At 49.7% G+C, this 70,838-nt stretch overlaps 2 protein-coding genes across 3 annotated transcripts; both read right to left on the bottom strand.

The window, feature by feature from the left end:
- Positions 1-24,604: 24,604 nt before the first annotated feature.
- Fgf18 (fibroblast growth factor 18) lies at positions 24,605-55,510 on the bottom strand. Its single transcript, XM_052197082.1, has 5 exons — positions 55,364-55,510; positions 55,166-55,202; positions 41,770-41,950; positions 32,064-32,170; positions 24,605-25,618 (listed from the first exon to the last, which is right to left on the bottom strand). Exons 1-5 carry the CDS (start codon positions 55,393-55,395, stop codon positions 25,352-25,354), a joined length of 624 nt encoding a protein of 207 aa, XP_052053042.1. The 5' UTR covers positions 55,396-55,510; the 3' UTR covers positions 24,605-25,351.
- Positions 55,511-59,900: 4,390 nt separating this feature from the next.
- Npm1 (nucleophosmin 1) lies at positions 59,901-69,958 on the bottom strand. Of its 2 annotated transcripts, XM_052195167.1 has the most exons (11): positions 69,791-69,958; positions 68,282-68,361; positions 67,738-67,857; positions 67,464-67,557; positions 66,836-66,942; positions 66,685-66,746; positions 64,508-64,565; positions 64,101-64,184; positions 63,179-63,280; positions 61,346-61,420; positions 59,901-60,250 (listed from the first exon to the last, which is right to left on the bottom strand). In XM_052195167.1, exons 1-11 carry the CDS (start codon positions 69,846-69,848, stop codon positions 60,212-60,214), a joined length of 879 nt encoding a protein of 292 aa, XP_052051127.1. In that variant the 5' UTR covers positions 69,849-69,958; the 3' UTR covers positions 59,901-60,211. The 2 variants fall into 2 exon arrangements, with proteins under 2 accessions (XP_052051127.1, XP_052051128.1); XM_052195168.1 differs by lacking the exons at positions 59,901-60,250; positions 61,346-61,420 and adding an exon at positions 62,107-62,424.
- Positions 69,959-70,838: the final 880 nt, after the last annotated feature.

The following is a 70,838-nucleotide window of genomic DNA, read 5'->3' as shown; positions in this document are numbered from 1 at the left end:
ACTGAAATAGGAAGACCCACCCACTGTGGGCGGCACCAATCCCTAGGCTGGGATCCAGTACTGTATAAAAAAGAAGTAAGCAGAACACAAGCACTCATCCAATGCAGTTCCTCACTGTGAATGTGGTGGGATCAGATGTTTTAAGTTCTTGCCACCTTCACTTTCATGCCACTATGGACCATAGCTTTGATCTGTGAACCAAAATAGAAGCCTTTCTCCTTTAAGTCACTTTTATCAGGGCATGTTTTCACAACAACAGGGGGAAAAAAACAAAATCAGCAACATAGAAATGTCATAGTCCCCATCAGATAGAACTTGCCACAGTAGTCCGCACACAGGATCTACTCCTTAAAATTGGCATTGTGGTCCCTACATCACAGAAGTAGAAACTCAGGGCCCTGTGTGACTCAAACAAAGCTACTTGTCTCTGTGAGCAACTGGAATGGATAATGTTTAGTTTCTAGTGTGGTATTCTCATTTCAGGTGAGTAACTGTGTGGGCTTTACCCTCTTAGTGGATTTATAATGTTCACACAGTATCACTATCTAGCCATTTCCCAAAGCTAGCCCCTCCAACCTAGAAGGGCCTCTGATTCAGAGAGACACTGAACTCTAATAGGCTGAATTCAGGTCTCTGAATGTTTTGATTTCTGCAACACCAGTGGGCCTATCCCATCCTCCAGAGAGTATTCGATGATATTGCTAAGGAGTGACATCAGATCAAAGTCTTGACTGCCTACCTGGTCCACTGTTCTTTTTATCTGTTCTAAGCTCTATGCCCAGCTCCATGATTTCCGTAAGAAATTCTTCCCAGATGCAGCTCCCCTTACAGGATGCAGTAACGCTGCAGTGCTGCCTGACTGGCCTGGTGAAATGGATTGCATGTGGGGTGTACAGCTATGCCTCCCACAGCAGTCAGAGAGCGTCCTTGGGGTCCTGGTACCAGGTCCTTGCTTATATAAGGATCCAACTTACAAAAGCATTTTTTCCTGGCTAATCCTTTTTTGGTCAGGTCAAGAAGAGAATCATTTTTTGATGTCTTTGCAGAAGATTCAAGTTCAGTTCCCTTGAGACAGGGTGTCTCTGTGTAGCCCTGGCTGTCCTGGAACTCACTCTGTAGACCAAGCTGGCCTCGAACTCAGAAATCTGCCTGCCTCTGCCTCCCAGAGTGCTGGGATTACAGATGTGCGCCACCACTGCCCGGCAAGCACTGAGCTTTTCACACTGTTGAATTTTGGTTTTGCTTTGGTCTGACTTTTGGTTGTTTCTGCGCCCTGGTTCTTCCCCCTTGGAGTAAGAAAGCATTTGACTTTTATTTTATGGGATCCCACCATTAGGAGACCTTGAAATTTTATAGAAATTGTGGAATTTTAGAGAGACTTGAATATTTTAAAGACGCTTCAAACTTGCATGAAATCAGTCACGAAGTCGGATGTGGGGAACGTCTCTCCTGTCTCTCGGAGCAGCGGTGGCCGTGAGTGCAGGGTCATTCTTCCATTCTCTTGATGGCTCCTTTAGAAGCTTGGCTGAGCTCTCCATGGGGGTGGAAAGAGATGCAGCCCCAAGGCCATGGTTCTATGTGAGCCATGACACAACGCAGAATGTACGTGTGGTGAATACACGAGAAGCCCCACAGCACCTGGTCACCAAAAAACTCCACATTTAGAGGCTAGAGAAATCATTCCATGGCCAAGAGTGGGTATCGCTATCCTGAGAACTCAAGTTCAGATCCCTGTATTCACACCAGGTGACTCACAACTATCTAACTTTTGGTCCAGGGGATTCAAGGCCTCTGCCATCTTCACACACACACACACACACACACACACACACACCAATTTTAAAAATAAAAGTTTTTAATTCCATACTTAAACAAGAAGACATAGCCAGGTGATAGTGACACACACCTTTAATCCCAGCACTCAGGAAGCAGAAGCAGGTGTATCAGAGTTCAAAGCCAGCATGGTCTGTAGATCAAGTTCCGGGATAGCCAGGGCTACACAAAAACTCTGTCTCAAAGAGAGAGAGAAGTGGGGGGGGGGGAGACAGAGAGAGAAACAAAGACACAGAGACATACAGAAAGATAGAGATAGAGACAGAGACAGACAGAAAGATAGAGATAGAGACAGAGACACAGAGAGACAGAGACAGAGAGACAGAGGGGGGAAGAGAGAAGACCCTTCACTCCATGCCTCTCACTGAAAACATTTGGAAGGCTGCTGTTGAGTATGAGCAAACACAGTATTCTCTCTCACATATTATTGCAGGGAACATAAACTGAGCTGACATTTCCAGAAGGCAGTTGGACACATTCACACCTAGAACTTCTCTTCAATAGAATGGGGTACCACGTGCAGCCTGGCAGCTGGTCACATGGTCACATGACATCTTGATTGGGAAGGAAAAGTGGAAGAGGAATTGGGCTGAACAGAACACAAACCCAAATAAGCATTCCACTTATTCTCTCTCTCTCTCTCTCTCTCTCTCTCTCTCTCTCTCTCTCTCTCTCTCTCTCTCTCTCTCTCCCTCCCCTCCTTTCACCCATCCCTCTTGTCCTTCCTTTTTGCTCAAAAAAGAATTGTAGGGGAGCCGGCGGTGGTGGTGCACGCCTGTAATCCCAGCATTCTGGGAAGCAGAGGCAGGCAGATTTCTGAGTTCAAGGCCAGCCTGGTGTACAAAGTGAGTTCCAGGACAGCCAGGGCTACACAGAGAAACCCTGTCTCGAAAAAACCAACCCCCCCCCAAAAAAAACCAAAAAAAAAAAAAAAAAGAAGAATTGTAGGGAACTGCAGCAAGCTCACAGAAACTTGGTTTCCGTCTTCCCAGAGAAGGACGCTACAAAGCCTGAGCTCTAAGCCAACACCAGCTTACTGACAACCCCAGACAGGTCTGGTTCAGATGGTCCTGATGCCCCATAGCAAATCACCCACAACTCCGTGTCCTAGAAGAGCATCAAGACTGGACTCGGCAGGGTGGTTCTTCTGCTCCTGTGGTGTGTACTGAGGCTGGGCCACACAAACTGACATCAGAACTCATATATCTGCTATGCCCTCTAAGGGCGTTCTTCTTCCCTTTCCTTCCTCTCCTCTAACAGGAGAACTAAAACTCTTTTTATGGTAGTTCCAGGAAAGATTCCAGCAGAACACTTTTTAAGCCTCCGATCACACCAGGCTGGGCAACGCCCATTGAACAAAGCAAGACAAAAGACAACATAAGAGCTACACATGGCCCCGGGCGGTGGTGGCGCACGCCTATAATCCCAGCACTCCTGGGAGTCAGAGGCAGGTGGGTTTCTGAGTTCGAGGCCAGCCTGGTCTACAGAGTGAGTTCCAGGACAGCCGGGGCTACACAGAGAAACCCTGTCTCGGAAAAAAAAAAAAAAAAAAAAAAAAAAAAAGAAAGAGCTACACATGGGCATGAATACTAAATGTGTAGTGGGACCAATCTCAGCCTGCTCCAGAGGCTTCATGAGGTTATATAGCGCCTGTTTGACCAGGGTACACCTCACCACTGGCTTAGCATCACCACCGACTTGGGCACCTGGGGGCACCCGCTCAGCCTTTCTACACTTCCATTTAAAGCTCGAACAAGTGCTTCTCAGGATCCTTTTAAGGCATTGGTGTGAACTTGCTCAGCATTGGTCCTACTGAATGTTTGTGCCCAGCATCAACTGGGACCACCCAATGACATTCTCTCACTGCAGGGAGTCACACACACACACACACACACACACACACACACACACACACGGCAGCTCCAGATAATCATCCCCAGCTCAGGGAGGAGCTAGACAATCCAGAGATTGGACCTGTGTGAAGGAGCAAGGTGCACCTGCACAAAGGAGAACCTCCTGGGGATTGCGACCCATATCCCATATCAATCGCCACAAGATGGACTCTCTGCCATGTGATCATAGACCTACAGGCCACAGACCAGTCTCTCTTACCTGGAAGTGCCTCTGAGAGAGCACACTGCTTAGAGGGAAAATGGATATCTTAATTGGGACATTTGAGGGAGAGACTGATAGAGATTGTAGGGACATAAACATCTGTCCTCCAAACCACCCAAGCCTGGCCTTTATCTTGGCTGATCATGGATGCCGGTCCCATCTCTGTCACTGAAAACTCGGTGACATTGGTGTGTCATGCTGCTCCTCTGGAGCTCAGTATTGAGAGGGAATATAGCACTACGATGTCCCAAAGGTATGGAAGGAATTCGTTCAGCACACAAAGCATAGAAGTACTCAATAAAGGCTCTTCTGGCATCTGTTTTGTTATTTTAGTCACACTGGGGATGTGCGCCCTCTAGTGGTAGAACCCCTCCCACTGGAGGTAGCACCTCCAGGGGGGTGCAGAAGCTTTCTGCTTTGGGGGAGGGTTGAAAAGGGACCACAGTAGTTTAACTCTTCCAGAGAGGTTTTCCAAGGGCAAGAGCAGAGTTCCGATCCAGAGCCACAACAACTGAGTCCAGAAGTGGCAATCTGGGTACACAGAGAGACAGTAGAAAGTCTCAGGGGTCCCCTGAGTCTAGACCCCCTGGAAACTCTAGAGAACTCTTCACAAAGGAAAAAACCATGTAGCTAGGAAAGAAGTTGTGTAGGCTCCAAAGCCAGTTCTCGCTCTCCCCTTCTCTATTAGACCCTCACCCTCTCCATCCTCCTGTTCTGTCCCCAGGAACCATAGGACTGTCTCCATCATCTCCCAGGACATCAGAAGCAGACTGGACCAACCAGCACCTGGAGTCATGCTCTCTGCCCTCCAGTGCAAGGTTGGCTTAGCCCAGCAGGCGACAGAAGCCGGGATGCTTCGTTGAATCACAGAGTAAAGTTTCGAAGAAGGAGAAAAGGCAGCAGGCGGAGTTCCCAGGGCTGGAGCCTTGCCCGGCTGGTCTCTGGGCTCAGGGAGGGTGGGAATGACGCAGCCTGGGCCCGGCAGGTCTCTGGAGCACCATTCGCCGGGAATTTGCAGGCAGCCGCAGCCAGGAGGACTGAGAGGCTCTGGGAAGGACAGCTGAGCCGGTCCAGGCTGACTCACGGGAGCTCCGTGCATGGGGCAGGGTCAGTGCTCAGCATCCCGTGTAGTTGGAATCCTAGAGACACCCCGACCCCTGCCCGTGCGCACATATACACCACCGCAGAGAAGTGCCCTGCGCCAGGAGAGTGGGTGTACCTGGGGGTGAGGAAATAAAAACCTCCTCAGCAAAGAAGGGTCAATTTGGAACAGAGAAGTCCCTAAGGGCTCGTGGGAGGGGGTGGCAGAGCAGGAGGCCAAGGCGCAGCTGTGGGCTGAGGCCACAGACTGGAGGCTGCAGAGACAGACCTTCCCTGGACAGGCCCCCTTCCGGTGCCATGTGTCCTAGGAACCTTCTAGCAGGGTGAAGCTCGCCGGAAACTCGATATGTTTCTTGTGGGATCATCCCCAAAATGCATATGGAGATGAGGCTGACACTGGAAAAGGAAGAGGTGTCAAACTCCTGCGCCATTTCTACCCAGCACAACTGTCCATAGCTGTCCTTGGAGGTTCCCCTGAGAACCAGATGAGGCAGGAAAATCTGTCATCCTCTGCACCTAGACTCTATTGAGATGCTAGAGCCATCTTGTACCCCAGTAACCACCAACCTAGAGTGTCTCCCCAGATTGTATACTCCTGGGGCTAAATGTATCTTAACGCCATGCACGGTGACAGGAAGAAAGCAGTCTCAAACCCCAGCTGTCTCTGCCTAGCACTCCCCGGACCTTCAGCATGCCGTTTGCATCTCAGCTGCCCAGTTTCCTGCAGTGACAGGCGGCATCCTCCGCAGAAAGTATTTATGGAAGAAAACAAAAACAAACACTGCTGCCATTGGTGGAACCCTTTGTTTGAGACCAGGCAATGTTTAGTTGCTCTGACCACACCCACTGACGGGATCTCAGTATGCCCCATCTCTGACAGCTCCATGGTCCCACTAACTAAATCACGCTAATGACATGTGGATAGCATACTCCATCATATGTGGGAGCGTGTGTCTGAGTGAGGTGACAAGCCCCAGAACACACCGCATAAGACACTCCTGCCCCTACCAGGACCTGTCAGGACTGAGCAGATCCAGGCCTGGCAAACCAAAAAGAGTCTGAGAAGGGTTCTTCTTGGAACTTGGGAGCCCTGAACAAATCTGCTCACCAGCTACCTCTGAAGCAACCCTCTGGGACAGACTTAAGACTAGACACTCCAGTCAAAGCAATTAAGGACCCAACTCCATTGTTCTCACGGCTAGGACAAAGCCTGCTGGATACTATACTGGTAGCAGGCAGGAGACTTGAACTTGTGTTTTCCTGGCAAGATAACTGACTAGTGGGGTAGCCCTCAGTTCAATCTTTTCACTAAGCCTAGGACCGCTTCTTTCAGAGGTCTAGCTGGTCCCTTTAAGATGGAAGGGGAGGGGCCATTTTCTATGGTGGTGCCCCTGCAGCTGCAGCTGTGAAACTGGGGCTCATGCACCCAGGTTGAGCTGGGCTGAGAGCCTCTGCTCGCCCCTTGACCTTCCAGCCACCCCTCTGCCTCTCCTAGTCCTAAGTCTCCATGCTTTGGTCCTGGCCCCTCATCAGCCACAGTCATCTCAGCTGATCTTTCCCTGGCGGGGACTCCTGGCTGGGCTGTCCAGCCCTTCCCTTCCCACTCCGTGCTTGGCAGAAGGGTAAGCGGCTGTTCTTGAGCTGGGCCCAGGGGGGGCTGGCCAAGGCTAATGAGTGCAAAAGAGGGTGGAGGGGTAGACTGTCTAAAACAGAACCCCCTTTCCCAAGGAGCCAGCCCCGCCCACCAGGGGGATGTGAGGTGAGATCAGCTGTGTACACAGAAGACTGAGAAAGTGGTTATTTACGCTTCTAGAAGAAATGACTGGCCAAAGAGATTTCAGACCCTCACGAGAACAGATAGAACTCACCTACTGTCCATCTAAAGACCCCAGGTTCGGGTGAGTACTGGCCCTGCCTGACACCGTGCTGGCTGCCTATCAATCTGATGCTTTTCCACACTTGGGTCCCATCTCCCACCTCTAACCCCCTCCAAACTCGGAGGAATTCAAGTCCATGCTTGGAGTGGGGGGGTTGAGAAATGTTGGGTACAAGTCCAGGCACTGCCACCAGCATCACCTGTCTGGCCTCAGTTTCTCCATCTGTAAGATAGCAATGATGCTACCCACCTGGCATTCGTATAGATGGCTACGGAGACAAGCTGCTGGCGTTAGACTGCATCCCGTTGGTGCACACACCTCTCTCTCCACGGGTCTGCTGGCTCTGCGCCCCACCTCCACTCACAGTCTCTGGAAGGGACTAGGTAGGGCTCTCCGTCCTCCTTGAGCAGTGGGGCGGCCCGTCCTCTCTGCTCTGCCATTTCCCTGTCTGAATATGGCCTTGTTCAGCAGAGTCACAGTGTCACTTTCCTGCCGAAAGACTCGGGATTCCCAGGACCCACCCTCAAGCTGCCCCTGTGCTGTCACCGAGGGAATCAAAGTGATGCAGAGAGAGGCAACCTAAAAGAGAACGGATGTCCCAAGATGTGAGTCTAGACACCCAAGGTCGAGACTGGGCCTTCCACTGCCTCTGCTGACCCAGTCTTAACCCTCCATCTCTTGCGCTGGCTGATCCAATAATTCAGGGAAGGTCCTAAAAGATTGCCTAAAGGCTTCAGAGCTTAGGAGCAAGCCAGGGAAATGCAAATTCAGCTCTCAAGACATCTCTGGCCTTTCACTGCTTTGTTGAATCAAAGAAAATACTTTGACCCTTTTATGGGGATTTGGGGAGGGAATGCTTTATCCAAGAGAAACAGCTTCTGAAGGACTCCAGCCAAGAAAACCCAAGGGCAGGGCCAGGAGGGTCTTCTGATCACAGCATGGATAGGAAGCTGAGGGAGCAGGAGCCAGAAGACAGGCAGGTAGGGGGAGACCCCATTCCAGCTGCTGCATCTCTCTCTCTTTCTCTTTCCCTGCTGCTGCTGCTGCTGCTGTCCCCACCACCACCCCTCCAGGACTTATGCAGAGCCACAGCCCACCATGACTCCTAAAATGGTAGCTTCGTTGCACGCTGGTGCACACTCATGAACTCTATCACTCATTCCCTCGGCGCCACCCAGAACCCTGCTCTCGGGTATCCTGCAGTCAGTCACACAGGACCTCCCCTGAAGACGCAGTGCCCTGACTGGGGCTTATGTTCTATGCACCCACTCTGAGATCTAGGCCTCCCTAGAGTCTTCTATGAAATTTCCTACCTGATGTCAGCTAACAAGCAGGAGCGAGATGTCACGGGAGCACTAAATGGGCATTTTTAGCCTGGCCCTGAAATTGCACACTTCTCTTGCCTGTATTCCGCTGGCTGGGGACCGCCACCCTGTGACCACTCACTTATGAAGGAGAGTGAGAACTGAAGAGATACTTTTCATAGGTGTCCCGCAAGCATGTCATAAGCAGGAAGCAGAGGAGGAATAACTAAGCCTATAGGAGCTACGATGCTTTTGGAGGATGGAACCCATCCCTGTCAGAAGTGTGGGAAGGCTGGCTTGGATGGGGAAATCACAGGAAGTGACAGAGACCCTACTCCTGGTGCCTGGATAAATATGCCACCCCTAGGACAGCATCCTTACCAGTAAAAGGCTTATTACTTGCAGCTGAGAAGTGGCACGGGCACGCCCAGAACTGGCCATTGTGGATTCTTCAGTCCATCCCCCAAGTGGAGCTGCCTAGACAGAGAGGAAAACACACCCCATGGTCCCCAGTAAGCCTGATCACAAGCATACCCCAGTCTTGAAGCCCCAAGAAGAGGGAGAGGAGACTCCATGGAGGTGACTCTTCTGAAAGACCTTTCTGCCCCAAATGCTCAGAAGCCACAGACCCCTGACATATCCATTGAGCCATTATTTATGAAAGGGCACAACTGAAAGTCTATGACCTTACGTCCCCAAAAAAGGACTGGCCGATAAACATCGCATCCTGTGCACACTCCGATCCATTGCTTGTGGCTGCCTGCTGGGCAGTTAAGACTGCCGTGGTTTTATCAGAGCTCCATGGGAAACAACTCTGGGATCGATCAGCCATGTCTGCCATGGGCGGGGCTGGGGGTGGGAAGTGGGGGGGTGAGAGGTAGGTAAAGCCCAGAATCTCAGTCACATCTGCCATGGGCGGGGGTAGAGTCGACAACAAGCATTGACACTCCTCAAGGTTAGGATAAAGAGTGTCCCTTCTTGCCATCTTTATTTTCTCCCTAAAATGTTTACAAACAGGCATAGAAGATGGTGTTAAATAAGCCAGAAAAAAAACTGAAGGACAGAAAACCAAATGTCTATTTAATAAAAGCCGGTTTAGACTTCCCAGCAACTCTAGTATTCAGCATATATAAACACACACACACACACACACACACACACACACACCTATCTCAGCTATATAACCAGAGCCCAGGCAGCTCCTGGAGCATCCTGAACTACAGCCAGCATCCAGCATAATTCTCCATCCCAGCAGCGTCCCCACTTCTTCCAGGGGCTCTGCCAGGCTCCTGGGGAGTTACCTTGTCCCCGTTACACACCTTCCATTATTCAGTGTCTCACCTGTTCCCCCTATACCCAAGCCAGAGTCTGAACCTTTAGCAGTGAGGCTCATAGGTCGGAAGTGGTGGCTTCTGGCCCAGTTGTTCCAGTCAAGAATAAAGAGGCAACTCCTAACCCCAACCCTGTCACAGACATTTCTGCATCCCTGGGGGATGGAGGAGACCCTGCTGAGTTCACTGATGTTTCGCTGAAGTTTAGCAAGCTGCATTTAACACACCGTAGGCATTCAACAAGTTCTTAAAGAACTGAGTGAGCATAAGTCTTGAGGCCAAGTATGCTTGCCTAGCATGTGCCAAGCCCCGAGTTCAAATCCCCAGACCCAAGGAGGGAAAGAAAAGCAAAGGGAGAGAAAGAGAGAGGGAGGAAGAAAAAAGATGGGAGGGAATGGACAGGACAGGAGAGTAAGGAACTGGAGAACAGGATTCAAACCCACTTGCTGTGTGGTCCCTGGCAGAGCCTCTCTGAGCCTCTGTTCTCTCTTGTATAAAATGGAAACAATCTGAACACATCTCTGGACTGTTAGTGGATTTGAATGAAGTAGTGGATATGAGACACAGAGGGAGCTCTTATCAGTAAGGGAAGGGGGATGCTAGTGAGAGTTTTAGATGATTCAAAGACCAGTACACCCCAAGAGCTCGCTGATCAGACAGAAGGCAAGTGCTGCCTTTGTCCGAACATAGCTTGTGACATAACATCTTTGTCAACCAGAAAATTGAACTCAAAACAGCTCAGTCAGTCGGGAGAAGGTGTTGACTCAAGACACTGGGACAATTTGGGCATTATCTTCAGGTAGGTTTTGATCTGTCACCAAACACCTAGTTTCTAAGAAGTGAAGACTAGGTGACCAAACACTAATTTGTGGCCCAATTACTGAGCACAGGAGAAGAAACTAGGGTTTTGTTTTGCCAAAGCAAATAACAAAAATTGCCCTTCTGGCCGGGCAGTGGTGGTGCACGCCTGTAATCCCAGCACTCTGGGAGGCAGAGGCAGGCGGATTTCTGAGTTCGAGGCCAGCCTGGTCTTTAGAGTGAGCTCCAGGACTATACAGAGAAACCCTGTCTCGGAAAAAAAACCAAATCAAAAAAAAAAAAAAATGCCCTTCTGACATGTAGAACAAATACTGGCTTTTTATTAAGGGATTTTTTTTTGTCTACATGCAACAAAAGCTGTGTTACCGTTTTGTTGCTGCCTGTTTTAAAGTATGAGATGTGTTTCAGCCCACACTAAGAGACTCTAGTCCTGTCCTGGCTTTGTTGACTCTCAGCCTGTGCCAAGGCAAATCAGAACATCATGGCAGCAGGAGGATGTCCAGAGGCTGCTCATCTCCTGGTGGGCAAGAAGTGGGGGGGGGGGGGGGAGGAACACTGATCCCAGCATCCATGTAACATGCAATAGCACATCTGTAATCCCAGCACCATGGAAGCAGAGACAAGTCTCTGGAGTTCGCCAGTCTAGCCAACTCAACAAACTCCAGGTTCAATGAGAGAATATACACATAAATTAAAATTTCAAAAAAAATTGCAATAAACACGCACACACACACACACACACACGTGTGTGTGTGTGTGTGTGTGTGTGTGTGAGTACACGTGTGTGTGTACATGTATATGCCTTCTGATACCAATCTTCATCAGCTTCCTGTCAGTGATGGGATGTCTGGCATATACAAGTTCAAAAGAAGAATTCTTTTTTCTAACAGTTTCAGAGTGCTCCACCTGTGGTTTCTTGATTCCCCACCTTTGGGAGAAGGTGACAGGGAAGAAATCTTCATCCACGATGAACAGGAAGCAACATGGAGAAGGGACCCACATCACAGCAGACAGGAAGAAACCACGCCATGGTGTACTTAATCTCCAAGGACACACACCCTGCGACGTGCTTCTGTCAACCAGACAGAAAGTCCACCTCCTTATGATCTGTTTTTGAGTCTGTCAGTACCAAAGCATCTGAAGTTCAGAATCCACACCATCATCTCTAGCAACAGATTTTCCAGACATGCCCAGAGTTGTGCTTTACTGATCTCCTAGGTATATATTAATCCAACCAAGGTGAAAAATCAAGATTATCAATTACACTAACTATAACCAAAGAGATGCACGGCTTGAAGGGACAGGGAGGCTGGCAGGCAAGGCTTGGAAACAAACAGGAGTCAGTGGTTGGCAGGGCCAGGTCAGGGAGGGCCAGCAGTTGCAGTGTCAGGGAGAGTGGCCTGCTACTGCTGTTTGCCTGTGAGAGAAGCCTTTGGCTTCAGACTACAGAAAAAAAAATGGCAGAGATGGGAGAAAGGAGACGAAGACAAGGCTGCCACTACTGGTTTCAGGACCTCTGAAACCTGTGACATCACATAGGTGACCTCATGACCTGCACACCTGTTGCCAAGGCAACAGCCACCATATTCCCAGAATCCACTTGGCTCACCTCCTACCTTTACCATCCTCCCCCCACCCACCCCCAACCCCCGCTTCTTTTTCCACTGCCCTCTTGCCCTTCCCTCTCTCAATAAACCTCACGGGGAACTGTTGGCCTGGTGTGGTCTTTCTGGAGCTGCCCAACGGCAACAACAGCCGCTGTTCTCCAAGTGAGAGATGACAGAATCCCAGACAGGGCCTGAGGATTGAGAGACGCTGAGAAAGCGACTCAGCAGGACACGGGACACGGAAGAGGCAAAAGTGAAGAGCCACTGAAGGGTCCAAGCCTGAGAGTTAAAGTGGCCAAGGCTGTGCCCTCCGCTAGAGAAGGTTTGCCCTAACTAGGTCTCAGCGGGGCGGATGCAGCCAGTACCTTTTAGCCTACTCAAAGCCTGGGCCAAGGAAGCCAGTCAGCGATGGACAGACCACAGAAGGATGCTCAGCCTGGTGTCAGACGTCAGGGTAATTCCAAACTCACTTGGGTACGGCGTGGGGCCTCTCTAGAGCCAAGTTCTGGAATGCTCTTTGCCTTTGGCTTCCTGCCTGGGGCATCATCTGCAAAGAATAGTCCCAGATGTAAGCATGATGACTTCATCCGGGTCCTCGTGTGAAGGGACACATGTGCAGGAGATGGCAGCCCATCAGACCGTGGAAATTCTGACCCAAGAGGCTGAGACACAACAATGCGGTGGCCTCCTGCCCCTGCTGGCCCGCACCCAGTTCTCAAACGTGGCTAATTAGTGTAATGAATTATGACAAATGTGGATGGCGCCTCTGATTTGCTGACAGCAGATACAAACAGAGGCGCTGGCCAAGAACCCCAGTGCGTGCATCACACACACACACACACACACACACACACACCTCCACCAAAAATAGCTTACCATCAGCCTGTAATCCAGCGACTTCCATCTGTTCTGGAACCTGGCAAGTAGCAACGGCTGCTGCCGAGGGTGAAAGAGAAGGGTGGAGACATGTGGTCTCCCCACCTTTGATCACTCGCTCTTGCTTCTCATTGCTGCTTCTCTCTGCCACAGGCACCTCCGCTTCCCACCAGCCAGCCCTGTAGTCCATCAAGGAAGGAACTTGAGTTCTCCAAGGACCTGCTGTGTGCTTTATATACAAGACCAGAATGGCTGGGATCGTCACACTGCAGAACTACAATTGATTGGCATAGGAGGGAACAAAAAAGTTGTGAATCTGCAACAGGAAAAACTAGCTGGTAATGATACAGGTAGCATGTGGATGTACAGAAACACATGCAATAAGAACTTCACAGACTTGTGCACTCACGTGTGCATCTATGTGTATGTGTGTGCGTATTTGCAAATCTGTGCGTATGTATGTGCAAGTGTGCATGTATGTATACATAAATGTTTGTTGCATGTGTTTGTGTGTGTGCACATGTATAGGACTGTTGGAATAGTCCTAAAATCAAATGGAAGTTGAAACCAGGACAGGGAGACAAGTAGAGCTGGTGACTGATGGGTGATACCCACGGAGCTGAGGGACAAATGGATGGATGGACAGATAGGAGACAGATATGTAGATAAATTGATAATGAACAGATGACAAAGATGGTTAATAGTTACATAACAAAAAAGTTGATTGATTGATTGTGTAACTGAATTATTTGCCTACTTACTAAAATATATTTACAGTGCCCAAATCAATGTAGCCTTTTGACAGGCAGCCACATACACTGTAATGGTTAGTATTGATTCTCAACTTGACTGGATCTGGAATCAAATAAGAAGTCCAGGCTCTGGGTAGGTGTATGAGGACATTCCCAGGAAGGAAGGAAGGAAGGAAGGAAGGAAGGAAGGAAGGAAGGAAGGAAGGAAGGAAGGAAGAGAAGCCCTTTCCCTAGAGTTAGCAGCCCAAGCATAAGGATGTCTAAAGGAAAAACCACTTTTTTTTTTTTGCCTGCCCACCTTTATGTCTTGCTGATGAGTGCATCTATCTCATTCTGCTGCTGCTGCTGATGATGATGATGTTGATGATGATGGTGGTGGTGGTGGTGGTGGTGGTGGTGGTGCTGGTGCTGGTGGTGGTGGTGGTGATGGTGGTGGTGGTGGTGGTGATGGTGGTGGTAGTGGTGGTGGTGATGGTGGTGGTGGTGGTGGTGGTGATGGTGATGGAAGTGGTGGTGGTGGTGGTGGTGGTGGTGGTGCTGCTGCTGCCATCCTCCATTACCATTAGGCCCTAGCTTCTTGGGCTTTCTAATGCAGACTGGAGACCAGCAGTTTCCAGGTAGCTCCAGGCCTTCAGCACCAGGTCTGGGGCCGCTGAAGTACCCAGTCTTGTAGACTGAGCAAGCTCTCACCCTCTCCAGTGCCCAGGTAGCCATTACTAGACTACACAGTGAATATATAATAAATTCCCTTTGCAGTATGTATTCATTCTTTCGGGTCTGTCCCTCTAGAGGCCCTGACAGATATAGACATGCACAGAGTACTATAGATCTTTCGGTCACCCATGAAAACATTTCCAGCCAACATCAAACAAGGTTAAGTCCTTGCCTTCTCTCACTTCTCTAACTGGAAATAAAGAATCCTTTCTGAGACCCATCTGGGGGCCAGACTTTGCTCATTTTTGCCTTTGGTTGGTGATTTTGCTGTTTAAAATAGTCCCAAGCATAAGGACCCAAAGCTTAAGAATCTGTTTTAGGGAGAGAAGAACGTGTTAGGTGGGCTATATCTCAGCAGGACTTTCAGACCTAAGGCCTGTGTGTCCCTTGCTAAGGACTGTGTTGAATAGGGTGTGCAAAAGTCTGTGCCAAAGGTAAAGTTGTTTTCCAACCTTATCCACGTGGTGGGTGAAGAAACAACTCTCAGCTTACAGACGCCTCATCAAGAATTACATTCCTGGTTTCACTGTACAGCAAGACTCTGTCAACTGTGCGTCCTGTTTGCTGGTCGCCCATCTTCCTCCCATGCTGCAGCTTCGAGGCCCTTGTGAGGCAGGGAGCTGGCTGCCCTGTGCTTCCCAGCCCTGCCTCCAGGGACAGGGGTGCCCTTTCTGGGTGCAAACTTAGAGAGGCGGGGCGGAGAGCCACATCTGAAGACATGTGCCTCCCAGGAGAGCCGTGTAAAATCTCAGAAACAGTAATTCTAAAACAACCTGTTGTCATAGGCCTGGAAGGACTGAGCAGATAAACATCTCCCACCCACGTACATGTACATGCACACATATGTGCAACACATATAGACACATACATATATAGACATGACATACATGTGCATATACATACACACATACATATACACACACATTTATACGCTCTCACAACACACACATTCACGTATACTCACACATGAATATGCACACTCATACATACACCTCCACACCACACATATACACACATACATGCAACAAACATGCACATATATATGCACACATTTGCAAATATGCACACACATCAACACATATGCACACATGTGCACATATACATGAGCACATGCATCTGTCAAATTCTTATCGCATGCGTCACTGTACCTCCACATGCCACCTGTAACATTCCCAACTAGTTTTTCTTAAATTAACTCTTTCTGCCTTTGCTCATATGGACTTAAAAGGGAAATTTTCATTTCTTCCATATATAGAGATTGATCATCAAAATATACTCACAGCGTTAAAATAGAAAGCAAATGTTCCTCCTGGAGCCAGCTGCAGCCCTCCCTCTGAGGGCTGAGCGCATGTTTACAGCAGGTTTGTTCCAGCATGCACCCCATCTGAGAGCTCAGTGCAGGGGAACCACGGCTCACCCTGCCAGCCTAACTCAGGGCCCCCACCACCACCGCACAGAGTGAGACTCAACGACCATGCTGCACCCAGGCCTGGGCGGCTCCTACCTGCATGTCCCCCCACCCCACCCCACCCCCACCCCGGGTAGATGTGGAGAGAGGGTGGCTGAGGGAGAGAAACCTTGCAAGAGCCATGGAGGACAGGCCTGAGCCCTGTGCAGCCTCACCTCTGAACTAGGCCTGCTGGGACTGGCTGCCCTCCCCACATTACTCCTGTGTGCTCAGCAGCGCTGTGAGTTCCGTCTCCTTCCTGAGGCGCCCGTCCTTCCCTTCAGGACTTGCACTTCAAACTCTGCCTCTTCTTCTGTAGCAAGCGGGCTTTCAGCAGCACACATTCTGTTGCCTCAGCTGAGAAGACCCTGCATGACTTTCCTCTTTCCATCTCTTCACTCCGCCATCCTCAGTGAGGTGACTTCCTCTCCTTATGGTTACGAAATGCCTACAATAGCTCCGGCCACTGTGAGCCATTTTGTGAGTTTGGGCTCACAAAAGCCCAAACTGTCGAGGAAAAAGCCAAGACTTTATTACAGCCTTGCTATTCCTTGGAGAGATGATTTTTCCTATATAGACCAGGCTGACCTTGAATTCCCAATCCTTCCATCTTTGATTCCCAAATACTGAGATTACAGCTGTGTATCACCATGTCTGCCCCTTTTGTCTGTGAGTTAAGAAATCTCCCTAGAAAGACAAGAGTCCACGTGTCCATAACTCGTTGGCTAGCGTGGAATCCCATGACTCCACTTGAGCCAGTTCCTGGCAAAGGGAATAGAGTGGGCAGGAAGGGTGACGGAAGGCCAGGCTTGTCAAAAGGGTTCAGGTGGGCATAGCCTCTCTGAGGCCCCCATGCCCAGGATGAGCTCAGAACTGACTGTTCCCTGAGATGTCGGTCATTTTTCCCAGCACTTTCCCTTTACCTGGAAAAGCCCTGTGACCCACGGAAGCCTCAGGGACGATAGCTGAAACACATCTGCCTGTCTCTCCTTCCGGCCTCCCATGCACAAAGGCCCCTCCATACCCAATCTCTCTGTACATCTTGTTCAGTCTCATTGGATTACTTTACCCTTATACCAAATATGTGTTTGGTTTTTTTCTTTAACTTTTTTTTAAATACTGGGGCTACAACCCAGAGTCTCTTAGACACAAGCAAGCACTCTACTACCAAGCCACACCCCACCCCAAAATGTAGTGGGAAGCAACCTGCTTGTGAGCTTGTCTTTGTCACTAGCTTGTCTTTGTCACTAGCCCGTGAGACCCTTCCACCATAGGGTGGATTTGCTCTGGAGGCTCCAGGCAAGCAAATACAGCCACCACGCTGACAGGATGGAACTGAATGGGCCGGGGGAAGGAGGAGGGAGGACAGAGATGCAAGGAGGACTGTGCAGAGGCTGCAGTTGGCTTTCTCAGAAGTTATTTCCAATGCAAGGTTGTAGAGAGCCTTATTGAGGTGCCATGCCACCTGTCAGGAACTTGATATCACCCAATGTGAAGTTCCTCACCCAGCCTTTGAGTGGGAACTCCTGTGTCAGCCATAATCCCCTCCACCTAGGGTGGAGTGTTCAGACAAAGATGAAGCTTGTTCTTCAAGGACCCGCAGTTTCCTGAAAAACACTAGCCACCTGTGGAGCAACTGAACTGATTCTGCTGAGAAGCTTCCAGACTTTTCCCCCTGCCTATATATATATATATTGGGAGTTCTTCATTAAACTCTGAGACCTTGAATAGCAGGTGTTATCTTGGTCTCCGTCTCTTTTTTGCCGCCTTCCCATACATCCCCAGCTTCCCTTCCAGGTAACTTGTTTGATGTAACTGCGGGCAGTTACACAAGGTCCTTCTAGGAAGACCCCACCACTTTTCTCCTTTCCTATTTTTGCTCTCTTCTGTCCAACTGGTAGACAGGTGGATGGCCAGGTACATGGGTAGACAGATGCATGCATGGACAGATGCATGGACAGATGCATAGATGGACAGGTGGATAGACAGATACATGGGTGGACAGATGCATGGACAGATGCATGGGTGGACAAGTGGATGGACACATGCATGGACAGATGCATGGGTGGACAGATACATGGGTGGACAGATACATGGGTGGACAGATGCATGGATGGACAGATGCATGGATGGACAGGTGGATGGACAGATGAACAGAAAAGGCAGAACTACTGATGGGCAAATGGATGAATGAACAGGCAGATAGATAACTGAATGCCTAACCTTGAGTTTGTGTCTTCTGAATCTAGCTTCTCCTACCATCCATTATTTCTCTCCCTATGAGGAGACCCTATACTACCATTGAGTGCAATGCAAAGCAAGATTTGGAGAACAAGAGACAGGAAGTCAAAACAAAACTGTTGTCATTCCTAATCCCAAATATTCCCTACGCTCAAAACAGTCCAAATGGCCAAGACACGAGCCATTGTTTGTCTTTTTAGAGTTGATAGATACCAGGCAGGGAAGGCACAGCTCCCTCCCGCAGGATAACAGTATTGTGACTTAGCATCTCTACTTGTGGATTCCATGCTCTAAAATTCTCCACAGCCCAGGGCAAGGCCCAATAAGCAATCATAGAGGCTAGAGCTGCTGCTTTCTCTGGCGATGTGGAGAAGAAGAGGGGAGGGAAAAACATCCTGTTGGTCCCTGGGACAGGCACAGGAGGCCAAGCTAGGACACAGCACTGGGGCTGAAGGTCTGTGTGTCAGATCCTGAGAGATTCCTATGTCTTTGGGCCTCTTGGAAAGTATCACATGGTGGGTGCATCCCAAGTTGAAGGACTGACATGGGGGGACACCCCATATGACACAGGAACATGCAATGAGGGTAGGAACAAAAAAAGAGAAAAATGTTAATCTGCAGTGTCAGGATCCTTGGAACTTGCCAGCAGTGTAAACCCAAGAGGAGACCTCAGCCTTCTGCAGGTGAGCCTGTTGAGTGGATCCCAGCAACCATGTGTGTCCTGGGCTTGCAGTGAGCCCTGAGGTGAGGACCCTAAGCAGGAGCTGGCGCTTCTCCTGGTAGACCATGACTGTGGCCCATCAGTTCCACTTTCAGGGATTGTAGCTGAGTGACACTGGCTTTTTCCTATTTCAATCCAAATCTAGTCCTGGCTACATCAGCTCCTATGTCCCCGGTGACTGGTGTGAAAATGTGCATGACAGAGGTTCATCTGACCAGAGTCAGCAGGACTTTCTCTGGAGCCTCTGAGAATGGTGAAGTTGTTAATCTAGTTAGAAGATAGGAAGGACAAGAAACCTCTTCCTGAGACTCAAGGGAGGCAGGGCAGCATGGAGCACGAAGAAACTGAGCGCCTAGATCAAGCTTTACCTGAAGCCAGAGACCAGGTTACTTTTATATCATTAATACTAATGAAGTTCTTTTTGGGCTTTGACTTCCTGTGTTTCTAGCGCCTGAAGCCTAAAGAATCTCAAATGTCACAGAGACAGAAGTAAAGGTGTAGGAAAAGAGCTAAGGCTCTTTAACCTAATAGATATTAAGTTCAAATCCTGTGGTGTCCCCTCCTGTGTCATGCCCCAGTCCCTCATTATGTTGTCTCCGCCATTCTGCACCATCCCTGTCTCTGTCCTCCACACCCTATATCTTCCCATTTACTTAACCCCCTTTAACAACTGTGTGACTCTGGGCAAGCCTCTGTGCCTCTCTGATCCTTTGTCCTTCGGTAAAGCAGGAAAACTACCAACTTGTGGTGGGAGGCAAGGGCAGATTTCTCTCTGGCTTAATAAACAAGTGCAGGGGTTGGGAAATCAAAGAAAAGACCTCCAGTGAGCAAGTTCCCTCCCAGCACTTACTTCATTACTGGTAAGAAGCAACTTAGAGAGCTGGAAAGAAAGAAAGGAGAAAAGTCGGAGAGGACCACAGGAAGATGCTGCAGCGGGGTGACACCTCAGCCTGCATAGAGTGGACCCAAGCAAGCCCTCAACTGTAGACAGTGCTGGGAGGCGCCGCCGCCCCCTCCCCTCCGCACACAGTGCAGCGGACAGAAATTCTAAAAGAGCTAATTAGGCCTGCACACTGCCCAAAGAGGGGGCAATGCCTGCTTAATTACTGGCTTTCCCAGCAGGGGGCCACACCCAAAGCTACCTGCCACCTTCCCTCCTGGCCAGAACTGGAAACCTCAGCCAGAAAGCCAGGCAAGTTCTGTCCCAAGACAGCATGCTGAGCTGAGCCTGGCAGCCATCTGGTCCCCAATTCTGCCTAATGTCTGCAGCAGACCTTGAGCTAATTGCCTGGTTGGGGCAGTGCCTGGACATCTTTAGCACCTAATTCACTACCGTTTCTCTGGAAGCCCCATTCCTGCCTGCGAGGGAAGGATATGCCTGTTTACAGGGATTTTAAGCCCCTGGAATCCTGGTCTGACCTGGCAAGGCTCCAGCTGACCCCAGAGCCAGGAGAGCATCCTTGGTTTCCAGATCAAGCCCTAAGCTTCACAACCACCATCTGCAGCCCAGTCTCCTGCCCCAGGCTTTGGGTTCTATCCCCAACTCTACTACTCCCTACAAAGGTGGAGGATGGGAAGAAGCCTGGAAACGAGGCATGGGATTAGGGACATGGGTTCGAATCTCAGCTCAGTCATTGCCTAACATGGGCCCTGGAAACAATATCTTTCTACTCTGGTCTGTTTCCCTGTCTGCAAAGAAGACACTGTGATGCCTTGCTCAGTTAAAAGTTGAGATACCAACAGCTCTGCTGGTGCCACGGGTCAGAATCAGGCACTTGCTGCTGCAGGGAGACTTCATCACCACAGCACTCCTGGGTGATGTAGAAAGCACCTCGTCCCCAGACTCACTCTATTTCAGATTAAGTGTTCCTCCATGCTTCCTGCCATCCTCTTGAAATATTGTGTCCAAACCCCTTTCTACTCTTATCCAGTGCCGAGTCACAAATCCCCACTGTGCGCGAAGGGCAATGAGCCAGTGTCCACTCCTGAAGCCCCTCTCCCTCTGACACTTCTGACCATAGAACCAGATGGAGGAGGGATCTAGCTGTCCAACAATGAGGATCTCCTGACTCCCGTGCTCCCTGCAGGAGCTACTACCTCATGGCATACCCCTTGAGCCTGTTGTCATCTATCAGGGTGGGTTATAACACACCTTGAGGCCTGAAGGTCTGGGCTGCCTCTTCTCTGAAGTAGATGGGCAAAGACCTAGAGTATCCCAGCTCCTGCCCAACAGGATGAATCTCCTGTTGTCTCTTTAGAACAAGACATCAGCCCCATAAAGTCAAAACAGTTGGAACATGGAAGATACCACCCTAGAAAAGACACAATTTGCCTACGGTCACACTGCCAGGCAGGGCGGACGAGTCAAGAACAAACTCTGGCTGCAGGTCCCGACCAGAGAATGGGAAAAGCAATAACTAGTGTGGGGACCCCGGGCATGGGGTTCGCATCTCTGTGCTCCATTGAGTGGAAAGGAACGCGCGGGCACCAAGGCTTACGGCAGCCTTCAGGGTTCCAGAGAGTGACTTAACAGGGGTAGCAGGGAATGAAGAAATGGAGAACACACAAGAGACACAAGGAAAGGCTGGGATGGAGCTGAATGGACTCTTGGATGGAGAAGCTGTGGCACTCTGGAAACTCAGGGTGTTTATTACATACAGTTAAACAGGGAGGCAAGTTCAGCTGATCTCTGTAGGGGCAGTCTCTGCAGAGGCTGTCTCTCTCTCCCTCCCTCCCTCCTCCTCCTCCTCCTCCTCCTCCTCCTTCTCCTCCTCCTTCTTCTTCTTCCTCTTCTCTCTCTCTCTCTCTCTCTCTCTCTCTCTCTCTCTCTCTCTCTCTCTCTCTCTCTCTCTATACAAGAGCAGTCTTCAGGCTGTAAACATCCGGGGAGAGAAAGCTACAGTGGACATTTTCCCCACACGCTATCATACCAAGGGAAGGATCTGCCTTTGCCGGTTTCCCAGTGGTCTGAGGCTTCGGTTCTTGATGTGGCCGGCTCGTGTCAACAACACACATCCACTTGAGGACTCCTTAAACTCAAGGCTTCCTCTGCTCTCCACAAAAGCCAAACCAGAGACTGGGAGTTCCATCGGCACCTCCAAGCATCCAGACTTAAGGTCACGCTACGACACCGAGATGGACAGGGCTGCACTCAGAGCCTAGCTCCTGGTTCCTGGCTGTGTAAGCTCAAGCAAGCAGTGCCGCCTCTCTGACCTAGATCTACAAAGTCTAGTTAACAGTGCCCACCAAAAAGGCTGCCTGGAGTGGGCCCCTGAAGTGCACAGCGTGTGTTCTGAACTGTGAGTGTGATTCCTGAGGTGCTCGGCGCAGCTGTACTGTGGAAGCTGGTCCTGGCTTCCTCCCTGGAGTGTGCGTTCCTCAGAAGATATCATCCGTGGCAGGGAAGTCTTCCCGCCAGCCTGCTGTGCTTATCATTCACATATTTCTCCTACCTCAGGAAATATACCGAACGTGCTGTCTAGAGCAAAAAGACGCTGGGCCACATCTGCCGGCATCTTCCCACCTCAGACCCAGTGACCCTGAAACAGAAGCAGGGCAGCCTGGGGGCCAGGTTAGGAGGCCGGAGCCATCTCGGGGATGCTATTTGGGGGCAGTCAGAGTTGGTGGGAGCCCAGACTGCTCTAGGGCAGCCTTAAGGCTAGAGTCTGCCATTCTCCTCTTTAAAGCAAAAGGCCCTTGCCTGTCTCACCCCAAACAGAAACCGAGCCTGAGTTGGCTGCCTCTAGGCCCAGACTCTGTTAGTCTTCTTGACCCCCAAGTCCCTTCTTATTTCATGACAGGGTTCGTGGCTTCGCACTGCCTTTTCCTCTACCAGAAATGTTCTTCCCTTTGGTGTTTGGATTTGGCTACACATCGTCTGCCCTTCCGGCCTGCTCAAATCCCTCTGAGGCTCCCTCTGCCCAATCTGAAACAACACCCCACTCGGTCGTCCCTCTCAACTTCTTCTTTATGGTTCCCCATTACCCGTTGCCATAGTTCACGCTCATGTATGCTGTGTGTGTTACACATGGATATTACGTGTGCAGGTGCACATACCCATGTGTGTTCATATGGAGGGAGGCCAGAGATCAGAGTCAGGTCTTCCTCTATTGTTCACTGTCTTACTTTTTGAGACAGTCTCTTTCCTTGAACCTGGTCTGCCTGTGTCCCCTTCCCGGGTGCTGCCATGCCCAGCTTTTATTTGAGTGCTGGAGATTTGAGCTCGGATCCCCATGTTTGTCCCAGCAAACTCTTTAACCATGAGCCATTTCCTCAGCCGGGAGACTGCTCAGCTCACTTCTGTGACCAACTCTTAGGACAGCAGCAGCCAACAAGAGTGGATATATCTTTGCTGGTTGAATGAATGGGTGAACATATAACTGAATTACAGTTCCAGGCACCCATTTCTTGTGGTTGTTTTTGAAACAATTAAAGAATAGAGGGAGAGGACAGGAACTGAAGGGCGAGGCTTGAAGAGGGTCCCCCAAAAGTCATATGTTAAGTTTGGGGCTGGGGGCAGAGGGGGCAGCATTACTAGGAAATGGCAGAGGCTTGTGGGAGGTCCCAGTGATATATCCTTGAAGGGACATAGGACTCCAAGCCTTTTCCCCTTTCCCTCTTTTTCTTCTATGCCATGATGTGTCCATTAGAGAGATTGTGGCCTGCCAAAAGCTTCCCTTGTAGCCTCCTCCTAGCCCCACACACTGGGGTTTTCACCAAGAGTTTCACTGAGGCCTTGGCCAAATTGGTGATTTTGTTGAGCCTGGGAGTATCTGTTAAATGTAGGAGGAGGCCATGGCCTGGGAAGGCACCTGCCCTGCTTCTGTCTTATTTAATGATCTTAGCCAAGCAGTTTCATGTTTCTTAGCCTCAGTACATCATCTAGAAATGGGACAACTATAGAACTTTACCATCCACAGGTCACCTAGATGAGCCTCGCAAGGTTTCAGGGACATAGGCTGTGCCTGGCAGGAGGGAGAATCAAGTGGCAGGAGCCGAGGACAGAGGTGGGGGTTAGGGGTGGCACGCGAGGGTGGTGGGCAGATCACAATGCAGATTTGCTTGTCCAGAGTTCAAGGCAAGCTTTCAGAAGCCACCCAATGCCTTCCCGGGCCAGAAGATTTACCCCCTCCAAATCCCCTCCCCATGAGGGACCCCTCCAGCCAGTCCTGCAGGAAGACAGGGGTGACAAAACAGAGGTTCAGGGTCCCCCCCTCACCTTCCAGAGACAGCTATCCTGAAGGCAGGGGAGAAAAAGTGGTTGCACACTCTGCGTGTCCCATCCTGTGTCCCAGGAAAAGGGCTCCCGAGTCACCCTGGAAGAAGAGGTCCTCACAAGTCACCAAGACATAACCCTCACTCTCGGCATAGGAAACTCAGGGAGGGAACTGACCTCAAAACTCCAGCCTCAGCTTGACCAAACACTGTCAACACTGTGGAACTCATAGACTGTGATGGATTCCCAACACTTAGCAAGAGTGAATGGATAAACACATCAACAAAACGATCAATCTGAATCACTAACTGTGGAGTTCCCTGTGAGCCGAGGCAAATCCCCAGGGCCCAGACTATAAAGGTCGATGAGCGAATGACTGAGTCTATTGCTTTATCAGGGACACTAGAAACCTAATTTCTCTGAGGAAGCGATTCCCATCTGCTCTGAGATTGCCTGCTCAATGCCTGGAATAGTGAGTGTGCCCCAGCACACAGCTACCAAGTGGACTGAAGAGCAAGTGAGTGTTAACGGGTCCTCACACAAACACCACGCAGAAGGAAGCCCAAGAAACCGCCGCCCTGCCAGAGCCGAGTCCCCAGCCACCACACTCTTCACTGTTTTGTTTTGTTTTTTTTTAAATAATTTGTGGGTTGTTTTTAATTGTTGAGGCAGTAATACTTGGTTCATGAGACTGCAATATACAGAGAGGTGAAATAAATAGCTTATATATATAATATATATATAATATAGCTGGTTTTAAAATATTCCCTTATCATTGGTGTACTAGGTCACGTGAGTCACGGAAAGTCCATAGCAGCATCCTCCAGAACTGCGGGCAAGGCGGGCCACCATGATTGGACGAGGCGTCTGTCGTCGGAAGGTCGAGGCGCGGAGAATTCTCAGGGGCGCCTTCCCTGCGCGGTGTCGCGGGACAGCTTGCAGTGGACAATAAATAAACAACTGCAAACCAGAGAGCGATTCTTGTTGGAGTCTAGGGAAGGGAGGGGGGCGGGGGGGGGCGCTACTTTCCTTTTTTTCTTTTTTTCTTTTTTCCTTTTGTTTTGTTTTGTTTGCTTTCAGAACCTTTGGGGGGGAAAGGACTTTGGTTTCTCGCTGCTGTGTCAGTTTCCTCGTTCAAGTCCTCCTCTGGGGATGAGTTTTGAATTGTCACCTCCTAGAGAGAGGCAAGCACCTGTGGGTTGACAGCGGTCCCCTCGTGTGAGTCCTTTGTCATGGGGTTCAGGTCAACAGTGGAATCCTATCGCCCCTCCCCCCAAGACTTTAGGTTCAGTTTTTGTCTTCTTTTAAACACAATGTACAAAAATAGAGATTCTTCCTTATTTTTCATGTAAAAATATTCCTCTGATGTAGTTCTCTGGGGGGTGAGTGTGGCCGGACCTAGCCGGGGTGAGTGGGACGGATCCGCCGGGATCGCTTGGTAACTGTGGTGTACTTGAAGGGCTTCTGCAGCTCAGCCTGTCCCTTGGGGTAACGCTTCATGAAGTGCACATCTTGCTGGTTCTCACGGGTCTTGGGACCCTTGCGAGGCCTCCCCTTCTTGGTGAAGCCCACGTACCAGCCAGAGTACTTGGCAGACATCAGGGCCGTGTAGTTGTTTTCCAGAACCTTCTCAATGAACACGCACTCCTTGCTGGTACCATCAGGCTGCAGGAGAGAGAGAGAGAGAAGGGGCGTCAGAGAAAGTCGCGTCAATGATCCTGGTTAAGTGTGCCACAGCAAGAATTACTCACAACCACAGTGATGGCTGGGTACTGGGCCCACTGCACCCAGGTCCGCCCAAGCCTAGGAAGGCTTTGCTCGGCTCCCAACCTCACAGCATCCGCAAACGTACTCTATAGTCACAGAGTAGGAAAGGCACAAGGCGCCAAGGGAAGGGGGTGAAGACAGGCACGAGCAGGCAAGCCCGATGGACATGGTAGGTGGTCAGATACCAAGAAGAGTTCTGCTTAGATTGCACTTCACAAGCATTGTGGAGCTAGCTGGGCCTAGGAGAAGATGCACAAGTCCGGCCAGAGCCCAGCGGAAAGCCTTTGCCAAGAGGAGAAAATAACAGGAAAAATAATTTAGAGGAGCAAAGCTCCGAGGAGAGGGCACAGGACACTTGGGACAGGGCAGGCTGGGACAGCGCAGCAGACCGGGTCTAATCTCTGCCTCCTGGGATGCAGAGAGTCTTGTTTTATAGGTTCCTACTTCTTATTCCAACCTCCACCCAGGGAGCAGAGTTCCATTGTCTTGCAGAAGTCCGCTTCATTCTTAGGAGGCTCCTAATCATCCCTATTTGAGCAAGAGACTTAGATCTAGCCAATCAAATAGTAGCCCCTCCCAGACACGTGACCCAAGTTCTCCAATCAATGTGCTATGTGGATTCAACAGCCAGTGCCCGAAACAAACCAAGAAAGTGGGTTTAAACTCGAAGTATTTGTAAGGCTGAAATCAGGGCAGCCATTTTACCACCACGAAGGGAAATCCTGCCGCGCAGCGATGCCAGCCCCGAGGCAGCGAAGCCAAGCTGGGAAATGAAAGAAACAACCAAGCCCTGGTCACATCACTTGAGCTCTGGATCCAGCTGCATCTGCAGTTCACGTTACCTCACCACCATGTGGGCCAACGATGTCTCATTTCCTCTAACTCAGCTGATGTTTTAGTCTATCATTTGTAAGAGAAACGGGTCCTGGCAGATCTGCCCAAAAGCTGACATTCAGTCAGCTACTCAACTCTCCTGCGACACAGCTCAACACAAACTACACTCCGTGTGGGATGTGGCTCGCTTTAATACTTGGTATGAAGCGAGCCGGGAGCCTCCAAAAATAAGACATAGCGTAGCCAAACTCCACAGACTGCGTGTGTAAGGGGGCTTTGGGGTTTCAGGTTGCCGAGCAGATGTCTTGAGAGATTAGATATGAGGGGCAAAGAGCACCGACTCTAGGGTCAAGAGCCAAATGAACTGTAGCACGTCCTGAGACCTCAGGCTGGCCAATCCCTCGTTCCAAACCTCAGATTCCTCACGGGGAGAAAGAATACAATGACTTCTGCGTCACATAGACACACAAGGGAATGCCACTGGGAAAGGAGTCTAACATGCAGGAGGACTGACTCTCCAGGCTGTTCCTCAAGTGCAAGTGGCTCTGTTGGGACTGCCCTGAACAAAAGACAATGGAGTGGGGGTGCAGAGGGACGGCTCGCAGCCTCCTTCCGCAACAGCGATTGCTGGATGGGAGAGAGTGGGAAACACAGAGTTGGACCGGCTGACCTAGCAGCACAAGTTTCCAGCGAACATCTCCAAAATTAGGCCGGGCCCACTCTTCGTTCCGGACTGCTGCCCAGCCAAGTTGGAAGCCCAGCGGTCTGGCTATGCGTAGAGACTGAGGTGTGGGTTCCAGCCTTTTGTTTGAAGTGGAAAACTGGCCCGGGCTTCCAGGGACATTTACCTTTGAGAGGAGAGCAAGCTGACTCCCTGCAGACAGAGTGCTGAACTCTGCAGAAAAGGCTGGGAAAGGCCTGTCTTTCCAGACGGCTGGAGGACAGAGGCAGGTTCAAGACACACACGATACCCAGAGGACAGCCTGGGTAGACATTGTAGTAAGACTATCAGAAAGGAAGGCAGAAAACATGTGTAAGGCAGGTTGAGGCGAGAGACCTCTGGGCTCTGGGTCTCTCAGGGAAAGGTCTAGAAGCTCCTTATCCAACTCTCTGTAGGAACAGAAGCTAGGCAGTGCCATTCTGTGTCTGCCCTTCAAAGCTCAGCTCTGGAACTGCCACCACCTGGAAGCATGCTATGACAATTCTCTCTCTGGCCAATTCCTTCCCTTCCCTCAAGAGGCAATGATCAAACTCAGGTGCAGCCCACTGTTAGCCTCACTGCCTTTCTGACTGGGTTCATAGTGGGGAATCTCTACTCATTATAGTCTTCACCACAGGGTCCCAAGAGCCCCTCTGTGTCCTGAGATGATAGAACCAGTCCAGAGCCCAGCTTGCCAGCCCTCTGAAGTAAATGTAGACATGTACCGAACATGTGTGGTTAGAATTGTACTGGTCTCCACACTCCATCTCTGGAAGTCTCCCTACTCGTTCATTCAGTATTTACTGATTGCTGACCACAGGTCAGACATTCCCACGTCCGTTACATCATTTCACTCCCTTATGTCATTGAGAGCGACTCTACCTAGAGGAAGGAAACAGCTAAAAGAGACAAACTGGCCTGCCCAAAGTTATGGCACTGGAAAATGGCCCCCACCACACTTGCCTCATGTCCAGTTCTAGAGAAGTCCATGGAGAGAAGAGAGGAGGTGGGTGAGTGATGCCCCTCCCCCAAAACTCCTCACATCCCACAGAGCCACCCTGGACAAGAAGTAAAACTGTGCACAAAGTAAAAATTGGGTGTGCAACAGTATAGCACAGACCGAGCACACAGGCTCAGAACTATCTACTTTTGCTTCAGAGGGCTCTGAAGGCCCAGACACAAGGCCACTCCAAGACACAGAGAAGCTCTTGGGGACCAGTGGTGGATCCTTTGATGAGCAGAGACTTCAACATGGTCTATCTCAGTCAGAAAGGCTAAGAAGAGTGCACCTGAGTTTGACCCTTGTCTCTGTTTCTGACCCCTTCTATGGCATTAATCCACCTACCATTACTTTTTTAAAAAGTCAGTGCTTGGTCCCCACCTCAGAACTTCTGACTCTGCTGGTCAAGACAAACTGGAACATCAGTCTTTAGAGAGCAGCCTATCACTCCAGAACCGTAAGAAGTTAGTGGAAATTAGTCCTCCCTCCCACTCCCACCCCCTACCTCCTTACTTCCTAAGAGACTCACAGTCCTTCCATGTGACCTGAATCCTGATGACATCACTAGATCACACCTCACCTAAAACCTAGAGAGATGGTTTTTAGCTATTTTGGGAGGGGGAGGGAATCCCCTTCTGCTGAAAACATTGAGTTTTCAATAACTTACAACTAAAATTGTCTTAACCACATGCCCTGAAAGACTCTGCAGGTCTGCTGCTCCCATGAGGACAGGCAGGGACAGATGAGGAGATACTGATTAGCATATGATAGATGCTCAGGAATCCTTTCTGGACTGTGCTTCCTTCTGGTCAAGTGGCCAGGAGCAGGCTACCAAAGCATGCAGGGATCCAAGACAGATAGAAGGAATGAATGACTCCAGTCAATGCCTAGTGCATCTGAAATAGCTGTTCTCAGGGCCCAGCGCATGACTCCAGCAAAGAAGAAATACCTGCTAGGGCATTCCGTCTAAGGCAGCAGAGGCCAGAGCTGCTGTGGGTGCCGAAGTGATGTCAAGTCCTGTCTTCAGGCTGGGGGTGTAGCTCAGTGCATATAGTGCCTACTTGACATGCATAGAACTCTAAGCACCACACGAACCAGGGGTTTTGTACCTGCCCCAGTCTCTGCACTTGGGAGGTACGGGTAGGAGGGTCAGGAGTCTATGGTCCTCCTTGTCTACATAAGGAATTTCAGAGTCCCAGAATAGCCTTGGCTGGAGAAGACCATGTCTCAAAATATTAAAGAAAAAAATGAAGTGAAATTAACCTATCTTCATCGGGGAAGGAGGAAGAGACAGTCAGGCAGAGCGTGCTTAAATGCTAGCCCCACAGTTCAGTGGGACAGGTTACCAGGCTCTCTGGCATCGGTCCTGCCGGAGGCTGAGTCAGGCTCAGAAAGCAAGAGCCAAGGTCCCTGCCTCTGTTGCTTCTGTGCCCCTCATGCTCTGTATGAGCTCCTGGGGGGGGGGGAGGGAGAGCACAGACCTGAGGACAGGGAGTGACATCCAGGTGAGCAAGTGGGGTCTGGAGGGCAGGGGTGGGGCCTAGACAGCGGGGGTGGGGCCTAGACAGCGGGGGTGGGGCCTAGACAGCGGGGGTGGGGCCTAGACAGCGGGGGTGGGGCCTAGATAGCTGAGGGAGGACAGTGAGCTAGCTAGGGGTTAAGTCTAGAGACCACCGAAGGTGAGCCAAGAAGAAGGGCCCATGGAGAGGATAGGGTTGGAACTGCGCGTGCTTGAAGCCGGAAGTCCACATCTTGGAGATGGTGTGAGCTGTGCCGAGAACTCAAGCTGAGCCCTAAACTGGTCCAGGGAGGAAGAGATCGGTTGGAGCCTGAAGCTTCCCAAGAAGGCGATGAAGGTTGGGCAGCAATATGTGGAATGGGCTGAGGGTAAGCCCAGGTTGTAAGGGAGAGACACACCCAGCCATCAAAGAGGGGACTCCTCACACAGCCTGGGTGAGCGGGGTGGGGGGGGGGGCGGGGGGGGTCATCAAAAAGCCTGATTCCCACCCCACCCAGCACAGAAGGGTGGCCGAGGCAGCTGGTCTAGATGGAAGGAGGGTGCAGAGGTGGAGGCAGGGGATGGATGGGGCCTGCTTCGCTGCTGTGCCTTGAGCCAGCTGAACCGTCACCAATATTAATGACGGGAGAGAGGGCAAGGGGGCAGGAAATCGGAGCCGGCTCCTGTGGAAGCGGTGACTCAGCGGCCAGCCGGCAGGAGGCGGCGGGGGCTGCAGCCAGGGGGGGACTGGGCTCTCTCCTGACCCCGCGATGGCACTCCTGGGGGTCAGGATGCCGGGAAGAGCGCAGGCAGGAGGCGGCACGAGGCGGCACCGAGCTGCGCGCGCGCGCGCGCGCGCGCGCGGGCACCGGGCACAGAGGGAGCAAAGGGGAAAACCGAGTTTCAAACTCAAAGCAGGTTGGTCTGGGAAGAGGCCCAGGCGGGCAGGAGAACAAAGCGCCTGACGCGGGGCTGGGCAGCCGCCGCAGGAAACTGCTGGCCAAGACGGGGACGGGCCAGGCCAGGGGACCAGGCACCCGCCCCTGCCCGCCGTCCCAGCCGCCGAGGGACCCCCTCGCCGACCGGCCTGCGACGGCGGAAAGTGAATCACTAATTGAAACCACTCCTAGGCATCCCGACGCTCTTCGGATTACTATTATTTTGCAGTTTGGGTTGGTATGGGTGTGTGGCTGGAATCTTTCCCTTCCAAACCGGCTTTGAATCCCGCCTAGCTCTAGTATGGGACGTGGGACAAGTGCCCAGGAATGTAGCCAACCCTCAGCTTTCCCACCTGTGAAATGGGAATGGCAGTGGTGCCAACCTGTCAAAATTATCTGCAGTTATATTTTTTTTGCCCGATGCCATATTATTTATGTGGCACGTCCTTGGTTCTCAACCCAGGGGATAAGGGACCAAAGAGCAGAGCTAAAGGCTCAAGAAATCAAATACTGCTTCAACAGGACTGACCGGTCTCCCTTTATCCTGAGGATAATGAAATCAATTTTCCCTGAGACCTAGTTCCTAGGAAGCGTCCATTTCCCGTGCCACCTGTCCAAACTGACTTTACTCTTGGTTTAGTATGGAAGCAGAGAGAGTTCTTACAGCGAGCAGAGGACAGAGAGATGACAGCTATGAGAGCTACTGTGAGTGACAAGTTCCCCTTGAACCTTTGGGACAAACAGACTCGTGACCTTCACAAACAAGCACGTGGGGACATAAAGAGATGAAGGCACACACACACAAAGGCATGCACATGTAACCACACACAAGCACATACATGCACATACACATACATGTGTGCACATGCTAACATACACTATTGTGGCACATGCAGCTCTCTAGCCTGTTCCAAAGTAATAAAAATCTTCCTGAACCGCTAGAACCATGGGCTCCAACTAAGAAGCAACTGCTTCTGGAGAGGTGCAGGAGGAGGAGGTGACTGGGTGACCTCGGCAGCTGCTGCTGAGGAAACGTGGTGAGTGTTACCACCGTAACCCTCAGTCACAGCCCTTGGACTGCAGGTTCCCTGTTCCCAGACATCACGAGCGCATGAGCTGGCTGCCCTAGGACTCCACATCCGTCCCCAGCAGAACCCAGGGCTCTTGGCACCAAATGGCATCCGTAACAAAACAGGGACCAAAACAAAAACCATGGTGACAGGAAGAGAGGCCATTCTCTTGGTGATGCTCACCCACCCAGATACCCAGCACACCTGGGTTCCAGGCAAGGCCAACAGGGCCCTGGGTGTGCTCGGCCGGTTTTCCAGATCTGGCTGAACTGGGCCCCAAGCACTGAGGGTAAGAGCACTCACCTTCCCCACGAGTTTGCCTTTTCGGTTCATACACAGGTAGAACTCTGTCTCCTTGCCCTTGATCCGGACTTGACTCCCGAAGGTATCTGTCTCCACTAGGAGCTGGGCTTCGAAAGGCAGAGGAGAATAAGACAAGCTTTTTAACCAGAGGCAGTGGTATAGCTTAAACCAGCAGCATATTCCCTGACCAGACCCCTGCTCCCCTATTTCCCCAAAGTCAAGCATGGGGAAGGATTCTGGCAGGTTCCATGAGAGCACTCTGACCCTGGATAGGGTAACTGTTCCCCTTCTTTCTTATGATCCAGTTTGAGGGGAGCTCTGTCTGTGGCCCTTCCCCCTCAAACATCTCCCGACTCACCATTCCACTCCCCAAGTGAGACCAACAGTCATTCAGAATACCCACAGAAGTAACCACACACACACACACACACACACTCAACTGCACCATAGAGCTTTTGGGACCTCATGCTGTTTCCTTCAAAAGTTAGGTCAGATGTCCTTTTCCCCCAGGGCAAACATCTGGTGCCCCTACTAATGCAGTTTTGGCACCTTTGACCTGGCCACTTGACACAGGAAGACACAGAGGTGACAGTGCTATGCCCCTGGTAAAAAAGAGTCCATGTTCAGACTCTCCCTCCCCTTGACTGAGCCCATCAAAACCAATGGGTAACTAATTTTCAAGAGCACAGAGGTCTGCTCAGGACCCAGTTCTCCCCACCCAGGACTGGAGCCCATCCATGCCTCAGCGTCAGTCAGGATGCGGGTGTCCACATCTGCTCCCCTGAACCCCTAACACACAAAGGCATTAGCAACTTCCTTCCTTTGGCTAATCTAGGTTCCCCCCTATAGGATTCAGTGTGACCCGGGGTGAGCTCTCACTCTGGTCTTGAACCCTGGACCCATCCTCCATTGCCATTCCCCTCCCCCATGTCTGTTTTCTTTGGCTGTGACCCTTCACTTCCAGCACCTGACCCCCACCCCCACCCCACGCCCCAGCTACAAAAAGTTTCATTTCAGTGACAGGGGACTTGCTTCTCCATAACAAAATCATAGCCCCCAAATTCCTGAGTACAGTATCCTTGGAGCCGCAAGGAGTGTACCTCAGTGCCCCTAAAATACACTAGGTATGATTTTAATAAAAAAAACATTTACAAATATAGGCCCTGGTGCCCTGCTGTGAAAATTGGAACCACCTGGAACTCAGGATTTCTATAATTAATCTAGCCCTCCTTTGACACCACTTCTAATTAAAATATGATTCCCACCTTAAAAAAAGAATTTACATAAAATTTAAAGACCTAACAAGAATTTTGTAATTCTGGGAGGAAGGCGGGGCACATTCTTCTTTCGGCCTCCCCCGACTCCTGGTAAACACTGAGTTAAACCATGAACAAGGGCTTGCTGCTCACCCTCTTACTCTGATTACCCTCTTGTCCTCGGATCCCCAGGGAGAATGTCACAGTAGTTCCCCAGCCCGCTCTACCATCTCCTGGCAGAGCTCAGGCCTGCGCTAATGAGAAAGTTCTAGAAGCCTCTATGGGGCTAAGTGTGTACAGGGAGGGGGGCGGGCGGAGTAAGAGTCTGGTATGCCTAAATATGGACTTGACCCCTGGGCTCTACTTCACTGACTTCTGTGTGCGCTTTAGCAGCAGGGTCTTCACCAATGAAATGAGGATGGTGCTGACCCTCGCCAGGGCCTGGGAGGTCTGTGGCATGAGGATGCCCCACTCTAGAGGTCCTAAGGGGAAACTAACCTTCATTTGAAGTTCCTAAAACTACAAAATGGAACCTTTCCTGGAAGAAAAGGGAGCCCAGGGCCTAGGCCCATAGTAGCCTGCTTCCTAAGGCCCTGCCACTTGCTCTGAAGTGGTTCAACCTTCACTAGGCCCAGGAATCCCACCCCAGATAGGACATCTGAGAGCACCCACCCTACACTGTGTCTGCTACCATCCCACACTGTGTGACTTGAACCCTGAATGGAATATCACAGCCCTCTCTGAGCCTCAACTTCCTCCTGGTGCCAAGGGCATCAGGCTCAACCCTGTTCTATTTAGTTCTGGAATCCTGGATGGAGTCAAGCCTGGGAGAAAGCCAGGCTCTACTGGGAGCAGGGAGACAGGCATTAAAGGAGGAAGTCCTGAGGATAGGGCCCAGGATACCACCACCCAAGTAAGGGAGGCTGCTCTGTCTGCCTCCTCCTGGCACATCCTGTAAGGACAAGATCTGCCTCAATTAAAGCCCCGCCTCCATACAATTGAAGCCCTGCCCCCACATCCACTGAAGGAAGAGGCTCTTGTTCTCATTTTCCAGGGTAGGCAAGTGAGGTGCCCACCAACAGCCCAGCAGAGGGACTAACTACAGGGTTGGCTGGCTCCAAAAGCAGCTTCAAACATTGCCCCACCTCTCAGCAGCAAGGACCCTGGTCATCATCTCCACCACCGTCCTCCCTAACGGCATCCCCAGAGTGGATGCAGATATCCAAAGGGCCTGGGGCAGAGTCTAGGGCTTCAGTTCAACTCCACCCTCCACAGGCCTGGCCACGCCCATCCATCCTGGGGAGGGTCTGAGCCTAGCCACTAGCAGTCTGTCTGCTCTTCCTACCCACCCTGACCACAGCATCAGGAGAGTGACCTAGACTCCACTCAGAGAGTGATGTAATGAGGGAGCCAGGCCAGAATTATGTAAAGTCTTTGGGGAGTAATAGACCAGCAGCAGCCACAGCAGGAGAGAAAGAGGAACAGACAGAGACTCCACCCAAGCTAGGTTTGCTCCAGAGCCTTCCTGGTCCACTTCATCCTCCACCCCATCCTGAGAGCCAAACTCCAAAGATGCAGCTCTTGGGAGTCAGAAGCCTCATTTTGGTTCAGTTCCATTGACTGGGCCTACAGCTGGCCCAGGGGATGACATTTTCTGGCCACCCCTCTCCCCTGTACAGCTCAGCTTCAAGTCAGTAAAGTACCCACTGTACAGCATGAGTACCTGAGTTTAGATTCCCCCAACAAGCCACATAAAAGTCGGGCCTGCAGAGACAGGCAGATTCACCGACTTCACAAGCTCACTGGCCAGATAGTTTAGCTGATCCGTGATCTCCAGGTTCAGTGAGAGACTCTTCCTCAAAATTAAAGATAGAGAGCACTGTGGACAGCTGGCTACCCATAGACATAGACACGTACAATTATGTCTCTTCCCTACTGCAAAACCTCCCAGGGATTCCCAGAGTACTTAGAGGAAATTAAAACTCTTCATGGGGTTCCACATCATCTGCCTCCCTCCTCCATGCCTCCTTCCTCCTGTTCCTTCTTCCTAGACTCCCCCCCAACCTCCCAAAGCACATTGACTCCCTTGCTATTACTCTGACACACCTAGTTCCTGATGCTGGCCCTTTGTGCTTGCTATTCTTCTATCTGGAGGTTGCTTTGTTCAAACCTTCTTATCTTCCAGGTTGACAAACTTTATCTCCTTGGAGATGTTGTGGTTTGAATAAGAATGGCCCATGGGTACCAGGCAGTGGTGGCACACGCCTTTAATCCCAGCACTTGGAAGGCAGAGGCAGGCAGATTTCTGAGTTCGAGGCCAGCCTGGTCTACAGAGTGGGTTCCAGGTCAGCCAGGGCTACACAGAGAAACCCTGTCTTGAAAAACAAACAAACAAAACAAAAACAAGAAAATGGCCCATGGACTCGCACATTTCAATGATTAGTCTCCAGGGAGTGGCCTTTGAAAGGATTAGAAGGATTGGGAGCTGTGGCCTTGTTGGAGTAGATGTTGGAGGAAGTGTGTCACTAGGGATAGGTTTTGAGGCTTTAAAAGCTCACAGCAGACCCAGACACTGTGTTTCTCCCTCTCAAAAGACCAGGATGTAGCTCTCAACTACTTCTCAACACCGTGCCTGCTGTGTCTGCTGCCATGATGATAATGGACTAAACCTCCGAAATTGTAAGCCAGCTCCCAGTTAAATGTTTTCTTTTATAAGAGTTGCCTTGGTCAAGGTATATCTTCACAGCAATAGAAGAGTGTCTACAACAGACACCTTCCTTGACTGTATGATCTGATGTCAGTACCCCCTCCCCAAGTCCACACTCCAATACCACCTTCCAGCACTCTAGCATTTTATTTTTTCTGTGCATTGCTGTTGTGTCTGTGTGAGGTGTCAGACCTCCCTGGAACTAAAGCTACAGACAGCTGTGAACCCCCATGTGGGTGCTGGGAATTGAACCAATCAATGCTCTTAACCACTGAACCATCTTTCCAGCCCCACATTCCATCACTCTAAAATGTTTCTATTGTTTAGATCTGAAATGTTTCCTCAAGGTTGGTATGTGGAAGACTTAGTTATCTGCCTACAGCATTACAAGGTGCCTCTCTCTCTCTCTCTCTCTCTCTCTTTCCCAGCCATCATGAGGTTACCCTCCTTCTGTCACACACCACAGCCACTACATTCTGCCTTGCCACAAGCCCAGGAGCAAGGGGCCAGCCAATCATGGACCAAGTCTTCAATCCTGAGCCAAAATAAACCTTACTTCTTTTTAACTTGATGGCCTCAGATACTTTGCTACAATAATAGCAAGTTAGGTAATCTCCATGAAGACATGACAGCTCTCCTTACTCCCGGAGTAAGTGATGGATGGAATCTTGCTTTTCTGTAACCTCAGCCCAGGCCTGGCTCATAGTAAATGGCCACTAATTAAATTATAATAATAAGTGTGTGTAAGCCTTGTGAAGTAGGCAGTGGCCAACATGATTCAAGAGCTAGACGAAGGTTCAGGATGGTGACAGGACATGTTGCAGAGTACGTGGTTGGTGATGACAAGTTTAATCAGGCTCTAAATCAACGTCCTTCCTCACTCCATTCCTTCTTGCTGTGACTCCTTACCCGGCTATGCCTTGTTAGGACTCTAGACTACTACCCACCCATCCCCAGACACAGAGACAGAGAGAAAACGCTTTGCTGTGAAACAAGGGAGGTGCATGGGCCAGGAATAAATGAGTCTGGGGCCTCCTCTGCTTCTGCCTTTCTGTTGGGCTTGTGATGCACTGGATGAGCCATGGCACTATCTCACTTAACTTTTGCAATCATCCTGTGATGGTCAGCACTGACGTCACTCACTGTCCTCATCTCACAGGTATAAAACTGATTCCTGACAGCATGCACATGGGGCTAAAGTCAAACTCAGGCAAGCTGGCTGCAAAGTCTTGGTCTGAATCTGCCCACTCCACCCTTCCCTTTCCCCACTCGGGACCTTTTCCCGGGGTGAATGAGCCCTGGTGGTGGTAGGGCTCATCTCTCTGGCCTTGCTTGGGACAGAATTCAGTGAGTGGCTCATCCCTTTCCCAGGCCCACTTCCAGAGCACCTCGAAAGGGTAGGAGCCCCAGGCCACCTTAGGAGGACTCCTGGAGTCAACATGGAGAGACAGAGAAATCCACAGGCGCTCCCAGGGCTGGACTAAGGCCACAGACAGAGAAGGAGAGGGACTCTCCAAACCCTCCAAGAAGGTGGGGCAATGGGTGGGAAGAAAGCTGTATGGGGAGGAGGTACAAGATGTGGAACAGTCAGAGGGTGGATGGCGGAGGGGGGAGGTGCGGGGGGGGGGAATAAAATATGGAGTATAAAAAATAAATTAATTAATTAATAAAAAAGGAAAATAACAACAGAAAGGAAGAAAGAAAGAAGGAAGGAAGGAAGGAAGGAAGGAAGGAAGGAAGGAAGGAAGGAAGGAAGGAAGGAAAGCTGCATGGGCAGAGTGAGGGAAGACAGTATGGACCTCCTGGCAAGAAGGGACAAGTGGCCCTATAGATGGACTGACATTGAAGTGTAGGTCCCCAGCTGGCCTTGCCGAAAGTAACTCGGGTCCTCTGCTTTTAGCCTCTGAGTTTGAAGTGTGGGAAATGGTAAGGGAAGAACAGGAAATGGAATCAGAGAGACTTGGGAGCTTGCTTCCATAAGAGGCAAATCAGAGAACAAAGCTAGGGTGGGTTAGAGCTCCCTGTACCCAGGGAGATCCCCCAGGGCATGTTCAGAGCACAAGTACCTGTGTGCGTGTGCGTGTATGTGTGTGTGTATATGTGTGTGACATGCATACACACACATACACACACACACACACACGCACACGCACACGCACGCACGCGCACGCGCGCGCACACACACACACACACACCAGGGAAAGGCTAAGCAAAGCACTGTGCAGAAGTACCTGAGGGACCAGCTGACACATTCCCACACCAGGGAGCTGTTGGCTGTTCTCCAGACAGCATCTTCCCATGAGGAAATGTCCTTGTCACCAAAACCACCAAGAAATCAAGTCACCTACCCAGCTCTCTCTCTTCCCTCTGAAGGTGGGCTAGGTGACAGGAAGCAGAAAGGGGAGGGTCCTTTCTGGAGCCACTAGCCTGTTGCTGTTATATATACATGCTCAGTGCTCAGAGTCCCCTTTCTCATCAGTCCCTGAGGACGTTTATAGGCCACATAAAAAGGAAGAGAGGAAGAAAAAAATCAATAGGATTGATCAGAAGCTTTATTGAATCCTGACTGTAGCTCTAATACAACCCTTTAACACGAGATTCACAAGATGTGGGTGGCCACAGTTCCCTGGGGACAGAGGCAAGGACAGAGGACAGGGGCTTAGGCTAAAGTGCAAAGACCCCACTCCGAGGGCTCCCAGGGAAGCCAGGCCTGTTCATTTTGGTATGAAGCTCAAGGCCAAACAGATGGAAGGAGGAGAGAGAGGCTTTCCTGAGCACCTGGCCAGGTGCCCAGGTGTGGGATGAGCTTTTTGCTCTAATGTCCTGGGCTGACTACCTTGTCTCTAGTCTTAGGTGTACCCTGGAGGTGTCCCTGCACCCAAGCCAGCCTTATCACATCTCTGTGACCTGGGGATGGGGCAACACACATCACCCCAGAGGCTCAGCCTCTCCTGAGACAGAGTGGGAACATTTATAATGATAAAGAGAAAGGTGCAGCAGGAGAAGGGCAGAGACCAGAGCCCTGGTGGGAGGACAGCAAAGTGAGGGGCTGGGTCTCAGGACTGTGTAGGTGGAGAGCATCCTAGGCCTTTAGATAAAAGGCACTTAGCCTGACCAAGGCCGGCACCATGCCTGGTGGAGCACAGTGCCCAAGGAGAGGTGATACAGCCTGAGATTGTGGAGGGATGGGAGTGTCTCATGAGTAAAACGATCCCAGGCCTCTGGCTGACCCAAAAGCTTGGGTTCTAAGTGATGTGAGTCTCTGAGAAATGGAGCGGCATTTTGGACTATTGGATCAGACTCAGAGACTTAGCTAAGAGGGGCCTGTAGTCTCAGCCATGCTAGCTGGTCCAAAGAACCTTGCTCTTGGCTCAAACCACCTTCAAGAAAGCACTGGCATAAAGAAGCAACAAAATCAGAGGGTCTACAGACCAGGGGTCCTGTACCCAGCAGAGGCCTGCCTCGGATGACAGACCCAGCTCTGAGGATTCCAGGTGCTCCCTTGGCATCTGCTGTACTTCAGGTTCCACAGACGACACAAGACTGTGTAGTCAAATGAGTATCACAAGTCTCTGAGGGCCTGGGCCCAGCCCTGAGAAGACAGAGCAGATTCCAAAGTGCCCCTGCATCCCACCGCCCCTCCCCCAGCAAGGCAGCTCCTGGTGCAGAGAAGTGGCCCATCCTCCTGCCCCGCATGGTCACATAAATCACCCTCCCAATAATATTTGTATTGATCATCTAGATTGGAAGCTCCATTGTCTCACTTCCTCTCCCAGGGCTCACAGATGGGACCTCCCAACCTCATCTGCGTTTCTAATGGGACATTCAAATGGAACAGTGGCAGCCCACGAGGCCCCATACTGCCCTGGGTGTTGGGGGGTTGGAAGATCATGTAAACATGTTCCTTGAGAGAGAGGATAAAGACCAAGAATTGGAGAAGACAGAAGAGCGGCAAGGAAATGCAAAGCAGGCTTCTTGGGTGCTGGTCAGGACACAGCAGCTCAGACAACACTCGGACCCATGAATCAGTGAGGACATCCTGAAAAGACCCCTCTCTGAGACCCTCATGTGTGCAAACAGCTAATCTAAGCCTGGAACTGTACAGATGAGAACTGGGGACAGAGATGGTGGTGGCAAAGCACTAGAAGATTGCAGGGTGGCCCAGTTGAAGCAGAAAAAGTCAGAAGGCCAGCAGCAGCCTCTGAAACGAGGGTGGGGCTCTTTGGGACTCACCTCCCTCCCCAGCCCCTGCCTCCCATCCCAGGGTGTGGACAGATGGCTCAACCAGAGTCTGACCCCCCTCTCTGTATGCTCCAGCCTGGAGGGGTCAGAGTGAGCTCCGGGGACACCCCAGGAGGGCACCTCCTCCCGCCTGGCCAGCCAGCTGCCCCTTCCCTGGCAGCACTGGGCAGAGGGTCCTAGGGAAAACTGCCACCTGGGTCTGCCCTGCACAGCCCAGCATCTGGGGGTGTCCCCAACAAGTCAGAGGACCTGTGAGGAGAGACACTGTGGTCAGAGCAAGGACAAGCAAGGAACCATAGGGGGTGGGGGGGAGAGATGGACCAAAACAAAGACGGAAAGGGGCACGAGACAGGAAGGGGAGAGGAGAGGAATCATAAAGAATAGCTGTGCAGGAAGCAGGGAAGGGGGCAGCTGGCCTGGAGGTGCTGAGGCCCGGGACCCAGCCCATGCCGCCCAGCCTGGCCCAGCCCCCAGTGTGCTGCAGCTGCCTCACTCGGAGGCCCTACCATGAGGTCAGTCCTGCCCTGGGGCTGTGGGAAAATAAATGGTGTCCAAGATAAAAGGTCCAAGAAATTATTTGTCTTCTTGTCATGACCTGATGGCAACGGGTAGGGCCGACAGGGCACCATCCCAGAAAGGCGAGGCTGGCAGGCTCAGCACATAGGCACAACCCTGCCCCCAGCCACTACCTCTGGAACCTGGGCCCAAAGAGGTAGGAGACAGGGGACGGGTGCAGCCCAGAAATGGGACAGGACCAGAAGTAGTGCGGAGCCTTTCCTATCTAGCAGTTTTAAGTAAACTATCTGCATGTTTAGGGTTTGCCCATCATCTGTCTTGGCTGAATCCTCTCCAGAGCGCTGACAAGGTGGAATTATGTCTGCCCTGTTCACTGCCCAGGGCTTTCGTGAGCTGGGGCTTAGGAAGAGAAAGAATCCCAGTGTCTCTTATATGAGTCTCTGCAGTAGGAGACGGGTCTAAACGTCCCCCAACTCTCCAGGAGGACTGGGCTGCTCCTGATTCAAGAGAATCTGCCCACATGGTTATATGCACCCATGTCTTGTGCATGTACAGTTCAAGCTTAAACACACACACACACACACACACGCATACATACATTTGCATGCACACACATGCACATTCCCATGCACATTCATGAAGATGACTCCCACAGCCAGAGCATCCAGAGGGCATGACCAAAGCCTTCCACTCCTCAAAGTGGCTGAACTCAGGCCAGGGGCGCTGTGGTTGCAAGAAGCAGCCACTGATTTTTGGGCATTCCCACCCAACCCACTATAGGGGACACTTTTTATTCACGTCTTAGTATCCCCAATGAGCTTCTTAAGGAGTCACTAGTGCCTCCCCATTTTACAGACTGGTAAACTGAAGCCCAGGAGGGCTGGGGCTGAGTCCAAGACCATGCATCCAGTACAATACAGAGCTGGGGACTCTCCCAGGCTGGCGAGGGTATGGGCGAGGGGTATTGACTGGGTCTGGCACATACCATACTTGTCCCCGTCCTCGCCACGGGCACTGATCCTACGGCCCAGGACTTGAATGTGTTTCCCACTGGTCCTGCTGTAGAGCTGGTACAAGCGCAGCTGCTTCCGACTCACATCGTCGCGAGCCCGCGTCTGGTTCTCCACATGGATGCGGAAGTCCACGTTCTCCTCGGCTGCCAACACCTAGTCGAGGGGAGGGAAGTCGGTGAGTCAGACTTGTCTCTCCTCTGCACCACCTCTGGCCAGGCCCCATTTCACAGACAGGGCAACTGAGGCAGCTGGGAAACCATAAAGCTGAGAATCAAGAGCCTGGGTATATAGCTCTCCCCACTTGCCTACACAGGGTGTCTTCTGAGACCTCAGCCTGCAGGTTGCTCTGCCTCAGTTTCCCTTTCGGTACAGAGGCCCTTATCCCAATGGCATCTGGGACTGCAAGGAGTGCCTGAGTCAGTAAGAAGAGAACCAACATCCCCTGAGCTGCGGCCGGAGGGACACGTTGCAGGGAAGGGAAGCATGAGACATCTTAAGTCCTGCTACTGGGCTAGAGGACAGCATGCTGCCTCACACTCATGCCATGGCACTGCAGTGCCCACACCCCGGGCCTCCAGTCTGCATCCCCATGGTAACCGTGGACCTCCGGCCACTGGTCCTCATGAGCCGCACATCTAGGAAGCCTCCTCAGGTTGTAGTATCCATCACTCGCTGCTCCTATCCCTCCCTCACCCAGACGCAGCTGCCCATCTGAACAGGACACACCCATCTTCTGCTCGGCCTGCTCCATTCTTGCCCTACTAATAACACATCCTCCACCAAATAAAGCCTTCCCGTAGAATCCTCCCATCCACACTCCTCAGGGCTTCCTCACACTCAAACAGAGGTCCTTGCTGGGGCTTCCAGACCCGACTGGTAGCCCCTGATGATTCCTTCAACCTCCTCCTCCTCCTCCTTCTCCCCCTCCTCTTCTTCCTCCTCCTTCTCCTGTCACTTCCATCCCAGCCATACCACCTTACCTTTAAAGGCTTTGGGACCTTCCTAATACTTAGTACACACCAACCCCAGGCCCTTTGCACATGCTCTCACTTCTATTCTGATGCTCTTTCTCAGTTCTCTCTACACTCAGATTTTTCTCAAGTGCGACCTCAGACTTCCTTGAATTGCCCCACCCCTCCCTCCCTCCATGCCTCCACCCTGCTTTGAGATTCTTTCTAGCACATGTGAGCCAACATACCATCCATCTAACTCAATTTTTGTCTGTCTGATCTGAAGACACTGGTGGCACCAGAAAAGCCAGAGCTTGCTTGCTCGGTCTCTCTCTCTCTCTCTCTCTCTCTCTCTCTCTCTCTCTCTCTCTCTCTCTCTCTCTCTCTCTCTCCCCCTCCCACCCTCCCTGTGCAGGACCAGCCCCACATGACAGATAAAGTTCCGTCAGGCCATTCAGCACTGGATTATGTTCACCTGTGCCTGCTGGTTAACTGGTTTATGACTTCCATCCAATGTTATAAACCAGAACAGGTCCTGAAGCAGGGGCTTGTTCTGTGGACTCACCAAGCCTGACACAAGACCCCATTCCCCGAAAAGAGTTGCCCACCCGACCTTTGCTAGAGCTCTCTTGACTCTGGCTGCCCAAGCACCCCTCTCAGCCTTAACTGTGGGTCTCTCTGTGCCTCAGTTTCTTCACCATGAACTTGGTGAGGACAGCATCCACCTCAGGGGTTGCTACAAAGACTAAATCCAAAAGGCAACATGGAGATACTTTCCACATCCAAGCAAACACCAGAACTTTTTGACAAGACTCCAAGTGAGGCTCGATTGAGCAGCAATTGAGGTTCACAAACACCTGTTCTGCAGCTACTAAACCGCTGTGTGCCTCCCTCCATTCCCTCATGAGGCAGCCCACAGTACCAGGGACCGCCTCTCCTCCCATCCTGGCATCCAGGGAGGAAAGATCCCAGCATCCTGGAGGTCCACGCCTGGAGGACATTTTTCTGGAAAACCCCCACACTTGGGGCCACTGACCCTTCTGGAATGATTCCTGGAGCCAGTTTAGTCCTGATCCCTCCCCCCAAAAGTAGGCAATGTATCCCTGTCCCCCAACACCCCTCCTCTCACAGGAGACCCTATCGACTAGAGGTCAAGCCAATCTCCTCACCCCCCAGTTCCCAGGGGGCACTCCCTGCCCCCGAAGCTGGCCTCTAGTAATGATTTTCTTCCTCGCCCACTGGACAGAAGCAGTGGAGTGACCCCAGGGTCAGCAAGGTCTAGTGGGTGGCCCTGCCCCAGGATGTGGGGGTACAATCCATCTCGCCTAGCTTCCACCACTTAAGCCATCCTCTGACTAGGTCAGTCCCTAGGGAAGCAGTGGGAAGTCTCTGCCGGATACTGGACTCCTCTTCAAGAAAGGCTGGACACCGTGGACTGCCTAGTAAAACCTCTGGTGGGCTCAGGGCACAAGCCCTTGCTTTCTACCTGACCTCAGAATCCTGTTTGGGAGAAGATCCCCTCCTGACATTACCCCACAGGGCAGGATCAGGAACATGCTATTGTCCCCAGAGTTTGGATAATCAGACTCATCCCTGGGCATCAGCTTGTCCCCAGGAAGAAATCAGCGGTGCTTGCCAGCAGTGCCTGGCCAGGAATACGGAACACCTGGAGGCCAGCCACTAGCCCTTCCCTTCCCATCCAGATAACTACGATGCCCGGCAGACAGAAGCAAGAGATGCCATGCTACGAGGGTTGTACATTGCTTCGTTCCAGGCACCCTGCTAAAAAGATCCTAGACCTGTTCTAGCCTCATCAGCTTCCTGAACTATGGAATATTAGGGAGCCAGAGAAGGCCCATTTCCCAAGTTGAACATTGAGACCATCCTGTCCCTGAGAACCACAGGGCTGGGTACCGGTGCATGGAATTCCAGGCTCTGCTACCAGAGCCGTGCAGTGCAAGTTTGTGTGGGAGAGTCACTGCCCCTGCTTTCTCTCTGAGTGAGTGGCAGCTGTCTGGGCTAGGGTGCCTAAGAGCAGTCTGGCTGGCTGACATCCCTCCGAGTGCACAATGATCAGGGCTGTTGAGAAGCTCCAGGATGAATGAAAATCCGCAACACACGAGAGAGAGCAAGAAGACCTGATGCCTAGACAACTCGGCCCCTCTCCCCTCGTACCATGTTCACAGGTGAGCCCTGGTCAAAGTGCAGCCAGCCTCCATAGTGGGTGACTGAGAGTGTCAAGTCCAGGCACTACTCCAAGTCCTGCCCTTCCCCTCACCCTAAAGACTGGGCTTTGGTGGAAATATTTGCCCCCCAGTCAAGGAGCTGCACATGAGCATCAAGAGCCCTATGGATTTCAATCTCATTCTGATCCCGGGGTCTCCCAAAGCCTCCGCCTAGGAACGCCGACAGGGTGCTCGGTAGAGAGAGCCCACAGGCCTCTGCCTGCCTCAGGTCTTCATCTACAGTGCTCTCACGTCAGGGAAGGGTGTCCCTGCCTATTCAGAAACAAACCTGCCAGGCCCCAACTCTCCTAGGGTCTTGCAGAGATCCAGCCCCTGCCTGCACTCCAAGTCTATTGCCCTTCATCTTGTTGATAGTCTGACCAATAGGAAAAGCATTTCTGCCAGCTTCCAGACACCAATCAAGGTATCCCACAGGAATACCTGCCACCCACCACGCACCTGTGCTCCCTTCAAGGCTTCCCCTGGCTCTGAGACGCATGTTTGGGAACATCCCTTCTCCTCAGGCCACATTAGCATCCCCCTCAGGTCTCCATCAGGATGCAGCTCACCGACATGCTCCTCTGACAAGAGGATAGTAAGTAGTACCATTCAACCTGAAGGATACCTGGTTCCACCCACAACAGCTCACTTACTTGAGATCTTTACCCTCAGGTTTCTTGTCTGCAAAATGGGAATCCTTTATAGCATTTGCCTTGGGAAAAATTACATTCGTGACCCCAGCCATTACACCCTTTCTTTTTTAAGTCTTGCTTTATAAATAGCTATAGGGGGCTGGGCGGTGGTGGCTGGTGGCGCACGCCTGTGATCCCAGTACTCAGGAGGCAGAGGCAGGCAGATTTCTGAGTTTGTGGCCAGCCTGGTCTACAGAGTGAGTTCCAGGACAGCCAAGGCTACACAGAGAAACCCTGTCTCAAAAAAACAAAAAATACAAAAAACAAATATATATATTATATATGTGTGTGTGTGTGTGTGTGTGTGTGTAACTATGGGGTTTTTAATCCTTGTGTGTGTACTTGTGTGTGTGTGTATGTGGGGGAGGGAGGATATATGCTGAGGCCTTGCCTCTTACCTCTTAAGGCAGGGTCTCTCTTTCTGCTATTATTCTCTGCTGTATACACCAGGCTCTGGCCCAGGAGCTCCTGAGACCCTCCCAGTCGACCTCCTGTGTTGTCATAGGAGTGCTGAGATTACAGGCAGGCACTGCCATGCCCAACTTAATGTGCCTTATGAAGATTCGAACTCAGGCCCTCACACTTGCACAGAAAACACTTTATTCACTGATCTGTCTCTCCAGCTCAACAGCCAAGTTTTCTAAATACCCACCGTGGATAACTTATCCTGTATCATCACTGGAGTGATGTCAGAAGCAGGAACATCATCCCCATGTTCAAGTTGGGGAAAGTGGGGCTTGGGGGAGGTCACATCTGGTGACTCAAGATACACCCCTTGCTCTCCCCACCTCCCTCCCCACCACTGTCCCTGAATCCTAGGTTTCAGCTATACCTGGACAAACTAAGGACCGAAATATGTGGGAAATTCTAGATATGAACAATTCTGCTTCTGGTTCGGCGCTGTCATGAGTAAGCAGTACAGTGAAATCCCATGGCACTCTTTGACTAATGTATCCATCCTGCATCTGCTACCCGGCCGTGTTAGTATCTAGGCTATCAGATCTACTGTCTTGGTGCTTGTGCCACGGGTAGCCATCCCTGGAAGATCTGAACATGTACCGTGCTAGGAGGAGGACACAGCTGCACTTGGGACAGGAGCTGGATCCAAACCCACGGATGGCATGAGTGAGGGGGAGGAGTGCCGCCCACGAAGAAGTTAGAGCCTTGATTGAACTAACTCTCCTGTGCGAAAGAGGAAATGGAGTCCATTGATCTGCCTCACCTATCCCTGGACTCTTGAAGCCTCATGATATCTATCTCCAATCGTCCCTGCCCGGGAGTGAAGGCTCTCTCTGGTCCCAAGAAGGACAACCCACAGGCTTCAAGCTGTAGTAGGAGACAGGGCTTTTAGAGCGCTTCCAAATTCTAGGTTCAAACTCAAGGCTTCAGGCCATCTAAGAGTGGACCCTTCCTCCACTTCAGAAGGCAGCGCTCCGAATGTGCCCTCAAGGGCAGCCTGGCCTCCAGCCCTGAGTCAGCTGCCAGTTACATCAAGAGTGAAACTCACACTGGCTCTGAATGCCCAAGCACACCCTAAACACAGCCTCTTCCTTACCCAACCTGAGCAAGTATTAATCATACTATCCCCGTGTTCCCAGTGACACAGGTAGGCGCAGAGAGGACACACAGGGGACTGGCTGGGGCGCACAGGAAGGACACCGCAGAGCCAAGGTCTGAACACATTCAGTTCTGAAGCATTAGTCTCCTCCAACTGCCCTGCTTCAGACGAAGGGGATCAAGGTTCGCCCCCCACAGTGCCTTCCACGCCCCATCCTCCCAACAGCTTAAGCTTATTGGCTTCTCCCCTCAGGCTCCACACGCCCACCACAGCCTGGGTAGAGAGTGAAGCCACAGAGGGTCTTTCCCCACCCCCAGCCTGTCCATTAAGCTCCCAGGACTATCAGTGTATTGATTGGCAGCGCCAAGCCATCAGCATGGGTGGGGTCCTGCTGAATGGGGGCTGGGCCCAAAGTCCAGCCTCCCTCTTCCCATACATCAGCCATCTCCATACAGATCGTCAATACGGAGAAGATCCTCAATCCTGGACATAGCCTGGACAGGGTCAGGGCTTGTGTGGACTGAGGTCTTTTCCCCTTCTCCTTCCCCCTCAGCGTCTCAGCACCACTCTATCTCTCTGAAGTCCTGGAGTCATCGAGCCCAGATGACAGACAAGCATCTTCTCTGGTGTTTGGTGTCCATGAGGACCTCTTCCATCCGCCCATTATTGATCTCGATGCTCCAGCAGACGCAACGGCTTCACACTGAACACACAAGACTGTTCCCTGCTTCCAGGTAGTCCATCGAAAGTGCCTCAAAACCCTTACAAACACGTGCACAAGCCCTCACACATGCACCCGCAGGTCCACAGCACGTTCTTTGTCTGGCCAACTGCTCTGGCCCAGGTCCAGTCTCAGGGTCGTTCATCATAGAACCAACCCATTGTCCTTCAAGCTCCAGCATCATCCCCCAGTTCCCGTTCCGTGAAAGCTGGGACACAGGTATGAACCCTTAGGGGTCCGGTGCCTGGCATAGGGGTAGTGGGTACAGGAATTCAAGTCTGTGTCCAGAGCCCCAAGCCCTTTGCTTCCTGAACTGAGGGTTCCAATCAGTATCCAAGAGCCTGCATCAGGAGGCTGCCCTCTCCTCAATTTCTAGGAATAAATGTAAGCTGGTTGGTGGGCAAGCGGGCCTCAAGAAACCACAGCTGAGAGCTGGGGCTCTCATTCACTTAACATCTGCAAAGAGCCTGGCTCTGGGCCAAGGGCTCCCCCAGGGACCACAGTCCCCCTCCCAGCAACCCCAGGGGCTAGCCTGCATTCTGGTGCTCCATTAATGATGAGGACAGAAGGGCCGATCCATGCTCTGTCACACAGCCAGTCAGTGCCCCCAAGACAGGGTGTGACCAATGGGGCTGGGAGCTGACCACAGGCTCTTTCCTGTGCCTGTGAATTCCAGCGCAGAATGCAGTTGGTCCAAGACAGTAGACTAGTGCCGTGAGATTCCAACCGAAAGGGGGGCGGGAGGGGGGAATGCAAGCCAAAGTGCTGTCGACCTCCTGGGATAGTACACTATGGGAAGGCTGAAGCTTTGATGAGCAAGCCCCCTCAGGGGAGCAGGCACACAGGAGATATGGCGTAAACGCTCAACTACTAAAGAAGACGCCATAGTTGAGTGTCTACAGAATGCGTGGTCCAAGCTATGACCTTCATTATCCCTATCAGTGAGTCTCAGGAATGCTTAAGGAGTCTGTGGTCATCATTTTGACTTTAGACATAGGATCTCCCTATATACCCCAGGCTGACTCACCATCCATCCTGCCTCAGTCTCCCCAATGTCCAGTTACAAGTGTGTGTCTCCGTGCAAAGCCTTAGGATTCGTATAATCCCTGTTTATAAATGATGAGGAATCAGTGACTCCAAGAGGTTCAGGGTCTCGCCCAAAGCCATGCGGCCTGAATGTGGAATAGGGTGGGGCTAGGGTCAAGTCCACACGACCAACAGGCCAGAGTACGCACTGTCATTCATCCAAGGAAGACACTTTTCTCGCTTTCTCTGGCACGTGACAGCACATGGTGTACCAGGACACTGCATACTAACCAGGCGATTACAATCACTCAGTTACTTGTCAGGTGTTGGCCGCTCTCTCTATAACAACTCTTATCTAGTTCTCACTAACCCTGAGGAGACGCTTCGCATTGTCCCCCTTTACAGATATAAGGAAAACAGAGGAGCAGGGGGAGGAAGGCCGTGGGTCATGGGCTGAAGGAGCCTCAGGACTGAAACCAAAGCCTCTCTGTGCATGGGGCCCCACAGAAGCCTTGGGTGGCCCGATCCTGCCCAGCTGGATAAACCCAGTAAGCAGAGCAGTGGCCCTCAGCCTTCCTAATGCTATGACCCTACAGTTCCTTATGCTGTGGTGGCCCCCAACCATAAAATTATGTTGTTGCTGCTTCATAACTGGTCTTTTGCTACTGTTATGAATCGTAAGGTAAATATTTTTAGAGATAGAGGTCTGTTAAAGGGATCATGACCTGTCGGTTGAGAACACTGAAGTAGAACAAAGATCCAAGGTTAACTGAGCCAAGGTAGAGTTTCTCATCATGTAACCTGAAGTCTTTGCTGGGCGGCCCTGAACTGACCAGTGCAGTGTCTCTGGCCCCAGCAGCAGCAGCATGACAACATTTTAGGTGTCACTTGGATGTCAGAGTGTAAGAACGACTAGGCAGCCAGACCACAGCCTGAGAAGCCACATACCCTCTGATGTTCCAGAATAAACTCACATTCAGATCCATGGTATGGTAGCAGACCTAAGCTCATCCTAAAGCCGGGTGGATGTCTCTCCTCCTAACCTGGCCTACAGGGACAGATGTCAGCATGCCCTCTACCCAGTGGCCTGCCACGGGCCCCCAACAGCCTCAAAGTCACACACAGGATACATACAGGTTCATCAGAACAGCCCTTACTCACAACACACACACACACACATATATACTCTCTTTCTCTCTCTCTCTCTCTCTCTCTCTCTCTCACACACACACACACACACACACACACACACACACACACACACACACACCAGGAGGGAGCAGTGCTTGCTATACCCAAAAGGCAACAGAAGCAGCCAAGACTCCTCCTAGAACCAGAGACACAGCAGCCAAGCCCAGAACTGTCATCTACTCCTTCCCCTTAGAAGACAGTGACTATTTCATTGGGGTTTTTGCTTGCTGAGGGGAGAGTGGCTTTTTGTTTGTTTGTTTGTTTGCCATTTCACACTTACAGAAGCTAAACCCCAGGGAGGTTAAATAACTTGTCCCAAGGTCACACAGCAAACACAAGGCAGATATACAGTTTGAACCAGGTTGTATGAATCTAAAGCCCCTGGAATACCTTTTAACGCTGGACGGTGGTGGCACATGCCTTTAATTCCAGCACTTGGGAGGCAGAGGCAGGCGGATTTCTGAGTTCCAGGCCAGCCTGGTCTACAGAGTGAGTTCCAGGACAGCCAGGGTTACACAGAGAAACCTTGTCTCAAAAAAAAAAAAATGCCTTTAACCTGGGCCCCGGAGTCAGGCAGGGTCGAATCCATGCCTTTGCTTCCCCCCCCCCCCCCCGCCCCGTACTGTGTGACCCAAGGCAGGTGGTTACTGTGTACCGCTGGGCTCTTGGTCCTCATCTGCAGCATTCTCTAATCCCAAGTCGGATGTGAGCTAGAACCTAGTGTCAGACAGACACCCAGGGAAAACAGCAGGCTCAAGCTGTTGCCAGCAGCCTAGGGGCCAGCACCCCTGTGTAGCACCCTGGTACATGATAAAGTTCTCCTGGGGACAGATGACTCCTCCCTGGTCTGCTTCAGCCTCCCTTTGGGGGGAGGGACTACAGAACCTCAGAGCTGTCCCAGCACAGGGAGGAGGCTACACCTGTGACTCTGACAGACTGCCCCCAGCCCACTAACACTGGTTGTGCCAACCACAAGAAATTTAAAGAATCCACCTCCTTATCTCAAAGCAAGTGGGTGACCTTCCCTGGCTGCAGGAATGCTGGCAGGGTGCCTCACCCCTCCCCACTCTCTGCCCTGGGAAGGAGGCTTGGAGAAAGCATTAAGTCTCCTATGACACTCAACACCCCCCCACACACACACACACCCCACACACAGCATCTACCTCTAGCTCTGGGATCCTGGAAGATCAGTACTTTCCCAGGAGAGTGGAGCCTCCTGGAGCAGGGAGGGAGCTGTCCTCAAGTAGCCACCTACCCTCATGAGAGTTCACACAGGACTGCCCACTAAGAACCCCCCAGCATGCCTTCTGAGACTCTTTTCCCTAGCTAGCAAGCTTGAGGGTGTCCTTCTAGAAGAGATCGAACTAATACAAGGTCTTAAATCCAGTTCTTGGCTTGTAGCCATGACCCTGAACAAATCCTTTCCTAGCTAGCTCTGAATCTGCTTTCTTTCTGTGTGGAGCAGGAAAATTACCCCATCCTACCTGGCGTTTCTGTAGAAAGCAGGAAGGGTAATACCAACTTCCCTACACAGGACTCCTTAAATTCTAAGACACCTCACTTGTACCTAGGCGCATCTCTTCCCAGAAAGTGGAAGAGATGCCACAATGCCAGGAGCATCTATCTGACAGCGTTCTCCTCTGAGGCCAGGGACTGTCAGGTCTCAGTCCAAGGGCCGACAGGAAGCAGGCCAAGTGCTGAAACTCGGGAGAACGGACCAATGAGTGACGTTGCTTTAAGATATTAGAAGTACCACCCAACAGGACAGATTTCCATCCTCCTCTTGTTCCAAAGGACACTTGTTCCCTCGCCTCTCCAACCTGCCCATTTGTAACTGAAGGGCCTAAGCCTCAGTGAGGATGCTAGGTGTGGGTGGTCAATGGGGAGTTTGAAGGGAACGCCAAACTTCCACACCTCCTGGTGAGACAGGAAGTTGCTCTGTGGGAAGAACAAGGAACTGGCAGGAGGGATAAGAGGCTGGAGGAAGCCCCCCCCCCCCTTCCTCCCAGCACTGGCTGGCCTCATGCTAGCTCGTCTGAGGAAGGCAAAGACCTAGTGGAGCCTGGCGACAGGAACAATGTCAGGCAGGTGCCGGCCGAGCTTCGTGAAAAGCCCGTCCCGGTGTCATTGTCAGAGCTCAGCCAAGTGCAGAAAAGCAATTTACTGGTCACGCTGCCTGCTCCCCGCGGAAATTTTTAAAATTCTTCTGATTTGAGCTATCTGTGGTGTTCCGAATCGTGTGGAGAAAAGATGAAGGGGTTTTATTAAATTCCCAGCTTCCCACTTCCCAGGGTGGCCGGTGGGTGAAGGCGGGGCTCCCCACACTGGTGGTGGGCGGAGGACAGTATCTACATTGAGTGTATTCATGGAAACCTGACTTGGTGGGGGAAATCCATTTGAAGCCTGGAGGGTGAGGGCTGGGAGGAGGGGAGGCACCCAGAAATTCCATTGCTAAAACTGTACCGATCCCCTAAAACAGTAAGGAGGGAAGTAAACTGGTTTTTCAGTTGGCCAAGATCCCTCTGTGAGCGGTGAATATAAGCAACCTGTCTTCTGGCACTTCAACTTATCGGCCACTTTTCACAAATGAGGAAACAAAAACTCCTACAGAAGTACAGGGCAGGGGGCAGGGAAGCCAGGGTCCAGGCAGGGATCACCCATTGCCAATCCCTGGGCCCCTCCCTCCACATGGGAAGGCCTTCTGCTCTCCTTACAACAGAGGCATTCCAACTGTAGATGCCCCTGCACACACCCTGCCCAGGACTACTTGCACAGCACCAGACAAACTTGCCCTTGCAGGGCTCAGACTGCAGACTCCAGGCAACCCACGCCTTTGAAGCCATCTTCGCCTCTACCACTAAGGGCCACTCCATCTAGAAACCCAGAAAGCAAGCATGAGCCTGCTAATTGTCCCCCCTGGTGGTTATTTACCTTCTAGGAATCTTGCTTAAAAAAAAAAAAAAAAAAGAGTGAAGTCTAAGGATTACTATGAAGTCTCTTCCAGACATACCAAATGTGCACACTGTCTTGTGGGTGATTTTTCAAGGGCATCCCCAGCCAGTCCCAAGGATACAGACGAGGGGTTAAAAAACACCAGCCCTATGCAGTTCAGAGGTCTAGAGGCCGGAGGGGACAAAGGGGCGGGGAGGTGGGGAGGATGGAAAAGACGAGGCTCCCTCACCTGCATGACTCCTGCCTCTTGACCTAACCCAAGCAGACCACCCAGATCTTTCTCAAAGATGCTGGCTTAGTTCTGGCCAGGAGGTGGAGGTGGGAAGCGGAGTCCAGACTCCCTCCCTCACACTCCCATCAGAGAACACAAAGACCACCCAGCAGCCCCTCCCGGGCCCTACTTAAAGAAGAACCAGGAGCAGCAAGCATGCGCAGGATTGGGCAGCAAGATCCAAAGGCCCCTTTCTGCCTCCACACCCGATTCCTCAGCTGCCCAAGCTCGGCCCAGCCAGACAAGCAGACCCCCTGGAGTGACCCTGGAACCTGCCCTCTGCTTGGGAACTCAGCTGCAGACAGCCTAGGCAGCCCATGCCTGGCACTGGTCTTTTCTTTAACATCGACCATTCCCCCCCCACCCTGTCCCCCTACCCCCCCCCTCACCACATTGGGTCACATCTGCTTTGGCAAACAGCCAGCGTTAAGTTACTGACTCCAGTTGTATTGATTCAAGAAGTCCCTGGGGACCCCAGCCTGGCCAATAGATGCAAAGAGCCATCAGTCTGTCCATCCATCTATCCTTCCAGCCCAGAGTCTCAACTGGTTGCCCTGAGTTTCATGTCTGTCCCAAGGAACAGTCAAGATCAAACTAGGAACCACAGCCCCGGCTACACTACACACACAAGCTTCCTTGTACCAGGAACCTGGGAGAAGCACCTCTAGCCGGTGCACAGGGCTGTCTCCAGGCATCTCCAGAACTCAGAAGGCTACAACCGAGCATCTTCCCATCAGCCCTGCAAGGACACCTGCCTTTCACGGAGAGGGGGAGGGGACAGATAATCCTCTTTTGGCCTATGTCCAGTTTATTCTGAGTCCCCTCCCTTGTAGGTAGGTGGAGGTATTGGGCAGCTGGTGTTTCCTATTCTCATTGCCACCACCACCACCACCACCCCACCCCCCCCCCCCGCGCCCCACACACACCATGCTGAGGCAGCCCTGGTCTGGTTCTAATCGGGGCTGAAGTCGACTCCCTACCCCCCCCCCCCTTTTCCTTCATTTCCACGGCTTTGGAAGCCAGAGCATTCCAACTGTCTGTGTGCCAAGACCTTCCCGAGTCTGAAAGCTGCTGAAGTAACAGATCAGATTTTAGCAAGTGCTTTCCAGGCTGAGCGCCAAGCCCTTTTCTGATTCACAGAGAGCGAACGGGGACCAGGCGGGGAACGAGCCCTGGGCTGCACCACCTTGGGCAAGGACATGTGGAGCAGTGCAGAGCGCAGCAGGATGGGGAGCAGCCTCTCTCTCTCTCTCTCTCTCTCTCTCTCTCTCTCTCTCTCTCTCTCCCCTCCCACCCACAGAGTAATTTACAACTAAAGCTCTCTCTCTGGACTCAAAATCCACTCAGCTGAAAACAACCTTTTTGTCTGCAGGGATAAGCAGGCTGTAAAGGGACAGTTGGCATAAAAAACCCTCTAGGTCCCTACCTCGCCAGCTGTGGTCGGGGGTTGGAGTCCCACACATCACTCGGGCTGAGCCCTCAGGCTCTGGGAGATCTCCCTACCGAGGCCGACCGAGGCCGCGACAGTCCGCACTGGCTCAAGCAGTAGCTCCTAGCCCTTGGCCTGACACCGCCAGCGCAGGACGCGCGCGAAGCCGCCCTTCCGCGCCCTGGGAACAGGTGCACTGGGCTTGTTGCCCAGGAGGGGTGGGGCACCGAGAGGGGGCGCGGTCCCGAGAAGGGGGATCGGCCCGCACCTCGAAGAAGAGCGCGCTGGGGTTGGCGGGGGGCGGGGGGGGTTGGGGGAGAGGGACACGGCACGACTCTCGGGAGCCTACGTACCTGAACCTGAAAGCACAGCAGCAGAAAGTGTAAACACCTGCGGGAAAAAGAGGGAGAGGAGGTCAGTGGGATGCGAGGAGGGGGGCGCAGATGGACAGACAGACACGCAGCAGAAAGTCGGGCGGGCAGACAGACAGAGCCATACACGCACAGGGACAGGCATCCAGGCAGGGTGACCAGACCCGGGCGGGTGCTTACAGGCAAGTGCAGGCGGAGGGCGCTGAATACATCGCGGGGCGGGGGGGAGGCGGCGGCTCCTAGCCCAGCCTGCACATGTCCGCTCCGCGCGGCCGGGACCGGGCGCCTCCGCCGCCGCCGCCGCCGCCGCCGCCGCTGCTGCTGCTGCTCCCTCCTCGCCGGCTGCTTCTGCAGACTCTGCTGCTCCGGGGCGCTCCGCGGCGCGCCCTGCGGCATCAGCGCCCCGCGCGGCTCCTCCCGAGCGCTGCGCCCTCCGAGCCGGCGCGGGGGCTGTGGGGCGACCGCGGTGCGGGAGGCGCCCGGCCGGTGCGGGGAAGCTGGACTGAAGCGGGCGGACGGGAGGGCCGTCTGGGCGTTCGCGAGACGCGGGCTGCCGGTTCAGTCCAGGGGCAGCATGCACGGCGGGGGCTGCGGCTGAGGCGCCGCGAAAGGGACCCGAGGCTGGCGGGGCCGGGGTCAGCGCTGCGAGGCTGGGGCGCGCATCTGCAGTGCGAACGCGTCACGGCCGCTCCGTCTGGGCGCCCGCCGGCTCATGTCTCCTCCTCCGTGTCTCTCCGGCCGTGCGCATCGCCGCCTCCCACCGCTGGCGGCGGCCGGGGCGTTTTCTACGCGCGGGCGGCGAGGGGGCGGGGGGCCAGGGGCGGGCCCGGGCCCGCGTCGGCACAATGAGGATGCGGGGCCCGGGGGCTCCCCCCTCGGGGCGCGGCCGGACGGGCGCTCAGTGCGGCTGGGTGCGCCGCGCCCACATCAAAGCCTGCCCTGCCTGCTCGCCTGCCTGCCGCGGCCTCTCCACTGCCTCCTCCTTCTGGCGGCTCAGGGTTGGAGGGGAGGCTCTCAATACTGTCGGCGATGGGACTGACCGTTCAGCAGGGCAGAACCCACGAAGCTGGAGCTGGTGAGCGCTGGAAGCCGTCGGAGCTCTGCGCCACAAGGCTAATATTGGCCGAATGGAGCAGGCGGGGTTTCCAAAGAATGCTCACATTTGCTGTTCGTATTCACATCCACTAGAGTTGGGAACCTAGGGTAGGACGGACAGACAGGCCTGCCCGGTGGGTGACTCAACTGAAAGGAGTCGTGTTTACCCTTGCCCTTAGGCCACGCAAGATAGTGGTTTTCACCAAAGACACCCACCACCACCACCACCACCACCACCACCACCACCACCACCACCACCGTGGGGTGACTATGAAAAACCTTCTGTTTTGCCATGGGAGATGGCAAAGTCTCAGGGGCGTCTCTCTCCCTTCCCCCGCTCTGAGACTCTAAGGTCGGTTCTAGGGATTCCAGCTGCGTTCTCTAGTAGATGACCCGGGTTTTGGAAGCACACGGCTACCACCTAGCGGCTCAAAAGTGTCGCTGTAACCTCGGCCCTGACTGGCTACATGCCTGAGAGTAGCCAGGACTCTGGTCAGCGCTCACTCCAGGCCCTCTTCAGTTTGCACACGGAGCAGCTTGTTTTCCTGCCCTTGATCGCCAACCCTGAACTTTTTCTGTCCTTCTATCAACCCCAAAACGTAGATATTGCTGTCGGAGGCCTGCCTCATTCTGTCTAGAGCCTGGGTCAGCCAAGTTCTGCTTTGGACTGATGCTAAAACAAACAGGTCACAGTGGGCAAGAAACTAGAGAACGAGCTCAAAATGCAAACAAGACTCAGGAATTCGGATTATTTGATTTAAAAGCCTTGTTCCGTAGCTGTGGTTGTTATTCCCCTTTTGCTGGAGCATACAGTGAAGAAGGTGCTGCTCAGTGGTGTTATTCCTGAAGTTATAGAAACATAATAGTATTTGTTCCAAGTGCCAGACCTCCCTGTAAGCTACTTACAGTTCTTTTTCAAAGTCGAGGTGAAAGGGACAGTATTAAAAACAAATCCTGAAAACCATTGCAAAATCGAGTGTTTTGAGATAGTTCTTGCATGAAGCTGATTTTATGTCGATTGTCTGGGCTGCCTGAACTAGCCTTGTAGTTATTAGTAACTTCCTAAATTCTGGAATGAACCAACCAATAGAGTGAAATGACAAACCACAAATAGGGAGGGATGAACCAAAAAGCGTTTGGCCTTGCTTTACAGACTGGCACTTAACACGTGTATCTGCTGACATGTTTCATGTATCTTCTTCTGGCTAGGATTTTTTTTCTATCTGCACTTTTTTAGTTTTTCATTACTTTTGAATGCAATGGATAACTGTTGTCCCACCTACAATGGTTTGATGACCTCAATCACCACACAAGACAGTCCCAAGTCCCAAAAAAACCCAGTGGTGTTCTGAGAACATAAATTCAAGAATCAAAAAAGTTCTGGTGCTGGTGATATAGCTTGGTGGAGATACTCACAGTTCAATTCCGAACACCCATTAAAAATAGGATAATCTATGCAATTCCTGCCACTCCAGAAGGTAGAAGGCAGAAGCTGCAGGATCAGATCACTTTGGGTTCAGCCAGCTAGTGGTCCACCTGGGTGTTACATAGGCCCTGTCTTAGAACAAAAGGGATTGGGGCTAGAGCTGGCTCAGCAGTTGAGTGCTTGAGTACCTGCACACACGTGGCGTGGTTTCTTAAAAAGCAAGTCCTAGACTTGAATATTCTTTCTTGCCTATAAAATATAGCTAACAATTCAAAAGACTTGCTGAGTATACAATGAGATAGGGCACATGATAAAGACAGCCAAAGACTTAAGCTGTCTAATGGCTATAATTCTATAATCTTTTCATACGTCTCAATTTTGTGTAGAAGCCAAACCATTCCTTAACAGTTGAAGCATCATCTGTTGACTTTCAACAGCCACTTAGATCACCCCTTCTCACTCATACCCTGAAAGCCCAGTTTTAGGTTAACAATACACATAATTCAGTGACTTTTGAAATGTTCAAAATGGCACTTAAGTGCTAATTTGAAACTCATTCCACTGCTGTTTGCAGTACTACTGTGTGGTCAGTCCTGAGACAAGGTATCCAGTTTTAAAAACAAAATGGGGATGGGGGGTAGTGTGTGGTGACAGATGAATCAGATTTACTGAAACCCATGTAATGGCAGGAAATAATCTACCCAAGCTGTTTTCTGACTTCCACATGTAGCTCTCTGACACACACACACACACCCCAAGACCAATGAAGAAATGCTAGCCCTTTCTTTTATCCGGTGTTCAAGAAAAATGAACTGCAGATAGTCCAAAAAACATGGCAACATGGTAAGACCAAGGTAGGATGCAGGCAGCTAAAGGAACACTTCATAAATATGTGAGTTTCTGGGTAACAGGCAGAACACTGTTCTGGGGACAGTTAAGAACAAGCCTTATAGGGAGGCAGAAGGCCCTTGTAAGAAACCAGGTAGCCAACATTCTTCAAGGTTTACATTCATTTTAATGCATCAATTTTGACAAACCACAATCACCTCTTAGGTAATTTCCCCACCTCTTAAGTTTTCTCTTCCAGTGGAATTCTGTTTGAGCCACTTGCTGCTACAACTGCACATATCACCATGATTGTGCACTAAAACCAGGTGTGGTGGCATGTACCTTAAATCTCAGCACTGGGCAAGAAGTAACCATCCTGATCTATATGTCCAGGAAAGTCAGGGATATTACATGGAGAAACCATGTCTAGAACCACCGCCCCCCCCCCCCGAGAAAAAAAACAGGTATTTCTAATTAAAACAGATTTTGTAGTCTCTAAGGCCTCCATCAAAATTCTATTTTGAGAATCCAAATCCCGCTTTAAGCCCCATATCCTAAAAAGCTTTTTAGTAATTCTTTAAGCCAAGAGTGTTTTGATAAGTGATTCCTGTTCATTTTGTATGACTTAGCATTTCTACCCGTGCCCCAGGAAAAACTGCTTTACCTGAGCACAGGTAGCTTACATCAACAGCTTGCACTGTACAAAGTTGCAGATCAGTTATCCAGCTGGCTATCTAGGAATCATGCTTAATAAGCTTTGAAACATTCTTTGCCTTCATTCTTCGCTCAATAAACAAAGTTTATTTCATATACTTCCCCCTTACAAGCAAGTTAGCAAGCAGGCAGAACCATTTTGTATAAAAAGCAGCTTCAATGTTCAATCTCCTTCCATAGATTCAAATGTTACCTCTTCAGAAAATGTATTCAAGACTAATACTCTGTATGAACTCTGATTATCACTTGACTACCAAAGCACATCAGTATATTTTCATGCAGCTATGCTCAATGCTCACTTTGCATTGTGTGTACTATCAGAAAAAAATCCATACAGAAACAGAAGCCTAAGAATGTGAGAAGACACTATCCACTGAGTTTTGATGAATTCTCCCATGCATTGTTTTAATAGTACTGTTAATATATCACAGCAAAACAGGATGTATAAATCCTAGTGGTATGACTGAGTATCAAATGAGGAAGTGTTATTTTAAATGTTAGTCCCTAAATGTCTAAAGACTAAAATGGATGGGAATGTTTGAGCAGTGACCCTGCTCAGAAATAGCTGGAGGGGAAGGGAATAACTGGGATGAGGGCACTGACATTAACTTCAGACAAGTATGAAAGAGTTAAATAAGCAAATAGAAACAGTGCTACTTTATTAAAATACTGAGTTTATTTCACATGTATATTTGTCTCCCTACCATTTCCACATCTGACCACCACTATTACTATGTCCTATCATAACATTCCATACATACTTAAAACCAAGTAAAGGGTGGAGTTCCATCCTTGAAAACTAAACAGGCATTTTAGACAACACATTCTTGGCAATTGAACCTGGACAACATTTATCAAACACAGTAGGGAAAGTTCTCACTTTGCATTATAAAAAGGACAGCCAGATATCAACTATTACAGAAATGAAGTAAGACAGAATATTTCAAACTGTTTAAACCATTTTCTTAAAGAGACTTCCTCCACTGCCAGAGATCTTGAATAGCCTGTAAAGGAGGAAAAAAATTATAAAGAAATGTTAACTTTATAGAACTGTTTTTCACCATACAAATGCAAAATACAGAATTAACTCATAGCATGAGTTTCCTCAAATGGATTAACCATTTACTCTATGGCCAATGCTGCCTCCTCAGCCTGTGGATCCACCCTATTTAGGCTTCAGAATTTGAGTGAGTGAGAATGTTTCAAGTCTAGACAAGTATGATAAAGCAAAAACCACAACCTGGAAATCCTAAAGGGACATACCTTTTCTAAGATAAGTGAATACCAGTTTCTAAAAAAGTGGCAAGGATTCTCTCAGTGATAAATACTTATCACTTCATCACTTGATGAAGCACTTAGGTCAATCTGTAACTACTAACCAAAACATAAACATGATTTTGATGACATCACTACTGCTGACATTCTGCCTCAATTCTAAGCACTTTTGACTATAAACCTGGGAGCTAAAATTTAAACAGGCAATACTGTATCATCTTAATACTCTAAATGAAGTTTGAACAGGCACCTATATAGCTAATACTGATAAAACCCATTAAATCAGCTGTTCATAAAGTTCTAACATTAACCCATTATATTTCCTATTTATAGCTGTAATAGAAAATTTAAATTCACACTAAGATCACTGATAGTGCTTTGTCCTTACATGGCCCAAATGATTCTCCTAATACTACAATAAACCTAACATTAATCTCACATTTAAGAGGCTTTAATCCATTTAGTTTGATTCTACCAATATTGCCCTCCTCTATCTGGAGAAGATACTACCACTCCCAAGAGAGCAAGTATCAGACTATATAAAGCAGCCAAATAGAGCAAATAAAAACCACAGCCTATTTCCTTAGCCAACACACTACCAAGAGTAAAAGTTCAGTAACCAAGAGATAATTTACCAACTATTTAAAACCTGGGAAAAATGTGCACTAAAAATTTATTTGTTCAGTCTGCCAATTAAATTCTTTCCATGTATTTAAGTACTGTCTGTGGTTAGAAACCTTTTACAAGGAGCCAACAATTTGAGACTAAAAGTCATAATAAATCACAAAGAAAATTTTAGATTTGGTCACAGAAAATTCAGTTACCTCCTGGTCAGTCATCCGGAAACAATTCTTCACATAATTAACGAACTTGGCTTCCACTTTGGGAAGAGAACCACCCTATTGAGGAAAAAAAAGCATTATTAAAGACAAGCATAGCAATTGAGACACCATTAGAAAACCCCCAAAGTTTTGCATGCCATTACATGAACTGTCCCTTCAACACACCCATTAGATAAAAAAAAAAAAAAAAAAAACCAAGTTGTGGAGGCCCAAAACTCAGAAAGACATAAGCTTATTTTTTTCATTGCTTAGTGTCCAATTCCTTCCAAAGCCAGTTTAAACTACAGATAGCTCAACCAGCATGCAAATGCAACTTGGGTACCTATTATTATGCAAGCGTCATCACCTATCACCAGGAAACAAATTAAATCCAACCTGTTCATAAAAATGTTTTCTAATAACCTGGGAAAGCACACAATAAAAGGTATTTAAAAGTAGCTACCCTTAGTAACCACATCCATCAACTTGGCTTGTTTCTATTATGAATGTAGTCAGTGAACATTATCAGCAAGTTTTGCCACCAAAATTCTTACAGACCAAATGTTAGTTTATCAGCATCAAGTGTCACTAGAGAATTATCCCTATTTCATATAAAATCTACTTCTCTAGATTTCTGCTTTTTGCATTTTTATGCATTTAGCATCCAAATTCCAGAATCATCTTGAGTATTAAGGTACTCAATTGCCTCCATCACCTAGAAAATAATTCACTACAGTAATTTAAAAATATTGTCACATACATCCTTATTGATTCATTCAAAATTTATTGAAAGCATCTAAGGATACAAAGGTTAAAACATGGTCAGAGATGAGGCATATGCACAAGTGGTAGAAAAGCAGTCAAGTTTTCTGTATCACAAGAGTAAAAGAAAAATGCTTTAGGAAAAACAAGATTGCTTCCAGTCTGCAAGGGGGAATGGATGGCCAATCAGGAAAGGGGATTGAGATTAAAATAGAAGACTTCAGTCTGGATTGTTGATGGTACTATATTTGTTTCTCCTTTTCCTCTTTCCCCATCTTTGGGCTTAATTTACCAGTAGCGCCCAGGAATGTTCAATGCGCCTGCAATTAAACCAAGGAGATAGGACCACATTAAAATGGGGGGGAGGGGCATCATTTGAGCAGTGTATGCAAGGGATAAAAATTAAATCACTGACACCAGGAAGCCTAAGTTTACAGTTTAAATAAGAAATGTGCTGGCCAAGTGCTAAATTCCAATCCATTCGTGGCTGCACAAAGGAAGAAAATCTTCTGAAGACATGTGAGGACTATAGGACAGGAAAAACATGGAAAAGAATGGGCAATTTCCTTAACATTCTACATGTATTCTCAGCAACTCAATGTTAGATAATCTCCATTAATTCTCCAAAAATCATTTGTATTATTCCAGTTTCTACACAAGCCCGGGTTTATATAAATGTAGTTCCAGTCAAACAATAAATTCTATTTCAGACTACATGAAAGCTATACAAATTTCAGGTCATGGACCGAGGGTGCTTCAGTGGTACAGGGGGCAACAGCTATAACTCAAATTGTGAAATACTTAAAAGGTAATCCTTTTTTTCTTAGCTATAATCTCAGGCAGCCAAATACTTGGTCTTTTCCAGCTGTTCTAAAATTTACTGGAAACCAAACGCCCTCTGCTGGTTCTACAGCATAACCCCAGAAAAGAAAATGTTGTGAAGATTAGAGTGCACCCTTGAACATTTTATTGAATGCACAAGCTTGTGATCATTTTTATAATCTACATGTAATCTAAATTCCCCTATTATTAGTACAATTTAAAGTTGGAGAAAAACCAATCTATTTTACTCACCTTTTCTATACTTGCTTGCATTTTTGCCTTAATGTCTTCTACAGAACTAGGTCCTTTTGGTGTTTTAGGAGTTTTTTCCTGTTTTTTGAAGGACTCTTGACCCTGGAAAGTTTTCAAAACATTGTTAGTACAGTTCTTAATAAGTATTACCAAGGTTTTCCTCATTATCCTTACGATACCTTTAATAGATAAAGCATGGAGAAGTTACTAATTTAAAATAATGCAATGTAGTAATTGTTCCTACGCAGAAAGACTATCAGGACTAGAGTTGACTCTCAGAGAACCAAATAGGTCCATCCTTTGTATACAAAAAAAAGAAAAATCAAAGTAGGTTTGAAGATGCATCTGCTCTTCCAGAGGTTAGAGTTCAATTCCCATCAACCACATGGTGGCTCACAACCATCTGTCTGAAGACAGCTAGGGTTGGGAGTGATGATTCAAAGTTAGGGTAAACTAAAGTCAATCCTGACAGGCCTCTTGACAATCAACTCCTCTTAAATACACAGCTCAGAATTCAGCAGGTCTACAAAATAAAGTCAACTACAGATTGATGCCTTAGAGTCCACCACAGAACATGACACACACTTCACAAATTCATATATTGGACTTTAAAAAAAGATTTATTTACTATTATACATAAGTACACCGTAGCTGTCTTCAGACACTCCTGGAGAGGGTGTCAAATCTCATTAAGGATTATTGTGAGGCGCCATGTGGTTACTGGGATTTGAACTGAGGACCTCTGGGAGCAGTCAGTGCTCTTAACTGCTTAGTCATCTCTCCAGCCCATATTGGACTATTTTAATGTGCTCTACCATCTATTATATAGGCAGAGTTAAGTAATACAGTCACCCAAGTTTTAGGCAGACAAGGTTCTTACACAGAATTTCCTTAGTAGGTCTGTTATTACTTGGATACTTACCTTTGATCTTGGTGTTGATGGTTTTAAGTCTTTTCCATTTTGGTTTGATTTTTGTGCATTTTTGGCTGGGGTATCTCGTACAGACTGCAGTTAGAAAATGGCCTTAATCAGTATACCCTCTACTGAGTAGAGATTAACTCAAGATTAAACTGCATAACTCCCAAATTTTCCCGTCTAGCTCAGGACCAATTTTTAAGATTTCAACCAAGCCAGTTTTTTTACCAGCACTAATTCCCATTCTGCCGGGCAGTGGTGGCACAAACCTTAAATCCCAGCACTTAGGAGGCAGAAGCAGGTGGATCAAGTTTGAGGCCAGCCTGGTCTACGCAGAGAAACCCTGTCCGGAAAAATATTCCCATCCTTTTACTAGCTACTTTTGACAACCTCATAGTATCTTATGTACTCACTTTCTTCACTGGAACCTTTTCTTCAGTTTCCTCTTCATCAAAATCATCATCATCATCACTATAAATGCAATATGCCAAGACACTTAGAACTTTTTTGATCAATTTTACAAAAGAACTAAGCCATATTCATAGTCATCCACTGTAGTAGTGTTAATCAAACTGTAATCACACCAGTATTTGAATGGATCAATACTTAAGAACCTAACATTTACTCATAATACTTGAAACTCTTGTTTTAAAGGATTGTGAAATATAGCTGATTTTGCAATGTTAATAACTAACCTCAACCAAATCTGCTTTGTCCCAAAATGTAAAGGCTTTTCTAAATTAACTTTTAGCCTGGTGTGGTGAGACACGCTAGTATCAATGTGACACTAAAGCTAGAGAAATCTTCATCTGCAGGGTGAGGATTAACTTTACAATATTTGTTTCTTCTTTTCCGCTTTCCCATCTTTGGGCTTAATTTACCAGTAGTGCTGCAATTGGAGCAAAAATGTTTGTCTAATTACTTATGCAAAGAATCTGAACAGACCACTTCTCCCCCAAACATATGAATATGGTCAATAAACATGTAAGATTATTTGTCACCTAGGGAATAAACAGGACACTGCTTCACACATTATTCAAGATGTGACTTTTAACACCAAATGCCCACAGTATATGCACATGATTTTTTACCCGTTAAAAACTAAGCATTGGGACCAACCTTACTTAAAAAAAAAGCCACACTAACAGTTCTGGTGAAATATTGGAAAGTAAAGTCTTTTAAAATCCAAGCAAAAATTGACCAAAAATTCTACATCTTACTGTTTCTCCTTGGGACTATCAAAGTTCTCTTCAGCTTACACTTCATTTCAATGTGTATGCAGCATTTGGGAAGGGCTCTTCCCAAAGATTCTATGTGACACTAGAATTAAGCTGCCAGATTGCAATTAACAATCCACCTCCAGCTACTTAAGTGTTATTTAACATCTAGATCAAAAAAGGTGTTGCTTCTCACTTTCAATCTAGATCTCAGATTATGATAAAGCCACATGCACTTGCTTTAAGAGGATTTATAAAATGTTCAGGCATATTGTGATTTTTAGACATTCAGTATGGCCACTGAAGCATCCCTATCATGTCTATACCTTAGTATATTCATATTAAGTCTAATCTGTAAGCAAAGTCACCAACCATGACCACAGTATTTTCCACACCAGCCAAAAGCGTAAACTTCATGTAGATTATCATCATTTCAACATAGGACTGTCCTATCTACATCATGCCAAATCCAGTGATTTTGATCATTTTTAACACTACTGATCAGTATAAAACTGGCCTTACCTTACAACCCAATCCTTGGTGCTTTTTCAAACCATAATACCGATTTCTATAAAACTGCTATCTTCTATCCTAAACCATGTAATCTGTCATTCCAAAGATTTCATCCTTAATAAAAAGGCCCTATACTAGGCAATACATCTGGGACCATACTTATCTGTCCTTTCATAAATACAGCAGCATTTCGTATCCTAGAGTTTCTGAAAGCCTCCCACAAGGTAATCTAATTGCCATGGGTTATTTGTAATATAACCCATTCATATCTGCTCGTGGATTTTTCTAGTCTCCAAACTTATGAAATATAGTCATCTTGAAAACAAACATACTTTCTGATCCAGGATTTGAATCCATAGGCAGAGTTTGTATACATATTAGTAAGTATTTGAAGCCTCTTTCCATTCTTTGTTTCAGAACTTCTGAAAATGATTAATCTCTCCAATTTAATTAACTATGTAAACAACCTTCAGCTATAACTTTACTCTCATGGGCATTTATGTATGATGACCCATTTTATCACACCAGTGAAAGCTACTACATTTTTTTACCTCAAGATTATTATTTGCCTATGGACACAGTAATGCACATTCCCAAGTTTCTTTTGAACAGTTATTTTAATCTTATTCCTAACAGTAACTCCCAAGAAAAATCCATGTCACATATAGAATAGCTTGTTGGTAAGGTGAACAAGGAATCATAGGCAAAAAATCCTTTATTGGTACTTTGGCACTGAAGTTTTACTTTCAAACATCACTTATTACTTTTACAGAGTGTACTTTTACACTGACAAATCAATCCTCTTTAAACCCTTCACAAGTACATGTAATATCAAGTTCCTGAGATCATATTATACTTACTCTTCATCATCCTCATCATCCTCATCGTCGTCCTCATCATCTTCATCAAGTTTTACTTTTTTCTGAAAGAAAAAAGTATGTATTCATGAGCAACAGAATTTGCTGACTAGCCAAAGCGAAAGCCAAATAATGACTTTTAAAAATCTTTTACCTGTGGAACCTTGTTACCACCTCCGGGAGCAGATCGCTTTCCAGACATGCCTAGGAGTTTTACATCCTCCTCATCTTCATCTTCAGATTCTGCATCTTCCTCTACAGCTAAAATAAAATTAGACATACAATTAGTATGACAAGAATCTGAGTAGATAGCACATGGTATTTTTGTTTTGTTTTTTTTTTCGAGACAGGGTTTCTCTGTATAGGCCTGGCTGTCCTGGAGGAACTCACTCTGTAGACTAGGCTGGCCTTGAACTCAGAAATCCACCTGCCTGTCTCCCAGAGTGCTGGGATTACAGAGGCATGCGCCACCATGGTCCAAGATTCCATTAAATGTAACAAATAAATATCAGTGTTAATATAAATATGTATATATACACAGAAATCAGACCTTTCTAGATATACAAGTAGAGCTAAGATATACTTTATAAAGTCCAAAATGGAAGCTTAGAAAGATGGCCTCACTGAATGCTCAGATGTGTGATTCCCAGAACTGTGCTGATAATGCTAGGGGAATTGTCTGACTTGGACAAGCATGCCATGGCACATGTGTTTAAAAAAAAAAAAGCAAACTACTAAAAATAAGCAATAAATACAACAGACCTAAAATGAAAAAAACATACCTACTAGGTGCTGTCCACTAATGTGCACGGGCCCTGAACCACACTTCAACCGTAAGACCACAGGTGGTGTAATTTCGAAGCCCCCAAGGGAAACCTAAAAATAAGCAAGTGAAGATTGTATCAGATATTACCTTCCATCAAGTTATACAATGAAAAAAGCCTATTTAGAATAGCAGAAATAATCTTTGTAACAGAAGCATCTATGCATAAACTAATGACACTGTCTTAAGAGACCTGCACCAACATGAAATTAAAAATTAAGAAATGTACTTACCGTTGGTTGTACAGACATTTTCAAAGTTGCCAGTGTTACTTTAATTGGACTGCCTTCATAGTTCATTGCTTCTGCCTCTACGATGTGTAATTCATCTTTTGCCCCTGCTCCTAAACTGACCTGTGAGTAAAGATAGTTTCACACAAAAAAACTTTTAAATTAGCCATTCACCACTACTAATGGAAAACTAATCATGTTTAGAACTAGAAATCCATAGAAACTGTTCCTTTAAAATGCAAATCCTAATATAGAAAGCTGGCATATGCTGGGTGGTGGTGGGGCATGCCTTTAATCCCAGCTCTTAGGAGGCAGAGGCAGGCGGATTTCTGAGTTCGAGTTCAGCCTCATCTACAGAGGCTTCCAGGACAGTCAGGCTACACAGAGAAACCCTGTCTGGAAAACAAAATCACTTTTTTGCCAAGCACCTAGCACCTGTAAGAGGGATCTGAAAAAGATTCCCTATCCTTTCCAGGATTAAACTCCTAGCTCATCAGTAAGAAATGGCTGAAATTTTTTTCAATACTATGTTTCAGAGTGTACATACCGTTCTTAATGACAACTGGTGCTCATTTTCATCATTATCCACTTTAAAGTGATAGTCTTTGTCAGCCTTTAGTTCGCAACCTGTAAAACAAAAAAAAAGCAAACCTAGCAAGGAGCCATACATAAAGACCCAATGAAGTCATCTCAAATGAAACCCATAAAAATTTCATTTTTTCAGTTTCACATTTTTACATTGAGGCAACGTTCCCCCTCTTCACTGTAGACTTAATGACTTAAAATGAACTGGAAGTAGTGGCTGAGGATAAGTCCAATATACATTCCCTACTATTTTAAAAGCCCCAATTATATTCTGAAGGAAGTATTGCAAATGAGAATATTCACACATCACTAGTAGGGACAGCTTAGCTTGTGGTAACCAGTCATACTGCTAGGCAGTATGTTTAGTGTATATAAAAACACCCCCTTCAAGTAGTATGTGGCAACTGATAGAAGCACTAATAAAATTTAAGAAATGCTTAAGGTAGTTTATTAACCACCTAACATCGGTAGAGTCCACTGCTCAGTTAACCAATGTCAGGATTAAGCTAAAACTTGAGTCATTGAAAACCAAACTGATTCTTTAAAACAGTGTAGGACAGAAAGACTTTTTAGAAGCCTTGATGCCAATGTGGACCCTGTCTGCTCAACAGATGCTAGCCTCCCCATCCCAACATTAAGATCTAGTTTTAGATAGACACAGGTCCATTCAGGCGTAACTCCTAACGGTAAGGCATCTACAGCATGGGGCTGGCTCCGCCTACCAGAGGCAAAGGTGTTCCCTCCCTCACGGTGGCTTTTTAAAGATCTGAACAAAGACCTTCCAAAGCCGAACGCCACCGGCTGCCGGACTTGAACATTTCCCGACCAGGACTCTTAACTAAGCCACAAGACCCCTATGCCAAGTGTTGGCAAGAATCGGAGAGCCCGGATGTAGAGCCCACACCCCCTCCCTAACCCCCAACCACGTGGCAACCACGTGCTCCCAGGGGTTGCTGCCCCCTCTGCCTCAGGGCGCCTGCTCGGACCCGTCCCCGTTACTGGCCGAAGCCATCGGACGCCACAGAATGAGACAGAGCCCCTGGGAAAGCCCAGCGATCTGCACACGTACCCTCCCGACCGGGCGATGGGAGGCCTTGCCTCCCTCCTCAGGCCCCTTTCTCCGGTGCCACCTCCCTGGCTCATCGGTAGTTAAAAACGGGCATTTATACGTACGAGCGTACGAGTCTCTATATCCTAAGTTCGCGCCAAACACAAGCAAGATCGCACCCACGGCCGACCGCCCCTCCAACGCCCGAGGCTCGAGGCTGGGCCGCTCACGCCCCATGGTACGGTGGCCCTCCTGGCCTTCAGGCCGCGGTTTTTTTCTCTCGGCTTCCCCGGGCCAGGAGATCCTCCCCAGCCTCCGGCCTCCACCCATGCCGCGTTCCCCACACACCAGGCCTCGGCCTGGCTCCCGCCCCCCCCCCTCCACCACCAGGCCCTGCACAAGCTTTCCGCTCCAGTCAGTTACCGAATAGGTAGTTCTGAGGCCGGAGAGGGCTCATGTCCATGTCCATCGAGTCTTCCATGAGGTGGAGGCGCGCACTTCGGTGTGGGAGAAGCGGGACGGAAAACAACTGCCTGCTGTTCCACAGGGCAGACGCGCAGGACGGAATCACGCCAAGGAAAGGACGCGGGCTCGCCGCGCGTATATATGGCCGCAGGAGATCTCGTGAGATCCGCTCTAGTCCCGCCTCCGCGAGCTTCCTCTGGATCCCTCCCACTTCCCGCACCGTCGCTCGTTTGCGCTTGCGCTTTTCAACTGCACGCCTCTCTACCTCGTCCCCCTCCTCCTCCAGGTGCTTGGCGGGCTCTCACTGCGCACGCGCGTTAGTTCCTGGCCCCGCCCCTCCATCGCGGTCGCCCGAGCGCAGGCGCGTTTTCTCTTTGTGGCCTTGCTCCGGGCCTACAAGGCTTCCACGTCTTCTCGTGCTCGTTGGCGCTGTGCCGAGAGAGTGCGCAGCCCACCCTAAAAGATGGCGGCTGCGGCCAGGGAACCACAGAGCCACTCTCTTTGCTTTTCTCTGCCCTCTGTTCCCCGTAGGCCTCAGAATTTGACTTGCTCGAAGGCTTGCTCTTAGCTCATCATTTTTCCCATAGAGCTTCAGGAGCCAAAGGCCCAGTGGGTGTCTCATTATGTGGAATGATAGGCTACTTGCCCCGTAGCCGCGCTTTTGTTCCTCTTTTCTGAGGCAGCATCTTCAAAGTGGAAATAATCAGCTTTACGTCATTTGGGGACCAAAGAGAGACCGAGTCAGTCGCCTCCAAAGAGCATCTTTCTAAAACTTAAGAGCGTTCCGACTTGAGAAAACGCAGGCCGTCTTGATCACTCCAAATGAAGGCCCAGGGGTGTTTAGAAATGCATGAGCCTTAGTACGGATCTTTTGCTGGGAATTAGCGCTTTAAACTGCATCCTGGCAAACATCCCTTAGCATTGGATGCTTTTTGACAGCGGCCCTAATCTTTTTATCTCGACATAGCTAACAAGTTTAAGGATTTGGGGGAGAAATGTAGGTAAT

Source organism: Apodemus sylvaticus, chromosome 10 (assembly GCF_947179515.1).
Source record: "Apodemus sylvaticus chromosome 10, mApoSyl1.1, whole genome shotgun sequence".
Classification (NCBI taxonomy): domain Eukaryota; kingdom Metazoa; phylum Chordata; class Mammalia; order Rodentia; family Muridae; genus Apodemus; species Apodemus sylvaticus.
This window is presented reverse-complemented; position numbering and strand designations above follow the sequence as displayed.

Excerpts from the sequence above, each read along its gene's own strand:
- Fgf18 (XM_052197082.1), bottom strand. The coding sequence starts at position 55,395 with ATGTATTCAGCGCCCTCCGCCTGCACTTGCCT. Across the intron at positions 55,203-55,363 it reads CCCTCCGCCTGCACTTGCCT|GTGTTTACACTTTCTGCTGC; the intron begins GTAAGCACCCGC and ends TTTTTCCCGCAG. Across the intron at positions 25,619-32,063 it reads AAGGCAAACTCGTGGGGAAG|CCTGATGGTACCAGCAAGGA; the intron begins GTGAGTGCTCTT and ends TCTCTCCTGCAG.
- Npm1 (XM_052195167.1), bottom strand. The coding sequence starts at position 69,848 with ATGGAAGACTCGATGGACATGGACATGAGCCCTCTCCGGCCTCAGAAC. Across the intron at positions 63,281-64,100 it reads CATCAACACCAAGATCAAAG|GGTCAAGAGTCCTTCAAAAA; the intron begins GTAAGTATCCAA and ends AAAACTTTCCAG. Across the intron at positions 61,421-63,178 it reads TGCAAGCAAGTATAGAAAAG|GGTGGTTCTCTTCCCAAAGT; the intron begins GTGAGTAAAATA and ends TTTCCTCAATAG.